The sequence below is a fragment of the Megalops cyprinoides genome, chromosome 20 (genome assembly GCF_013368585.1).
Source record: "Megalops cyprinoides isolate fMegCyp1 chromosome 20, fMegCyp1.pri, whole genome shotgun sequence".
NCBI lineage: Eukaryota > Metazoa > Chordata > Actinopteri > Elopiformes > Megalopidae > Megalops > Megalops cyprinoides.
Window position 1 is genome coordinate 4,462,298 of NC_050602.1, and position 65,293 is coordinate 4,527,590.

At 42.3% G+C, this 65,293-nt stretch overlaps 3 protein-coding genes across 7 annotated transcripts; all 3 read right to left on the reverse strand.

Annotated features, from left to right (window-relative positions):
* Positions 1–28,400: 28,400 nt before the first annotated feature.
* Positions 28,401–34,709, reverse strand: rwdd3 (RWD domain containing 3). Of its 3 annotated transcripts, XM_036554606.1 has the most exons (5): positions 34,571–34,709; positions 33,201–33,682; positions 31,267–31,382; positions 30,920–31,069; positions 28,401–29,797 (listed from the first exon to the last, which is right to left on the reverse strand). In XM_036554606.1, the coding sequence occupies exons 1-4, from the start codon at positions 34,653–34,655 to the stop codon at positions 30,958–30,960; spliced, it is 795 nt and encodes a 264-aa protein (XP_036410499.1). In that variant the 5' UTR covers positions 34,656–34,709; the 3' UTR covers positions 28,401–29,797; positions 30,920–30,957. The 3 variants fall into 3 exon arrangements, with proteins under 3 accessions (XP_036410499.1, XP_036410498.1, XP_036410500.1); XM_036554605.1 differs by lacking the exon at positions 28,401–29,797 and having other exon boundaries at positions 30,902–31,069; XM_036554607.1 differs by lacking the exon at positions 28,401–29,797 and having other exon boundaries at positions 30,983–31,069; positions 31,227–31,382.
* An 883-nt stretch (positions 34,710–35,592) lies between these two features.
* Positions 35,593–41,923, reverse strand: LOC118795738 (cytochrome c-type heme lyase-like). Its single transcript, XM_036554440.1, has 7 exons — positions 41,903–41,923; positions 40,936–41,083; positions 40,250–40,419; positions 39,600–39,748; positions 38,138–38,257; positions 37,725–37,811; positions 35,593–37,211 (listed from the first exon to the last, which is right to left on the reverse strand). Exons 2-7 carry the CDS (start codon positions 41,048–41,050, stop codon positions 37,010–37,012), a joined length of 843 nt encoding a protein of 280 aa, XP_036410333.1. The 5' UTR covers positions 41,051–41,083; positions 41,903–41,923; the 3' UTR covers positions 35,593–37,009.
* A 3,233-nt stretch (positions 41,924–45,156) lies between these two features.
* LOC118795364 (TLC domain-containing protein 4-B-like) lies at positions 45,157–59,207 on the reverse strand. 3 transcript variants are annotated; one of them, XM_036553803.1, is made up of 8 exons: positions 58,698–59,206; positions 55,055–55,143; positions 53,947–54,116; positions 51,977–52,066; positions 51,760–51,818; positions 51,024–51,118; positions 46,951–47,024; positions 45,157–46,422 (listed from the first exon to the last, which is right to left on the reverse strand). In XM_036553803.1, the coding sequence occupies exons 3-8, from the start codon at positions 54,099–54,101 to the stop codon at positions 46,107–46,109; spliced, it is 789 nt and encodes a 262-aa protein (XP_036409696.1). In that variant the 5' UTR covers positions 54,102–54,116; positions 55,055–55,143; positions 58,698–59,206; the 3' UTR covers positions 45,157–46,106. The 3 variants fall into 3 exon arrangements, with proteins under 3 accessions (XP_036409696.1, XP_036409695.1, XP_036409698.1); XM_036553802.1 differs by lacking the exon at positions 58,698–59,206 and adding an exon at positions 55,263–55,741; XM_036553805.1 differs by lacking the exon at positions 55,055–55,143 and having other exon boundaries at positions 58,698–59,207.
* Between the last annotated feature and the right edge of the window lie 6,086 nt (positions 59,208–65,293).

A 65,293-nucleotide genomic window follows, 5' to 3' on the forward strand; every position in this document is an offset into this window, starting at 1 on the left:
TGATCCTTTTTCATGACATCATCCCTTTTGGAGCTAGGTCAATGGAGTTTTCTGGAAGCACGGAATGTTTCTGTTTTTTCAGAATTCTTTTATTAGAAAGGCAGGCCTTTCCGGGCTCAGATGAAAGAGCCAGATTATGATGAGGATGAATGTCTGAGGCTTCAGGCTGAGGGCTCTAGATCCCATCTCGCATCTCCACGGTGCTTTCAGCCGGTGGCGCAGGCAAATCGAAGGGTTCTGAGGTGGCTGTCGGGCGGCGGCACCGTCCTCTGTCCCCACAGACCACCCTCAGCTGGTAATCCTCTGAGACAATCAGTCACTTGATTTATCTGATGATGTGGATTCATTGACATTTCTGAGGCTTGGGGAGATCACGGGAAGTTTGGAGAAAAGCCAAGAGCACCGGTCCTCAGGATAGACGAATGTGTTAAGATGGTGAGGTCACTGGCACTGGCAACTGGCACATGGCAGTTTAACTGTGCTTTGTCTTGATGTCTGAATAACTTGAAAAACTTGCCTCATATCAATATTTGAAACTAGTGCCTGTAAACTATACTGGAACCAAATATGCTTTAAAATTAAATGACTGCACAGCAGTTATAACAAAGACAGTATCATTCAATTTTCAGCATACATTATCCACAGATCCCCATTATATATCATCTGAGGATCAAAGCCAAATGGGTTGAAAAAACTAACATCATCCATAGATGCTAGCTATCATGCTGTAGGTATCCACAGTTCATGCACAATTACAGTACACTAGTTAAACCCTTTATGCAGAGCTATGAGTGATAAGCAATAAAGATTTGCTCCTGGTAGATGTTGAGAAGAATCATATTTAAGGACCTAAGGCTCTGGTGCACCATACTGCTGCACAATTACAATTAAATCTCTCCTTACCAGAAATGGGAAACTGAGGCACCCATTCAAACCAAACTTAATGGACCCTGTCCTTCACTTTAAGCAAAACATTTAAGTGTCTCATTATTATGTCTTACACGTCATTTTCAGAAACTTCAGCCACCACTGGCACAAAAAGCTGAAATGTTACCAAAACTGGAAAGAGGTTTGTTGTTCATTGTGTAGTTCTGATTTAAATCCAAACAGGGTTTCCTTACCTTTAAACAATTACTGTGGGCCTTCAATGTCACCACCTGATCAATTAATATGAAGGCACAATGAGCTTGACTTGCACAAGAGTGGATTTCGCCATTTCTTTCATTGCACAGCCGATAAAGTGACTGTTTTGCCTTCGGTAATTGCAGCAAAAAAGGGTTTTTGTGTGAGGCGCATCACCCGCGTTGCTTCCATCGTTGCTGTCGGTGACACGAGGGTCAGGTTAGCTGATTAGTGCCCTGGTCGCATATGTTATTTTTCATGAGTTCCAGTTTAACAGTTCCCAGAAAGGCGATTCTAAGCTCAAGAGTGACTGTGGCAGGTAGCACTTAATGAACAGTGTTCCAGTCGGGGATATATGGAGGTGGTCACAGAAAAAGGAAGGTACTGTAATTACAGCTTGAAGTTTGTCTCATTGGACTGCGAATAAAGATGGCAGCTACAGGCAAGAGACATTTTACAGCATTCCACATCTGAGACTGCAATATAAATTATTGAGGAATTCTTGCAGCCGTACAGTATGTATCTACTCCCATAACACTTCAGTGAAGTAGTCAGTAGATTTATGGTACTGCAGGTCTCTCCTAACATCAAGTTGTATAATTTAGGGTTGCTGTACAACAGTAGCACTTCCATTACCACCGAGAATGATCATGTCAATGAAAATGAGTAATTCACAAAAAAAATATAATTATAAATGACCTCTGTTTGGGTGGAAGGATATGACAGCGAATAGGAGATATAGGAGCTGAGGGACTGTTGAATTCAAAATCTCACAAATGCTTCATATTAAATACTAGCTAGCTTTTAGACGGTATAGAAAGTTTCCTGTTTGTTTTTTTATTTTTATTTTTTGGTAGTCATAACATACTGTATACCAGTGCCATTCACTGAAAATGTAAACTTCTCTGAATACAACTTTCTATGGTTTAAATACTGAAATCTGATGTTGTTTCTCTCCTCTAACCTCCACACAAAATAATTCCTCTTATTACATACCTCACATTCATAGCAACAGTCATAGCAAAAATTCTTCGCTCTTTGTATGAGAGCAAGGCAAAACAGTGTTTGATACAAAGATCTGATGATTGCTTTAGATGTATTACCATGGGTGGCCAATAGTAGTAATGGACAGCTAAGAAGAAAAACCTATGCACACTTTAGAGGAAACTCACAATAAGCAGCATGCCTTGCTCAATCCGCTACGATTCCCCCCTGATTCCATCAGTTTCTTTGAAACTTCTTCTTTCCACTATTTTATTGTAGCAGAGTATAGAATCTGTCTGTTCTACCCAGATGAAGCCTCTCTGACCCTCTCTGAAAAGATAAGTCAGTCCAGCGTTGTCTGTAAGAACTGATATCCTCAAAGCCCAGTCAGTGGTACTACATTTCTATTGTGACTCGATATTCAGCTCCTTCGTTCTTTCCCTCCTCCGTCTAGGAGGTTACAGTTACCGGCAGAACGTTCCAGCACTGTCCATGTTCCTGTGCTAACTGTGGAGGTTCTTTTTTACACCACGCCTCTTGAACAATGTTCATATTGAGCCAGCAAACTGCAATGCATGTAGCTTCGACAACAATAGAGACAGAATTTTCAAGGCAACGCACACAGAGCTGACTGTCTGATCTATGCGTAGAAAGTCTGTGGTGGTGACGTATGCTGCCTGTTTTCTTCCGTACTTTGCTCTGTCAACGTACATTGCATCTTATTTATACGGCATATGGACTTATCCACAGCCCCATTACACAGCTATAACAATACCCTTATATAGCTGAATATACAGTATCTTCTAATGCAGAACCTTGCTCCAGGGTACAACTGCTGTCGGCCACTCATGACTTGAACCTGCAACCCTTAGGTTACAAGCCCAGTTATCCACTGCACCACATTGTTCTTTCTTCCACCACTCAGTATTACCCACAATTAATGTGAATTAGGTCTGTCTCTCTTATCTTTCAAACACACTGATCTGTCCCTTAGGAAACACATATAATGTAAGCTGAGGCTTTCTTTACTTATTGGGAGTGAGTCGTCTTAATTGGCAGAACTGCTGAATGTATAATTGATGTACAGTTACATAAAAGTTATTATATTTTCTGATCATTTTCCAAGAGGGCTAGATTGAGTCTTATTTGAATTTTAATTATACACAACTGAGAAGATGGAATTTCACTGAATTTGTGAAATGTAGATGGCATGCCTTCCAGCCCAATTTAAATTAATTTGATTATTTCAGCTGTAATACCACAACTCAATCAGCAAGTATGAAAATATCCCTGATTGAGTCCCCATTGTTTGTAAGATATACCAAGAAATCTATCCAGCAGCTTAACTACGACTATGTTCATTCTTATTGATCAGAGAAAAAAGGATAATCATTTTTTAACTTCTGACCAATAATCCAGTTGAAGAAAATAATGAACTCCTCCATTATTGCATTTAGATGTTTTTGCATGGCAGATACACTAATAAAGAGGTGTTTTAAAAATACTATTATATATATATATATATATATATATATATATATATATATATATATATATATATATATATATATATATATATATATGGATAAGTATGTTCTGACTCTGGTCAGGTTTGGATAACCATGCCTGCTGTTCATGTGTTCTGTGTTTTTGTGTAATGAAACAGACTGGGATCCAGATGCGGTAAAGGGTTTTAATCACAGAATCCAAGAACGTGGTCAGGGACAAAACAGGTCGGCAACAAGAAGCAGTAGTGCACCAATCCAGAATCCAAAAAACACAGGGAAGGTCCAATGGTCCAAAGGTCCATAGGCAAGAGGTCAAAACACAGGAATAACACAATCAAATGGCAGAGAGCAGGCTTGGTAATGTCACAGGGAAACAATACCTCACAATGAGGCAACTGAAACAGAGTCCTTATATAGCCAGGGTTTGATTGAGGAATGGGTCACAGGTGTGCTGGATGAGTGGGTGTGGTTGAGCCAGGCTGTGCTGGGCGTGGCTGAGCTGGCTGAGCTGGTTGAACTGGGCATGGCTAAGCTGGCTGACTGTGACATTTTGTCACATATGTAAACATTTGTTCCTCCTGAATCATTAAAGCAAGCAGGGTGCACATTGAAAGATAGTCCGTGTCCAACATTTTAAAAAGTATTGACTTTTTTGATTTTCAAATGGATGCATGCAGAGAGCTCCATTCAGGTCCCCACCACTAATGCTTCTTGGTGGTTGACTAACATCTCCAGGCCAGGTGGGCTGAAGAGGCCTCAATGAGTTCTGCCAGAGCTAGAGCCCTGGTTAACTTTGTGGACCCGCCACATTGCCCGCCATGGATAACAACAACTTAGCCATATAAGTGCAGTCTGCTACCACCCAGGGGTTAACAGGGGTTAGAAATGTTTAACCAGACCTTGAAGAATGGTATTGGTGCATGTCTGGCTCAGCGTTTCCCTTCACAACAACTCTCTCACAGACATTCTTTCACTACAGAGCAACATGCCACACCACTAAAGGAGTTTCCCAGCCTCCCTGGTGCTGGGAAGTGGATTGGTCCTACCGCCAGGCTCTGACCACCCACATCCTTCTTACCAGCTGCTTCATTGAAGCCCAAGGTTGAGGGACACCAGTGATGTATGAAGGAGAGATCTGATGGGGAACATCATGCTCATGACGTTTGCTGTGTCTGATTCTGGTCATCACTGATCCGAGTCAGTTGTCAGGTGGATCCCACAGTGGTTCAGCTGGTTAACGGATCACGTTGGTATGCTAGCTGTCTCCACCAAGTTCTTGCACAAGCAGCCCACGATACAAGATTGGACCCTTCTGCAGCAGCGGATGACATTTCAGTCATATGGGATTGTTCCATGTGTGCTCCTCTTGCCCAGGAGGAGCCTATAGCCTAACCCTAACCCTAACCCTCCTTTTTCATACTTAGTTTTCACACGAATACACCCAGATGCGTTGCCTGCCACTCACACACATCCACTGCCCATGCCTGATGAATGTCCCAAATGTGAGCTGCGGGAGTGAATAATGTGGAAATAATTTATGTGTTAAAAAACACATCTGGTGGCCGTGGTGAGTGTGGCCTCGGTCCCTGGTGTAACAGTATTTTATGCATGTCTTTAAAATATGAACAATATATGTATCAAGCTCTATCCCAACAAAAGAGGCAAGAGGCAAAAAAGAAGATGGCGAAAAGAAAACAAGTCCAAGGTTTGGGGCTCTCAGCAGCTGCAGCTCACAGGACTTAAAACTCTACCAGCCTCACATCGCTGCTTCCCAATTGGCTTTTTCTGCAGAATAGAGCCGCCCCATGGTGGAGCGTTCACTGAGGCGGGGCTGCCCGCTACCTGACGTCATCCGGGTTAATGATCTCCGACTTTGCATCCGGATCCATCATTTCCGACGATCCATTTGGCTACGTTATCTTAGCTCGCCTCACACAACGACCCAGACAACAGCCAAGCACGAGGCATTGGGGGGGCATTAATTACACAAGAGCACCGTGCAGCCCATAAGCCCCCAACACTCGCTGTTACTTTTGATGATGCACAGCAGGGAAAAATGCAGTGTGTCTGTTTAATAGATATCAGACGCGAATTTCAGGAGGGCTTTGTATTATCAAGCGGAGCATTCAAAACACCTGAATCCCTGGGAGGGGTGGCCTGCACAGGGCCATGGTTTTTGGGGAGTATTCTCCTTATTGGTTATTTTGTTTGATACTGTAATGACAATATGCAAATAACTGAGACCTTTGCCTTGCCTACCAATAGCTGCATGCCAATTTCAGTATTAGCTTTTTTTGCATGTGTCTGGGGGAAAAGTGGACTAGCCATCGCCAGGTTCAGATTGGTTGCTTTTACTTCCACATTTGACTGCATGTCAGTAGAAACACTTTATTTCATGCTTATTTTGTGACACTGCTTAACCAAAATCTGGAGGGGAAGACGTATCCTGGAGGCCCTGATAGGTCGTCATGGTGACTGTTGGTCACCTTTTGTGTTGCCTGCATTGAAATGAGCATTGGGTCTTCCGTGTGAGGAACATGCAGTTTGTCAGGTCACCTGTCTCATCAGGTGATTTCGACAGTATGCCATCATGGCCTGATGAAGAGAGTGAAGGTTCACATGTGGTTGGTCACATAGGGGGAATCGATCACAGAGGAGGCCAGTGATGAATAGATAGTTCACACAAGACTTCAGGGGCAGGGAAGCCTTACTGTGTGCCTGGAATATATGCACCAGACACATACTAAGACTGATAAATGTCTGGTATATCCAACCTAGACTTGACACTAAGGCCTTTGTCTATTCTGCACAGTGCCAAGTCCAGGGGAAGGTGAAAGGGTGTGGTGTCTTTCTACATCTTAATTACTTGAAGAGAAGAAATTATTCTTTGTAGCAAAAGCCAATTCACCTGGTATTCCTGGAGTAAATCACCTGCCTATTGAAACGTGACTCTGAACTGACCCAGTCCTGATCAATGCCAGCACTTTCCCTGCATGTAATGCTTTTTCAGAGAACAACCCAGAACAACAAGGGAGCAATGCACTCTGGGAGAAACCGCAAGAGACGAAGATCAGATTTCTAATGTGCGGCACGCCAGTGCCTCCTCTGGAAATATGCACGCCCACTCTCGACCGATCCTCAACTGGCTACTTAGCCTGTACTTCCCAACGAAATGAGATCAACCAGGCAGCAAGCACACTTCAGGAAAAAGTTCAGGGATGCAAAGCAATCACCATGACAATTAGACAGAGCCGGCAGAGCTCCTGAATGAATACCAGAGTGATTACCAATTCAATACAATCAGTCCTGCTTCCCCCAGCTTTGACACACATGATGCGAGTAATCAGTCTTCAATTATGAGTGTCCGCATGGCGCAAAATTTATTATGACACTTTTCCCGCTTGTTCCAATGGAAAGGACACGGCGTACCCGCACTGAGAATTTCTTTTTGCCGGTAGCAGGTACAGTAACAAGTAAAAAAAGAAGGAGCTGGAGAACAAATATCGGCGCATAATTCGAGATGTTTGTCTTCAATAAAGCCTGCAGAAAATGTGTAGCGACGTGGATTTGCAGATTCAATTTGCGCCGCGACAGCAATTCCGCCGTGTTTGCTGGATAACCGAAAATGCATCCCCCCCCTCCCCTCCTAGGAGGACGATTCGTAACGGGATCGGGTGTTTGCGGGAAGTGTTCGTTTGAAATAATTAAAATTCTGGTCCGCTTCAGTGCCCCTGTCAGCCTGCGCGCGACGGCGTCTCCTTTTCACAGGGGGGGGGGTCGCCTCGGAGCCGTGCACGCCACGTGCTCTCCCCACTCGAGCGAGCACGAGGCCGGCGCCTTTTCAAACAGCCAGAGCTCACCTGCTCGTGAAAATGGCATGAAATTGCATGCCGCACGTGTAAGCGGGCAATAACATGAAATTATTCTCAGCTGTGGAAGAGAGAAACACAATGTGTCAAGAATGCACCTCCAGAAATAGCTCTCAGGGCAACGGATGCTTGCACATATCGCACAGCATCTTATTTGCTTCCTAATGCCACGTTGAACAGCTTACATTTTTGTGAAACGTATAGCCTGGGCTACACGAATGATGTTTAATACACTAGAAGAAGAAACCCTTTTTAAAAGCATTTGATTTAAGTCATTTCAGTAATTGTAATGTTTACATGTGTGTGTTCTCATGAATGTAGCAATGCAAATGTGATGGCAAAGGTGGGCTTCTGTAGCCTTAAGCAGGGTACTTTAATTGACCCACTTCAGTAAATATGCACACAAAAACAGCCATTATTTAAAGCGTAAGCTGTTCCACTTAATGGCATTTACTACTAAGAAAGTAAATTCTAATAGTCAAACAGCATCTTGCATGATAACCACATCAATGGCGCTCTGATGAAAGCTGTGTGTGTGAAAGATTTTTCTGGAAGGTTAAGATGACCCAGCCCTGACACTCCCCTGTTTATGACTCTCTGTGCTGGAGGGCATTTACTAAAAGGCCACTATTTATTATTCTACTGAACAAAATATCGCTTTACAACAATATAAGTAATAAGTACATAAGAAAAAAGAGACTGAAAAACCAGTGAAGTGAAAAAGGAAACGTTTTTCTTCGATTGGAGTGTCTCTGATTTTTGTATGTGTGTTGTGTTGTCTTTCAGCTTGCTGTTGCCTTTCTCTGAACCTGTGTGGAGGAGCTGCAGAGGATCCATCAGGATTATCCTGTTAGCATGCGCACTGTCTAACTCTGACCCTGTAAAAACCCGCCTGTATGTGGACAATTCTTTGTGTCTTGCTCTTCTCTCTGTGCTGTCATTTTCATACTGTCATGCAGTGCTGTTCACAACACTGAATATTTACTTCTGCAAATATTTATACAGTACTGATACAGTGTTGAGCCTTTTTGGTGGAGGATGAGGGATTCCATTTCTAGCCCTTATTGTGTCTATGGGAAGACAGGATTCAGCTCCCAGTGATTTAGTTCATGATAAGAACACACTTGTGTCTCGAGTAGCAGCTGCGTGTCTGTGGTGCATTACACTGGGTATACCTTTCCCTCTGTTGTTAAGCCTGGAAATTGGCCTCTTGTCAGTGATTTACCTTACCCTGTAGCATTTCATAAATGCTGATCCCCATGGCCCGGGCTCCAAAACAACAGAACAGACTGGGGATAAGCGTGGGGGGTCAGACAGGATCCCCCCCATAGGTCTGCCCTTGACACCCTGGGACTCACGTCAGCACCCATATGTTACCCAGATGGCATCAGGAGGATGTGCCAATCCTCCAATGATGGATCCTCCTGATGCATTATGGGGCTTGTAGTGTGGAAAATAGTCATGCGTCATGGTGGGCATGCGTGTGTAACACCACGCTCTCTCTGATACAGTGGGTTTAGTGGTTGTCGTTGCAGTGGTGACAAGCTTAAATGTAAAACTGACAACTACTAAAGTTGGCTAAAAGGGGGAAAATGCAAAGTATACCCATCTCAACGTTGGAATTAATTTTTCAGTAACCCCAGAGTTACTGGAACCTTTTTACTTTTTTTGTAGAACCTCCCTACATGCCTTTTAAACCATGCATTTTAGTGCTGCAAAAGTCCACTCTACTCCACATGATTTTCATGAAACTGGGGTATAACAGCGTATTTCACATGCAGACACAAATGAAAAAAAATGATGTCTACGGAGGGCCTACTGAAGTCACTGCAGCGATCCAAGCGCTTCTCCTTGTTAATGGTTCAAAGCTGGTATGAGGAGCAGACCTGGGGAGGGGGGTCACATCTGCTGACAGGAAGTGTGCTGAACAGAGGTAAACTCCCTGCCATCTCCTCTGAGCTCATAACAGATACCTGCCTGCAAGTCAGGTTGCCATATGGGTTCCCCTGTGGCAAGGGACAGCCAGCATGGGTTAACCTGTGACAGGTCTAACTGGGGATTGGCCAATACTGGGAGCAGGCCACACAACTGCCACAAATGCCCTGCTGCGTGCGAGCCTTCTCCCTCTTCAAATGAAGGAGAAAGTTCCATTTGGGATAAAGATGGAGGCCGGGGTGCTGTGGTGTCCGAAATGCACTCCTCGCCACTAAAACAGACCTTTCAGATGTATGCATCAATAGGCTGTAATCGATGGGTCACATTACTAACCTCAGGGTCTGCTTGCTAACCACATTCTTCTCAGTCTAAACACAGACTAGAGCATTGCCCTGGCATAGCGCTCCACAGTGCTGTGCAACATGCGTCACGTTTCCCCCTCTCCGTCGAAAGCCGAGGGATTGCCACTCGCCTGCCCGTTTGAGGGTATCTCATCTTTTCATGTGGAAAGGTCACCCGTCAGGTTTGGTAGCGCCACGGACTTCATCCCCACACTCACAAACGCCACCACGAAACAAATTCAGAGTATCGTGTCATTCTCTAGAATGTCTCCTGATTCCAGAAGCATTCACTGCAAGCTCTGACACTGACACAACTCCACTATAGTGACCAATATAAAGGAAACAGACGTTGGCAGTGAACAGAAATAAATTTGCACGATTGTTACTTGTTTATATATGATATAGTGTGTGTGTGTGTGTGTGTGTGTGTGTGTCTGTAAATTGCTTTGTATTAAAATGCAGGCAAAACCAGGTAAATATGACCAGTGGAACATGTTTCTGGCTCTATGTACAGACTGAGGGCTCGCCTGAACCCTGGCCATGGTGCTGGACATTACATGTTACAGATGAGGTGAAATGGAGAGTGGGAGGCTGTGCCGCATGGTTTCTTCTGATAAACATTTTCTCTACCGCTCAGCTGGTGGTTTCAGCTGGGGTCTCAGGGAGGGAAAAAAAGAAACTGTCTGTCTTGATTTCTGTCCGTTTGAAGGGCTGCCTCTGGCTCTGTGTGCGTGTGTTTGTGAGTGAGTAAGTGAGTGTGAGTGTGAGTGTGAGTGTGAGTGTGAGTGTGAGTGTGTGTGTGTGTGTGTGTGTGTGTGTGTGTGTGTGTGCGTGTGTGTGCGTGTGCGCGTGTGTGTGTGAGTGACTGTGTGTGCATGTATGTGAGGGAGGGGAGAGTGAGGGAGAGAGAGCACCAGCATCATTAATGTATCACTATGATGAACTGCAGTGTCTGATCATACAGACAGCACTACCCTTTCCCAGCATGCACTTGGTCCATACAGCCAAGGAGTGAGCTCTGTTCCTTTTAGCTGTTGACCATTTTCTATAAAAGCCCTCAAAGTGGTTACAGTGAAAGGCTCAACCAGGAGTCACACTTACTCTACGTTTGGATCCGTTCAAAGTCACATGGTGCTTTTAACAGACCCGCATCATTCACATTTAGATTTACATTTACTCATTTAGCAGATGCTATTATCCAAAGCCACTTAAAAGGTCATTATGGCAAGCAACATCAGGTGCAAAAGTATGGAGACAGAACTAATGGACCACAAGGAGCTGTCTGAAGGAGGGTGGGTTTGAAGATCTGAGATCTAAGGTTCTACAGCCCTGACCAGTGTTGGCAACATAGTCATATTTCAAAAGCAGATAACATCAATATTAATCATTACGCTCTACAGTACTTGCTTAGCACATTATTTTATCCTTGGTAACCTACACTACCTTTATGTATATTGTCCTAATTGGATGAAAGTCTCTGCTTAAATATAGAGTACAGAGGATAAGGACCTGATTTGGTGTGCACAGGAGGAAACTACCTCCTGCTCCCCAAATGCATGGAGGTGTTATTTGTAATTGTGGATACAGATCAAAGGGTTGTTTTGGTCAGGTGTGTAAGCAAACAGCAGAGGATCATTACTTTTTGCAGTGAAAAATAGTTATATATGGCCTCATGGGTGTACAGTTAGAGACAACTCAATCCACAAACAGCAATCCATGCAAAAATACCTTTTGTTTGTTAATAATACTGACTGTGAATCAGACATCTATGCAGATTGTGAATCGTTCCAAATAAAAGCACAAAGCAATGTCTCACCCAAATGGATTTTGCAGATTATAAGATTTTTATTATCTTTAAGTATTGTGTAGTTGTTGGATCCAAACAATTGCAGAGCTGAGCAATTTAAATGATGAACAAAAGGGCTAAATGGATTAAGAGAGCCATCGGACAATGTGCAAAATCATTTCTTTCATTTTTAAAGGCGCTTATTTATATCACTGAATATCCCACTGATAGTCCAAGTCATGATTATGTTTAATAATTGTGTTAGATATCCACAGTTTTCTGTGATTCAGTTGTGCTGAACGCATCTGCCTCTGCTTCTAAGAGACCTTTCAGTGTCAACCAACCAGACGTAGAGTGGAGTTCAATTCCTTCATCACTGAATTTCTAACACCAGCTAACATTCCTTTTTTATCGAACTAAAACTGGAGCACTGAGGGAGGCCTTTTTGGCGTAGGGAAAAATCAGCATGTTTGTCTTGTCTTTTTTGTTTTCGTCTTTCTGTTATCCTTCCAGGTCAAAGGTCACTTCCCGCTGACAGGTGTAGTCAGGCTCCTGCTGACAGGGGCAGCGGTGACATGTGGGTTCCTGCACCCCTGCATGTAGGCAGGAATATAAAACCATAAACTGCTGATGTCAACAATATGTCCAAAGCAGTGTGAGCTATGAGCTTTCTCTCTCTCTCTCTCTCTCTCTCTCTCTCTCTCCCTCTCTCCCTCTCTCCCTCTCTCTCTCTCTCTCTCTCTCTTTCTCTCTGTATTGAAAGTACTCAAATCCTTTGTCAAAGAAACATGAACAAAGACTGTTCTTTGCCTATAATTGAAAAGTCAAGTTTAAAGAACATGAAAGGAGAAAAGTTTCACCTTGAAACTTTTTGTTGTATGTCTCACAGATGCCTCATTGTATGTTCAGCAAACACTGAAATTCAGTTGGAACTATATTTGTTTCCAAGACAGCACAGATTCGAGGGGTTTATGAATTCCCACCTACACCACAAAGCTCAAGTTCAATTAAATGAACTGGAAATTAATCAAAACGAACAACTTGTGGAGGATTTAATGTTTTTTTTTTCAATATATGCATGCACTGTTGGCTTTTTGAATTTCATGTTGATGCTGTACATTTTAAAGGCATCTAGGATAAGTACCTAACAAACAATTACCTTAGGAAGTTACCATACACATACCAAATTGTAAGACCTTGCAATGGTGTTTCTTGAATATCTATTACACCTCCCCAACACCTTCTTAGGTGTTAATGTTGAAATTCATAACATTCCATTAGAAACTGTAACATAAATGTTAAGCGCCAATTACAGTACATATACATGCATTGAATGATAAAAGGAAGATCAATGATGGATGTTTTCACAGAAAGACCCCACGTGCCTTTTTGTTGTTAAGTATAAAAGCCTCGCAGCCAGTAGGGAGGAGCAAAGGCATGCAGTGTGAACACTAGGATTGGCCAGTCCTCTTTGATCAGCCACCAATGGGAGCTGCGGGCCAGGGCACCCTGGACACGGGCCACCTGGAACGCAGACCAACTGCCTGATTGGTGTTGGCCCAGCTCGCAAGGCTGGTGTCCAAAGCCGGCCTTTCAGAGGGGCCAGTGCGCTCTCAGTAATCGCTTATGGCGTTTCGAGTAGAAAATTGAAAAAGTGCCGTAATCCTGTCCCCCCATCGTCCCCCAGGGGAGCAGAAAACGACTTTACCACAAGCTAATTCTCTCCCGCCCCCTCCAAACGTCGGGTCTGGAAGGCCCCAACTGTTCAGGGATCTCACTTCCAGATGACCAGCTAGGGCGAGAGACCAAAAAATCAACCCACATTGGCCAGGCCCACAAGTAGAAAGGGGTGGGGAGGGTGGGCTGCAGCTTCTTGGAAAAATCCGGTGCCACCCGGGAGCAGCCAGCTGGAAGCCGAGCGACCGTGACTCCCTTGACTGGAGGGGGGGACGGCATGACTTTTTTTTTAACGCTAATCCGTGTGGATGTTCCCATTTAGCTCGCCTCCGCGACGAGCCCGAGCGGACACCGCCGCTATCACTTTCCTCACACCTGCCACATTAAATACTGACAAATTGTATTTGTTAAGAATTCAAACAGCTCATTTTTCCGACCCATCACCCCTAATTCAAGCGTCGCATCCTTCACCCTAATGATGTCAGCCTGCGTTAGGTGGCTTCCTCCTCTTTTTTTATTATTATTATTTCCATCCCGTAATAAGTCAGCCACAGGTGACTCCGGGCTGTGTTCCAGGGACGCACAGAGACAACAATTTAATCAGAATCTAATCATGGTAATTGAGCAATGTCGGATGTTGTGACCGTGAAAGTCATTAGTGCTGGAAAAGAAGTAGTGATTTCCTTTAAGTGTCTGCAAGACGGTCGGGGGCTTTATTGCAACAATGAGATTGAATGCAATGATTGGGTGCTGCACATATCAGACCTGGAAAGATGCATGAATGCAACATACAAACTGTGACTCCTTAGTCCAGTTAATTGAAGGAATTTGTAGTTGTGACAGATGTGCAACAGTAGAAAATATACATATATACATATATATGTATATATTTCTCACATCAGTGCCTGTCTGTATCAAGCAACACTTTTTGACCTGAACTGCATTATTGATTTGTTGCATTTCATAGAATGAGGAAGTACAATAACACAATAATGCCAGTATTGACTGCTGTAAAGTCAAAGATTGTGGAAACTGGAGAGATTGTGAGTTGGCTATAATTGCCACTTAAATGTCACTGAAAACAGTTGCAGCCAAACTGCAACCAACACACGAGTTGAACTTTAAATGTGATTTTCTTCATTTTTATTACTATTTTTCACCCTTTTTGGTTCATCCAACTGTCAAACGCTCTGCACTCACCCAGTTGCACTGAAGCATGATGTAGGCGATCCTCTGTTATACCTAATTGTCAAAAGGTAATGTGGCGTTGCGGTCATTGGGGGGCAGAAAAGCAGCCACAAAAGATACAAAAAAAGTGCCAAAATTTATTAACACACTTGTAGGACAAAAAAAATAAAAATAAGACAAACTCAAGTCTATGGCCGTACTGGCCCAAGTACTGGCATCACAAGGTGACCAGACCAACACTTTTCTTTCTCTCACAGTCACCTGTGAGGACTGGATATGTGGACTGACGGTAAAATTTAAACTAACAATTGTACAGCGCACACACTTAACATATTTTAACTCACATCTGCACGCAAACACTCACACACACAACCATAATACATTTTCAAATACAATACACACAACTGAATAAACAAATTTCACATTTACCTACCACCGTCACATTTACATACCACCATTTCTTCTATCAAAACTCCGCTCCGCTTTTTACTGCAAGCCATTTCCTTGCGACAAAACACGGTAAATGGAATTAACAGTAAAACAGATGACGGTGAATGGACAAATGTGCATGATATTATTGCAAACTGTATGGAATGTTTGAGGTAGAAAATAAGCTTGCGTGAGCGAGTTTATTACTTCTTAAAATGTCCGACATCAGGAGAGGCAGACAAAATGCCAGTGATTTAATGTGTTTTTGGTGTTTGATAGTGTTTTCATAATACACATACAATAACTGGTATCAAACATTCTGGATTCTGGATCAATTTCTTACTTCCCTCTTGCATTCCCACAAGTCCCTAGAGGCATTCTAAGTTCCTGGATACTTACCTGTCTCTAACTGTTGTAGTTAGTTGTTTTTTTTCTTTTCCAGCCAAAGTGTGTGTCAGCTCAAAAGTTCAAAAGCACCATAGACCTTTCCTGTGTGAGTGCTCTGGTCTGTATATTTGCTAGCCATGTTCCAAGGGAATACTGCAGTTGACTCAGGAACATGGTTGCATTTAACTTCCATCTGATAACCTTTCAAACTCACAATGCTTGTCCAGGCTTTACAGACAACACTGATTCAGAATGCGAACAGTCGGATGTTCACGGATCAATATCATTCTTGCCTAGATATAACTTAAGTCTATTCTGCAAGATTGAATTTGCCTGTTTTCCAAGGATTCCAAATGGCATCTAGTACAATAGTACAGCAGTAGTTTGTGGAAGCAGACATGAGGTGAAAAGATGAAGCATTTAGGTTATGATTTGGATCGTTGCATCTGGGAAAAAGGTTACCTTTGGTTATGCATCACAAATCGCTTTTACTCTGTTAATATTTCAAAGGATACAACTAACAAAATCACAGTTGTCTGCTGAAAGTTTTGGAGGGGTCAGAGGGGTCAAGAGTTTGGTTTTACTTTATCGGTGTAAAGTTTCTGATTATCAGCCATTTTGAATTCAAACGAGGCATCGTGCATACCCTTGCTGGTAGAATCCAAGATTCTTAACTGAATAGCCCACCAAATCACCAAAAGGCTTGCTCAAATTCACTGCTGTGGAAAACAGGAACAGGAAGTGAATATCTAAAGTAGGGTTCTCACCCTCTCTACAGAATTCATGCGGTGCTGCTGGTCTTTATCTCAAAGCTCTTAGGCCAGTGCAGGCATATCTTTGGCCAGCTCAGATTGTGCTGGGGGGAGGGTCTTTATATGGCGCTTCCATTTCTGGATAAGCACTCTTCTTCTCTGTTCACGGTGCAGGGTCCCACTGATTAAAAGGGGCTTTCACAGTAAGAGAACTCTCCCCACCACTGGATGCAGAGAAGAGGACGCAGCAGGGGCACAGGCAGTCTAAGCAAGGATTGTTCGGTGAGGGAAAACATTTCTTTCAGCTCCACTCACTGCCCTGGGCAAGTTGTTTTTTTTTTTTTTTTTCCAGACAAAATGCATTTGAGTGGAAAGTTACTGAATATTTAGCTGACTTATGCCTCCTGAATCACCACACACTTAAACCTGCCATTTTCCACAAAGCTATCTGCAGCTTCCCCTGCTCAGAATTTGCCTCAGGTACAAATCAATTAAAAAGAGCATCGATTGTCTGAGGAGAGCATGTACAGGTGAGCCCTGGGAGAAAACTGTGGAAGACAGTGAAGAGAATACTCAGGTCTCCTCCCTCAGCAGTGGAAACACTGGGGTCCATCTTCACGCCTTTCCACAGTGTACTTGGGGATACTAGGTCATCACTGAAGGACGCCTTGACACATGCTGGCAGACCAAACAGGTGGCAGTCTGGCGGAGGCCGCAAGAAGGGGGCGCAGTTTTAAGAGACACACGGGCCATTCTGCCCCCTGGTACCCGCAGCAGATGGTCAACCTGCAGAGAGCTGCTGTGACCACAACAGTGAGCACAGGCTGACCCTCACAGCAGAAATTTAGACTGACCATGGTAGCCTCTGAAAATAGCAGACCAGCTGTATTCTCCAAGACAATCAATACTGATTTGCTGCTGATGTTCCCTGTAGGATCGTCACTACTTGGAGAACCAGAGGCTATAAACAATAACTGCTTAATGCTGGTTAATGCAAAACAACAACTACAGGCTTCAGCGCAACAACACAACAGTATATGGTTCTGTTCGCTAGCCTAGTTAAGTAAGGGCACAACATTCTATAAAGGACGGCTAAGCCACTAAAACTAAAGGGTTATCAACCAATATCCCACATTACTACATTCCCCATATGAGATAATCAATAGGCTTGTTTCAGCTGCTCTGCCCTCTGCCTAGGGTGAGCTGTGGGTGTTTACACAGCAAACATCTTTTTTTTTTATTTTATTCATAAATTCAGAATTAGATAACAGTCTCACTAACAAAAGAGGCTTTGACTGACAATTCCAAACTTATTCAATTATACATTTGTGGTGATATTTTAAACTTATGTATAAAGAGCTTGCCAGTACAGCACAGCTTCTAATATTGTTGACTCCTTATGGTTTTTACCTGTATTGTACTCTGCCTCACTTGTAAGCCTCTTTGGATAAAAGCGTCTGCCAAATGAGTAAATGTAAATATAAATGCAAGATCATTTCACCTATGAAGGCAGTATGGAAAAAAAAACCTCATTATTATTTCAAAACATACAGACCATTTATAAATGTAGTCGACAGCAAACTGACCCCTGGTCAACAGAATGTCGGCCCGACCCCACATATGCCAGCGAATTGGCCCAGCGCTAGGCAGGCGTGTTAATCCTGTGTTGTGATTATGACATCAGTATCCGCCTGCCAGAATTCACTTCCTGCGTATCCATGGCGAGCAGTAATATAAGTCATCACGAGAATCACAAATGAAAGGCTCTTATTGCTATTTGTGCTGAGCCATCAGTGCGCAATTTGAAGATTTATGTCAAAATATCATACTGCCTGGGAGAGATGGGAATAGATAAAATCATAGCTAAAAAGGGGTCACAAAAAAGGCAAGATACACAACAGATTAAGCAGAATTACACGACCACTCAATTCTACAATTCACAGGACATTAGAATGGGTTGTCTGTTAGACTATGTGGGGGGTGATTACTGGAGAGCAGTGAGGCTTCTGTCAGTCCAATCACAGCAGTAGACATTCGTCCAGATCAGGCACTAGAGCAGGCCAACTGTTCAGAGGTCAGTGGCTCTTGAGCAGTGATCCAGCTATTTGGAAGGTGTTACGTCCCGGTCTGTAGTACTGTTTTTGGGTTTTTGGCCCTGGACTGCTGTGCTTTGTTTGTGTTCCCCTATACAGGTGGAGGTGAGGATACATCATCGTTGCTGGGAAACCTGACCGGAGGATACGGTAGGGAAGGACGCACCAACAACCGTAGCGGAGGAACCGACTTGGAGGATGCAGAGAGACATGGGCGCCGCCATCGTCGCATAGCAACTGGACGAGAGGGTGCCGTAGCCAGGGACGCCGAGGAACATTGTGGAGCAGCGGTTTTTAAAATAACGCGGGACTATATAAGAGCTGGACTTTGTCATCGACAGGGAGACATTACATTGTTAGATCAGGAAAACCCTCAAGTTCTGTAATTAATAAACGCAAATTTACCTTTTATAGACCGCTGTGTACTCAACTGTGTCTTTGTGCTGTGGTTGTGGTGAATTAGGGTTATGGCAATTTTTGTCCACTTTGTTATTGCAACACTGCTGGACCGTAACAGAAGGCAAATCACCAGAGTGACTCCGACCCTGCCCGTGGAGCCCTGCTGGGTCCTTGTTAGCTGGGCTCGAGATGAATGATGAAAAAGTCGCAACCCTCACAGAACCACTGCATCCCACCTCCCCCGAACCCACCGCCGGTGATGATCACATCACTGCGAGCCTGAGGGGGAGGCGAGAAGGCAAGCGCGACAGTGTGACGTTAACAGGTGGCTCGTCTTTCGCCTCCCGGCAATTAAGCCCATCCCATATTCAAGGGCACACCTTCTGTGGAGTGAGTTTGGCGGTGAGAAGTTTCTCGCCCTCATCTGCAGTCCTGAGCGCGGCTCTGCCTCGGCCTCTGTTTAGAATGTAAAATGCCGGCGAGAAAAATAACCGCGGGTTTTTCTGTGACTTCAAATGAGCAGGAGGTCAGGATCAAAGCCGCTGGGCCTCCGCGAGGTGCGGAAGCAAGCGGGGAGAGGTGAGCGCCTCCCCCAGACTTAGAGGAGATGAACTAGCACACCTGGACTCCTTTCAGCCACAGAAAACTTCTCGCTCAGGCATCCCGTGAATGCAAACTCTGAAAGGTCAAAGGTTGCCTCCTCCAGTGGGTTCACGAGGGTGTGAAAGCCAGGGAAGCTGGCTGAATTGGCCGAAAGCTTGTGGATGAACGTTGTAAGCCTTGTAAGAGCTCATTTTGAAGAACTTCAGACTTACTGGCATCGGCAGTAGGCAGACATATATAGAGAACGGCCCACAGTGCCCTGTAAGTGGGTGCTTCATTTTGGCGCTGTGGCAGATTCAGACCCTATGACAGAGCCCTTGTCCTGGGATTCCAGAATATATTGTCACTTTGTGATGTCATGGAGGTACATCTGGTGTTTTGGCAGTAGGGGGAGGAGCCAGACTCATGAGACAATGACAGATAGACTCATTTGACTCTTTCACCTCACTAGAGACATTTCCACTCCTTGTGTTTCCTGATCCTTCTCAGCAAGTGCATGGAAAAATAAAAAACTGTGCACCCGATACCAATGAGTTAAAGGGTAAATGCCCCCCCCCCAAAAAAAAAAAGTTGACTCAATTTGCACTCAACACAATTAAAATCTCATACAACCTCTTCTGCTGTGTGCGGTAATGGCGAACAGCAGCTAGACAAGGCGGTTGACAGCAAGGATGTGTTATTCAGCCTTGGAATTAATGATGTGTTATTCGGAATAAGGTTGTTAGCCAGATAATGTAGAGGCCAGGAAATGGGATAGCGAGGTTTCCATCTTTCAGCGGGGATGCGCAGATAATGGGGGACCTCGCAATGTGCTTGCTGATTAATCAGGACCTACCCCGCTAACCCCCAGAACGAGTCCGACTTCGCTGTCGCTGAGAGCTACACCGTGGTGGAGTGCGTGCCGAAGCAGCCTGCTTCGCAGAGAGGCTTTGCGCCATTTTGCCGGAGATTTGCTAAGCTGAAGACCTCGATTTGGAGTAACCAAGAGCAAGTGCTGCATTTCAAAGAAAGAAATGATATCATGTCTATAAGCAAGAAGAGACCAAAAATATATTGTTTACTTCATTCATTTTTACAATTATAGATGCTTTAATAAGCATTCACTGAAATTAAAATTACAGTCAACATGGGCAAAGTGCCATGTTGATTTGGGAAGGGAAAGAATAAAGAATGGAGGGGGTGGGGGTTGGAGGTTGGAGCTACACAATGGGATCCAATTTATAACCAAAGGGATACCAGGCTGTCGGGTGTGTGTGTTAGTGAGTTGTGTGACAGAAATCCATCACTTCCAAAGATGCGAGAATGCATGTTTAACTTTACACTATACTCTCAAGTCAGACTTAAAATTGACTTCACTCCTTACGCGAAATGTAAAAAAAAATACAAAAATGGTGAGTCTTACCAGTGAGTGTTGCCTTTTTCTTCTCTATTGATACTGACGCTTGACACTAATCCTTAAACTTGGCAATCTGAATGCAGTACGTGGCCAGTGACTTTTACCAATGACAAAATAAGACTTTTGTCAATCATCAGGACCTGTGCTGTGTCTGGCCTTGGCCTCTAGGACGAGTCTCCATCACCTGTAATGAAGGTTAGCATTTGATCTCATTCTATGTGAAATTGAGTCTGCTGTATTTTGTTTAAAGCCCCTTGGATTTCGCCGACTAGGCCAGGTCCTGTAGAACCGTGGTGCAGCTGAACACATCCTACCCAGGTTACAAAAGGCAGGTACAGATGAGATGTATTAATTCCACATCCAGGGTCAGCAGGGCATGTTCAGAGCACTGAGGTGGGGGCTGATCCAGGGCGGCTGCCTTCGCCAGAGCCTCAGGCTACATGTTTATAAGTGCTGAACCTTCTGTTCAGGTCACCTGATCTGGGACCAGTAGTGTGTGCTGTACAGGGATGGCTCCTGAAGCAAGCGTATGGTCCTCCACAGTGACAGACAGAAAAGGGGGTGGTGGGGGAAGGAGGGAAAGAAACAAAGAGAGAGAACAACAGGGATTGAAGAAGAGGGGGGGAAGAAATGAAAAACGTTAGAGGGAAAGAGAGAGAAGAGACAAAGAGAGGAGACAATAAAAGACAGAGAGACAGAGAGTGGTCCCTTGATTCCCTGCTGAAGCTGGGTGGCCTTTGGGGAGAGGAGGCAGAGGGTTGCCAGTTTGATGCAGGCGAAACCATGATCTCAAAACATGACCACGGGTACTGGTCCTGAGAGGCTTGGGACTCACCCACCAAAATCAAGATCGATGCCCAGTGCTGCTGGAGCGCAGCCAGGGAGGAGATGGGTTACTGATCCGTGTGGAGACTCTCAACTCTTTTCTTGACAGATCGTGCAAATTTAACCACCAGTCCGATGGGATATTTTGTATTTTGTTTGTTCTGTCTGGTCAACCCATCATTTTCCGATGACCAAAATTTATTATTTTTTTATTGAATACTGTTTAAAATATTTCTTAAATACATGGCATGTGTGCTTTGTGTCACATACTGACAATGTGTCATGTGACATAACAGAGTACAGTGTAGAGACATGAAACCAGGTGAAAGGTCAGAGGTCATGTGCCTGTCTTGTCCTAGGGTCTGGATCTGTGGTGAGAATTTCACTGTTATGAGGCAGCTGCTGTCATTTTTATCTTCACTAACACACTCATAGAATGAGTTATTTTAGACATGGCAAATTAAAAATCAATGTATGAGTCATCTGTTTTTTTTAAGTTTAATTTGTATTTATACGTGGAGGAAATTAGAATCAGAATTGAGATGAAACATCATGGGGTAAATGTTGCTGGAGTTTTTTCGATCGTTCATCTTGTGTTACAGTGCAACAGCGCCCTCTGGTGCTGACTGCGTAAACAAGTCTGATGTGATTTTCTGTAATAGGTTCTACGTGCCACGGACAGTACAAAGAAACCGAAGAAACACACTATATGCCACCTAAAGCTTTGATAAGAATGTGACCTCTCTTTCTCTCTCTCTCTCCTTTGAACCCATAAATGCAGCCGTTGCAACACCCATAATAAAATAATCATCAGTGTCTACACCAAAATGGGCCTTTAGACAAATATGAATCAACAGAACTCTACAGTTTAAAACTTGCTTTAATTTTGAAGAGAAGAGGTAGGGGGTCGACTGGCTGTATTCAAATATTTATCAACCGAGTGTGTCTGTGCAGTGTATACTTCTGTTTTTTTTTTTTTTTTACAGCTCTTTCATGTGTGTATCAAAGACTTCATGAAAAATGGATCACAAAAAAGCCATTGATGGCGGCATTCAGATTGTACATCTGCATATTTATGTATCGTTGTCAATGAGACGGGAGCGGCAGAGGTCCTTGAACAAACATCGGCGGATTCTTCTCACGTGTTTTGTTGCTGAATGCTTTCATAATTGACTTTGCAATCTGTCCTTGCTTTCCCAACATGCATTTCTGCACATTCCAGACAATGCATTGTTCGCTTTGAATGCTTTATTCAAGTAGCTACGAAAAAAATATACTCCACATAATAAAACCTGATTACTGCTTTTTTATTTAAAAGAGGGAGCGTCTTTGATAACTCGTAATGAAACCCCCCTAGTCTACTTTGAAACGGAAAGTTCAATCACTTCATACAAGACCACAGCGTACATACCGGTAACTGAATCAATCTCGGCACGCCTTCTCGCCCACTCCAGTGGTACTTGGTAGCCACAAACAAGCCGACATTATACAGCTAAAGGCTTCACTAAGCCCTGAATAAATAGGCAAATTATTTTTTTTTTGTGTAAAATATACAGTTCGCCTTTTTTACATTTAAATACATTGCATACATAGATGCATATGCAACTGCTTTATTAGTATTTATGACTATTTTCTGATTATTTATGACTATTTTTTATACTAATCATAGATTAGTGTTCTATTGCACCAAAAATACTCTTGTCTGAAACGAGGAAAATATTTTCGTTCTTTCATAAGGACGTCAATGCCGTGCTTATCTCACCAAAAACGAACTACTCCAGTTTAATTAAAAAAGGCTGTGTACTATCAATGTATTATTCAGGGGTATGCACATGAATGCTAATGAGCTAATGTGTTCTTGCTGTTATGGTGATTAAAAACCCGAGCTTAATAATGGAAAAATCAAGTCCTAATGCCAAGGTAATTGAAGCAGGTGGCGGTTCGTCTCACTCTCAAAAATAGAGTCATTAGAACTACTGGAATGAAAAAAAAAAAATACAGCGAATGCAAGTTTAGCCGTCACATCGAATGAAGATGAGTCAGAAAAGTGTTTTGACAGTTTTGTTTCTTTGTTAGCAGTATGGGAGTTAAGGGGTGGGAAACCAAAAAAAAAAAGAAAATTTTGTTTTTTGCTCTGCAGTGTGTTGAAGGCCTTAGTGGGTCTCTGCTGGTTTTGAAACACCCCTTTAGCAACCTCTAAGACAGGGAAAGAAAAATTCTGAATAAATGACCAGTTAGACTAATTGTTTGTGACATCCGACGGTTCTCTCAAGATAAGTAGGCAGTGCCGTTCGTTTTGAAAAGTAGGAGCAGATCTAATTCATTTGTAATTCTCACTGTTTAACTGATTTTTAATGACTCTTAATTAAACTGAAAGTGCAACCCAGAAACTGCACTGTCTTCAAGTCATACAGGCCAATTAAGATTGTTCAATAGCTGATTAACAGTTTAAGACTCAGCTGTATGCTAGATTGGAGTCAGATATATTTTTGGTTTCCTAGGGGAAAAGCCATGAGTATTTGAGAAAGACGCATGGGGAAGGTGGCTAGTTGGAAATGGCACTCTAAATAAAAACTAAATGCATGATCTGTACAACCAAGCATTTGAAAATTAAACCCTGCATTGGTGTCAGGTGGTATAATCTATAAATTTTTACCCATTTTCAAACAAACTTTACACTTGTATCCTGTGGTTCATGTCTGTGTGTATATGCATTTGTCTCCATAAAAATCTTGTGGCAGAACATAAGGATGAAACAACACTATGACTCATTCTTCCAGTCCAGTTTCATTGGTTAATGGTGACATTTACTGCCACGGACTGTAAATGAATACTGATAATGACAGTGAATATTACAAGCACCATGGGTATCTTCAAAATGACCTCTGACACCACTCTGGCCTGTGTTCGACATTCCTGCTGGAGGCCTTCAGGTCCATGGACAGTGGTGGACTTCCCCACAAATGCTGGTTTTTGTTCCCCACAAACCCTCCATGAGAAGGCTGTTGCTTAGAAGCCTGCGTTCTCAGTCCCTGGCGACCTCCTCCCTACTCAACTTTGCTTGTTCTGCTGTTTTTTCTCATCTAAGGTAGAGTTCTAAAATGGCTATGGGCCAAACCTCACATCCCATAGCCATTTTAGAACTCTACCTGGAGTCTGCATCTCACCCAGTCACCACCTAACACAGCAGCCACACCCAGCACAAGGTGCCACAAGGTAACTGTAAAAAGAAACGCAAAATGGCATCACTTCCAGACCTTGTCACATTGCAAAGATATGGCTGGGAATGGCCCTGGGTTGAAACCTGAGACTACACAATTATTTTAAGCAAGCCAAGTTAGAGGAATGCTCAGTGGACCAATTATTTTAATAATTCATTTTTACATTATTATACATTTTCACTTTCAGAGAAAGGGGCCTGCAGAGACATTCCTGGAAACTGAATTCATTGAATTAGTTATATTGAGCACTAATTCAAGACACAAGACATAGATTTTTTTAAGGTTCTACTGTTTCACTCTAGCATGGACAGGCTGCAAGACTTTTTGTTTTCTTCCCCTTATCTGGGGGCTAACTAACAAGCTAACATGTAATAGATATGCTATGATCATACACTTTCCATTACCATGTGCGCGCGTGCGCGCACACACACACACACACACACACACACACACACACACGAATAGAATGGACCAAGACCAAGAGAAACACCATTTAATTGAAAGGGTTTCTAGATGTAACCAATGTCAGACAAATGAAAACAAGTGACAAGCCATGTGTATCTAATTTACAAACTCCATTGATCATAATGCCATATTATTTTAATGATTAATGTCGTATACTGTTGTCACTTTCACTTGGCTCTGCTGCACCACAGAACCTTTCTATAGGACCACTAATGAGGGTCTGCAATATTGTAGATCCTGGAAGCCCTCGGCTTTTAAATACTGTAGAAAGCACCAGGAGGATGGCATAGGAAAACAAACAGATTTGACCTTATTGGTAATGAAGTGGTGAAGAGTCTGAACACCCAGTCAGGACAGTTAATAGGAGCTCTCTCATCTCCTTGCAAGATGCAGATCGAAACGCCACTGAGCCGTCTAATAACTCCATGACAGAGCTAGAGCGGAGCAATCTTTTGTTGTGTGGCACACAATTTTTTCATAAACAAGGCACTGCATGCTTCTCAGAAATGTGTTATGGTTATCCTAAGGGGTGGTAAAATGCCACACCATTTGCTCTGTCTCTGTGACTGTTCACCCTCCTGTCTCCCACTTGTGTGATTGGCTGCACGTGACCTGGAAGAGAAATGACTCTGTAGAATGCCTGCACTCTAACTTACCCTCCACTTCCTGGCCAGCAGATTTTCTCTGGGAATTTTTTCTGTCCTCAGCACCCTTACCACCATTTTGGCTTTGACGCCTAAAGACCCAACACTGGCCCCCAGGCATCAATCAAGACTGGTGAGTCATGTTATAGGAAAGTGTGATTCCAAAAAGGAAAGAAAAAAATCTAATCTGATGTCCTATTTTAACACAGTGACTTATTTCCCTGAGGATGGCTTTTTAACTGAAGCCAGCTCTCTCTCTATTGTAATAAAGTACAGGATTCATCTGGGAAGTTTTATTTGTTTGTTTTTATCTTTTATTGAACTGCAGTTTTCCTTACTGGATTCAAACCATGAGCAAGTCTGTGTTCAAAAATAGTTGGAAGTGTTTTGTTTGTACAGCTTTTTCATGACACTATTAGGTGCACTTTGTAAGTCACTGGATACGAGTATCTGACAAATGATGAACATGTAGATGTAAGTCTGTGATCCATGAGGTCTTGTGTTCCACGTTTCACCTCAGCAAAACAGGCTTGAACCCATGCAAACTTTCTTACACTGCAAAGACCTTCTAGCTGCTCAGAATTCAAAGAGGTCTGTACTGACACACTAAAGTTCGCACTGGATTTTTGTACAAGTTTACCGGTCAGTGATATTATCTTACATTATTGTGCCAATCATTTGATGAGTGTTCCAAGGTGACGTTTGATTTTTAAATTTTTATATTTCTCAGACGACCCATCGTGAGCCAACAGAGGGCAGAGAAAGAGTTTTCAGGGCTTCTGCATTCGGAGATTTACCTGATAATTTCCGTATAGCCTATTTGGAGCCGACAGGTGGTTGAGAGGTCAGCATGGATGTCTGGTCTGCTGTTCCACTGTGGTTTAAGCAAACACACATGAGGAGAAAAGAGGCTGGGGAACAGTAACAAAGAAGCTTAACACATGCTTTTAAGTTTTCCCCTCCATAACAAATTGGGAGTTGCCGAATCGGAGAGGGTCAAAGTGATTAGGCTTCCAGGAGCCCCAGCAACATGGGCCAGGGCAGCCTGGAGGGGCCAGAGGGGGCCTAGTTCCATGTGTCTAGTTACATGGGAAGAGTCTGGCTGCCCTACCCGCTGCCGGGATGTTGGAATCTCCAGTGGAGGACAATAAGCGCCTTGTGCAGACCTCTGAAGGGTTCTGCCATCTCTCTGACAGTGTGTCTGGAACGGGGGAGAAAGCGCTGAGAAAGCGCTGCTGTGACGACCCAGCTCAATGCCTCACACACTCACCTCCACTGACCTGTCAGGCTTCTGTCTCTGTGACATACCGACTCCACTGCGGTGACACTCCCTGGTCATTCTCCTGCACACTTCTATAAGAACGCCATCAAAGAGCCTTAAATAAGCTGTTCCCAGTTAAGGGGATTTGAAGTGCCAAGTGAAAAGTAGCCGTTACCCGAATTTTGAAAAATTTCATTGGGTTTCAAAATACCAAGGGAAATCTACCATATCTGAACCAGTTAAACAGCACATGCAAGTTTACAACTTTATTCTACACCCACATGACCTTTCACCTTTGAAGTCCTCCAAGAAAAGATAAAAGACTGGTGGCACCAAGAATTGAAAAAGCTGATTTCCTATTCAGAGAGAAGGATGAAATTAGTGTGGTGTTACACATGTACTCTCCCCCTCCTGCATACACACATACACATCTGTGTGTGTGTGTGCTAAAGATGGATATAAATGAAAAATAGCAACCATATCAAATAACATTCAAAACACACCTGTCATAGCAGCATCTTAACTGATAAATGTAGTCATATCAATAAAGAACTAAATTTCCTCCAACATGACAACAATCATATAAATAAAGAACTAAATTTCCTCCAACACGACAACAAACCTGAGTGTCCCAGGGGCAGAATTCTGCAATGAGGTAATACTCTCACCACAAACACAATTAAAATTGAAAGACAAAAACTCCTGAGCCATTTGTAGTTGTCAAAGTACAGATGAATAAAACATCAATTCAAACATCAAAACAACCCACACAGAGCCACATAAAAAGTATAGTGGCACAAAAATACTGGAGTGGGCAATTGCTCTTTTTTATACAGGTTCAACATGTTCAAAGCCTGTGGAGGGAAGGAGTTTTTGAGGCCTCTTAGACTTGAGAGGCTAACAGTGGCTGAAAGGTCAGATTCAGAAGCCACTGTGGAATTTTATGCAGAAAGGGCGCGTGTTACCTTTGCAGTTTGACTTTACATACAGTAAGATCGTGTGAGTTGGCCTGGATTATGCTTGTTTTATCCCTTGTTATATCAGTTTCTTGTCTTGAGTATTCAGCCTGCCATACTTCTAGGTGACTGAAAAGCAAGCGTACCCCTGAGTTGCTAACCCTCCTCACATGGTGGCAGCCATTTTCTTCAAAGCTCAGCTTAGGGTGCATTACGGTCCCCCAGATATTTCTGTCTATTTCTGTACTTCCTTCCATTTCTTTCTGTCTGTGTGAGTATGGTATGTTTTCTTCTTAAATAATTTTCCGTTTGTTTGGTTTTATCCATTTAACTGAGGAAGCCTGGGCCAAGTGAGGTCATCAGTGACAGGACCATGGCCAATATCCTCATTTCACAGCAGACAAATAACACAATCCTCAGTGATCCTCACTGTACCTCTAGCCATGTACTGGCTCTGACACACATCTGTGTATTATATATGGGGGGGATAGAGCCCTGAGGGGAACCAGGGAACAGGTGTATAACAGAAATTTGCTGAACAGAAAGTTAACAGCAACAGCGCTAGCTTAAATCAAACATGAAGACTAGCCTCTCCCGTAAAATGCAAGACCCTAGGGTGGACAGGTTTGCTGTGTCTTTCCTGTTATCCTGATCTTTAGCTGCTTGTCAACTGCATTCATCACCAAGGGAGTGAGGGAAGTTGGTCTTAGATCAGTGGCTTCTACTGTAAAGAATATGCAAATAGAGCTGAATTACTAAAAAAAACTGTTTGGAAACACCAAACAGAGTTTATTTTCACACTGACATACAGCATACATAACCAAGACAATCTTGAGACCCGTTTCCTTTCAAACAAGGAGGCTTGGTAATGCTGGGGCATATTTAGGTTGCATACATTTATATCAGCAGCAACATGTACCACCAAATTCACATTTCATGCAGCGTTTTCAGTCAAAAGTGGTGGTTTGATTCTGAGCCATGACTGATCTGCATTTATCAGTTCTGAACCCTAATTTTTTAGAATACAGAAATGCTGTATTGAAATGCACTCATTCAGCAGTATGAACAGTTTGCATCACCATTAAACCCGCAATATCGGTGCTGTAAAAAATGTCCAGAATAGTATCACGATGTCAAGCAAAAGTATCCCTGAGTAAGACTGGGTTTCTAGATTCTCATTCTGCTTGTTTTCAGCACAAAAACGTCCATAAGCAGAATGTTTGTCCCAATTCTATTGTTTTGGGATTTTTTTCTGGCCCCATCGCCCCCTTCGTGTGGCACCCACAGATTAAAGAGGGCACAGCGGCGCCCGGTGACCCTTGGTCCGGCCGCTTCCGACACTCTCTGCTAAGGTTCACGGCCCCATTTTAAACAATTAAATGTCACCCCGCTGACTGACATTTAAGCTGCACTCCAGGGGCAGGCACGTGGCGCGGGAAAAGGCCAGGAAGGTGGGCCTGCCCGCGCGGGTGCGGTGACAGCCGCGACACCGGGAGGTGGCTGGGGGCTCGCTCTTCATTACGCCGGGTTAATATTTTTAAATAGCAAAGGTTGGGCTTCTGGGTGGGGGTCCGCGCGCCGACTTTCTTGGGGGGAGGGAGGTAGGAGTGGAGGGGGAAGGCTCAGCCCGCCACCATCACCTCCACTGGAGTCACCTCTGAGACTGCTTTCTCATGTCATCTCACCGTTTTTCTCACAGACCTCTTCCTTCCCTTGCTTCCATTGTACACCCTTAAGAAGCTCTATGAAACAATTTCTGATTTTATTCATCAGCCTTCTCATCGCCAAACAACATCAATGAGCTCTGTCATGGCTGCAGCCCAGAGAAAGGCAGCCAAAGGATGCCAGTCACACACTTGGCATGTGATGGTGTTGTCCCTTGATGGATTTTGCCGTTGGGCGCATTAGCACGTCAGAGACGTTGGGAATAACCAAGCCAACCCAACTGGGGTGGACCTGCGGAGATGACAACACATCATTCCATCACACGAGGGATGCTTTGAAAACGAGATGGATAAAATTATGAAACACCCCCTAACAATTGAACACTCTCGTTTACCGAGCCTTGGCTCAAGATGAAAACTGACAGTTTGTGACTTCTGAACAGTTGGTCTGGCCGCTTACTGGGATTAACAGGCAAGAGGAGACAACGCAAAAAGTATTGCGTGGTGATAAAGACAATGGCCAAACACACAGACTACGACATACTCTTGAATGGCACGCAGACCTACGCTGTTCTTTGGTATGCAAATGCAATGTTTGGAGTAAAATGCTACAGGCCATTTGTCTGCACATGACTGAAATTGCTTGATATACCGCCAAGCAGTGGTCCACATGGAAACGAGGCATGCATATTTATTGGCTGTTTTATGCTTCATGCTACTGTGACTCGATATCAACATGCTGAAGTAGACAAGCACCTGAACAAAAATGTATAGCTTTGTCTCTGGTTTTGTTGACCCCTTTCCTTTTTCCAGAATTTGAAGTCATTAAAAAAGAAGGAAGAGTTATTCAGAGAAGGCACTGAGAGTTAAAGTAAGCTGTGCTGTTCCACTGTAATATGCAGAGCCAAATCTGCAAGCAACAAATGAGTTATTATGACATTATTGTTATGGCTGCTGCTGTTATGGAGATGGTTGTTCATGTTTATGTTGTCATGCTTACTATTATAAATACCCTCAGCCTCCACTGTTTAAAACAACTGCATAATACATTGTAAAATAATGTATAAACAAACTTTCATTTCCCTGTATCAGTGCTACAGCTGAAAGGGAAAGGTAATGTATTATGCATTAACAAAAAATGCATTTACTGTACATTCTTAACCCTGCACTTATAGGATGTACTGAAGCAGAGATAATGACCATTATTGCCACAAGCAATAAGACACTATATGAAAAAAGGCTCATGAACAGTATTATCACAGGCAATAAGAGATTGTATGAGAAGAGGCTCATGACCAGTATTACCACAGGCAATGAAAGAGTGTGTGAAAAAAAGGACCATGATCATCATTACCAAAGATAATGACAGAGTGAGTGAGAAAAGGTTTTTTGGGTGCCCTAGTGTAGTACTTACTCTTGATCAGGGCCAGTCAGATGAGGAAAGCACAAAGTCTACAGCAACGTGTGCACAAACTCCTTGTATAGCTCTGACTGTCCAGCCCTTTCAAATTCCCCTTTCAGCTCCTCCACGGATGCAAACTCTTTAACTTCAAAAGCTATCAGCCTGAAACAGAGAGAGGGAGAGAGACATGAAAGATTACTGAACATTCAATTTCAGGCATTTCCGTGTGGCGGTTTACTGAGCAGCGGTCAGCACGACCACGTTTGACGAAGGGTCATCAGTCGTATGTTAAACAACCATTTGAGGTCATAGGCACTACCTTCAAATCCACCCTGCTGAGAAGAGAGGCGGGCCTTAACTGTTTGTGCTCATCAGAAAGTGGGGCTTCACTAAGGACGCTCATCATTTTCTCTTTGCACTTCTTCCCGGCCGAATCAACATCCACCTTCACGGTCTTCTGGAGGTGAAGATACTCCTTAAGAGAGATCACAAAGCCACTGTGAGGTGAAGACTCGCCTTCCAGCTGAGTCCATGGAGACCTGGGTGTGTCAGTCAAGTTTACAGCCATTGCACTGACAGTTTCGAGGTAGGATCTTGAATGGGGGACACAGGTGAGCATTCTAATGCCCCGTTCCCCCCTATTTGTTTTTTTTTTTTCTTTTCTTTCATATTTTACTGCCTGGAAAAAATTACTCCTGGGTAACTCAGTGTTCAAGGCATTTACTCTGAATGTAAACTAGCTGCACAGGTTTGACGATCTCATCACAAATCAGCAAACCCTGCTGGTCAATCAGGTGCCTGCATTATGCCTGTATAAAACTGTATAAAACATGAAGTGTCTTCCTCCAACTAATGTCTGCACTAACTTGGGGACCGCAGTGTAAGAAACAGCAGGAGCTGGCATCACGTCCTAAGAAGAAGAACACTTTTGTCTGTGCACTCTTGGATTGTTAGCAGTGGCTGTAGCGATCAGCGACATCTCTATGATACAGCTGGGCATTCCATGAGAAATCATTGGCTACTCCAAATTTTTACAAAAAGAAAATGTTCACTGGAAAAGGCAGAGCTACCTGTACAGCAGAGACACAGGGAAACAGACTGAAAACTGGTGGAATGGTAGCAGTTCTCAGCAACTATTCTCTGAGGTGGAACAAGCCAGTACCCACAGATAATGTGGAAATACTCTTCGGCGGGGTCTGCACTTGGAGGCTTTTATAGCTGGCAAATGGTACCATGAACACAGAAGGGGCTAAATGGCATAGGCAAACTGAAAATGCCACAAAACATCTCAAACTCCACCCAACTTCTAACACCCACTCTTCAGAGGTGGACACTGACAAGCAGCTGGCAATGTGCTCTCTTGTTTTTCCCTCAGCAGAACTCAGAGAGCTGTTCTTTATCTTTATTTCCCCCTCCAGGGGAGGAAAAACTTTGACAGATTACTTAAAACAATGGCTGTCAGCGTGTGTCCTTCACATACCGCGGACCCGGGCAGACTTCTTGAAAAGATAAGCTTCTGTGAGGCTCAGTTGGAATGCTGAATCGGCCTAAAGGGAAGCGGCTCGATCTTGCCCCCCTTCCCCTACATGCAGAGGTGCGTTTAACAATCGATATGCGCCTTCAGCCTTATCTCAGCCTTGGACTGAAGGAGTTATCAGGTGATGTGTTTATCTTGGGGATTAAACTACTCCCCACAGAGGTCTGAGAGCTCAGCACCCACCCACTGGTTCAAAAGGGAAATCACACAAGGATCAGCCAGTTGTAATAAAAATATACACTACAGTGGAAATATCTTTATATTATACATTGCTTTATGCTTATGCAATACTGAACATCTTCAAATGACAGACTTGACCATATCTATTTTAAAGTGTTCTCTTGTTTGGTATGTAATCATTTTCTCTATATGTGTAATTTGGCAGAAAACAGTTCAAAGCTTATGTGCAACCATAATCACTACAGTGTAAAAGATCCTGCAACTTGCAACAGAGAGATGATGTCAGGTAGAGTATGCTACAATAAACAGTTAAAAAAACAGAGACCAGACACTTCTGCATTCACACATCTATGTTACATTGTTAATTGTTAACTCATTGACAAAAGCATGCAGTACTTTTTATAGTTGTTAATGTTCTTAATTTACCACAGTTGTATACTGCACAGACATGCAAAGAAAACGTTTGCACAGTCTGAACATATGATCATACAAATATACAAAGAAGAATATAAACCGCGCCAGGCCATCATCGCCAAATATCAAATCACACTGACAGCACAGAAATCACTACAATACCTTTATGCTTCTTCTGGGTCCCTGTAGAAGGATAAGGATCAACTTCCCCATGAAGAGTCTACCGGTGAGCCCCAATTCGGACGTCCATTTTTCAATGATCTTCACGTACTTAGTTTTAGCCCTCATGTGATCGAGAAGCAGCAGGGCTGTCCAAATCTCTGCTCCCTCCTCCGCTCGCGCGCAGTCCCCTGCCGGGCGCCCGGGCCCCGCCGAGGGCTCCGCGCGCGCGACGGCCGCGGGGTTCTGCCGCAGCCACAGGATGAGCTCATGGACCACGGGCTCCGGCAGCAGCTCGGCCGCCTTCTCCAGCAGACTCCGCCGCAGGCGCTGGCACTGCCGCCGGCTCAGCCGCTCCGAGCTGACGGACACGTCGGGCAGGCAGCGCGGGTACTCCGGAGGCAGGTGAAACACCAGACTCAGCCTGGTCTCTTCCGAGCCCGTTCCCACCGCCACCTGGATTCGGAACACCAGCCCCTTTTCATCTGTGCCAGGAAATGGATTCGATCATCGCAAATGTAGGCTACTGCGTTTTGTATCCATAATAAGCATAGTCTTTACAATAATTGGTTGCATTTGTGCAATTGTAAAATGCAAGTTAGGTACATGAGATAATGACACAATAAATTTAACACTAATTTGATTTCCCCTGTATCAGATGTAAATTACTTTAAATAAAATGTGTAGCTGGTAATACATCCAGCTGTTGCCACGAATTATCTATCATGTTGGGAAGCAGGATGAATTAGTCTGAAACCATTGTAACTACTTGGAACAAGAGAGCCACCTACTGCCCCACGAACAATATTAACAATACGTAGTGTTGATTTATGTGTCTAATATAAGATAGTCTGCTATTACAGTATTATATGAAACGAATACATCACATGAGCCCTGTTGCTTAGGTTACTAGTTAGTATGACTCCATTATTCTTAAAAATAAGTAAGCAAGCTTTCTGAAATGTGTCTAATATAGCATCTGTTTTTCTTGCAAATATCCGTCCCAATTAGCTGACCTACTAGCCCACAAGCTGACAGCTTTTTTTATATACGAGTCATGCAATTGCAACATTGTTTCTTTGAGTTGTTTGTTTTACCTGCCTATTTAAGTTCATAACTTGTTAAATTATCGTCTTCAAGAATACACTGTAGAGACTAATTTGGCTCTGCTTGCTGGATTGCATCTTGAGCCAATAATGAAATTATGTAAATGCAGCAAATACTGAACAATACCCCTGTGACATTAAGCGCGAAGTTTTTCCAACACATGGTAACTTTCCTAGCGTTATCCTAACGTTACCTGCCTAACATTACGCTACTTGGTGTAGCTAGCAAGCTGTCAATTGATCTTTCAGACAGGATCCGTGTCTCACCTGACTCTTCAAGTAAAGCAAATTCGTCCTTCTCACAGTATATTGCTGATAAAACGGACGCTTCGTCCAGCGCCGTTTCGGACATTCTTGCAATGCCAGCGAAGCGATTCAAACGTCAACAGAAACTACGTGTTATGATGTAAAGCTCAGTTCCTTTGCTTTCTCTCTACCCGGACATAAGTGAAGTGCACTGTCCGTAACGTACGATAATCCGGGCGGTCACAGTTCGCCGTCGTTCGTTCCGTGGAGACACGTTTTCCTTGCTGGCAGCACCGATTTAAAGCAGACTCCGGGTACATACCCTGATGCGTTTGCAACAGACGAGGTCTGTTGAAAAATTACAGCAAAAAACAAAAAGAAAATTCATTGATCAACAGCTTCATTGGAAACTTTCTTCTATGACCTTCCTTGTATAGACTAATACTACTACTAATTTAGTATTTAAACAGTTGCTTCATGCATTGCCTTTTTCCCAAACATTATTAGTCAACCTTAAAGCTTCAGCGTCTTCTTAAACTCTTCTTTGCATGGGTAGCTATTTAGTCTATAACGCAGAATGGTGTATTTCTTTCCCATCAATACTGTCCTGATTTTAAAAGCTTGAATGATGAAACTAATTAAGCTTTATTTACCCAATTTTTGTTTTCTGATCTACACCAAACGGAATCAACATTTTTAATTTATGCAGCTATATGAAGGGCTTGTGTTGGATGCTGAACAGTGGAGCGTCTTGAGTGTCAGACACATAAAGCCGGCGCTGAAGAACTGCGATCCCTTTCAGCACCGAGCCTCCTCCTTTTCCTGTTTCAGGTGGAGGTGGAAATATTACCATGAAAGCTTCATATAAATTAACGGAAATTAAAGTGAAAACTCCCATTAAAATGAAGGTATGTTTTCCTGTGTTTTCCCCCAAACTACCAAAGAGAAAATCTTTACAGATCCAGGTACACAAACACAAAAACAATTGGACAATGCATAATGAATATATAACTGAAAACATTCTATAAAACAAGTATCGCCTTTATTTATTTCAGCAGAGTACCAGCATCATACAGAGATCACAGCACACTAGTCTTCATTCACGAATAATAAATAAAATTAATCAGAAGCTAAAATGAATAAATATTGAAGCACAGCTATCATTGGCTGCAACTGTAAAAAAATGAGCCATATTTCATGCTCTGAAATGTAGACGAAAACAACCATCTTTGAAACGCTGCTGATGAGCCAGCAATTCTGTTCAACATCACAGCACACTGGAATATCAGAACGATTTGTTTCTTACTGTAAGTGTGTACGGATGATAAATGCTTTTGTTAGCTGGCCATGCACTGCGAGATTCTGATAAGCTATTCACCAGCAGATGAGAAAAGTGTTTCACTTGAAGCTGAACTTTAAACTTCTACACCGAGTGACAGGGCTCCCTTTTCACACAATTTCCAGTGAGAGGGAAAAAAAAAAAACAGACGTGTGTGACACTGCAATTTGCATTTGAATTTTACATTTGAAACAACTCCTATTTATGTACCATTAGCAGCCTGAATGTATATTACCACTGAAAAAGTTAAATTAGTTTTCTATATAATATTACCATGTGGTGGTTTAGTTAGCATTAAACTAAAAAAAGAAAATAAACAAAATGCTACTTTCCTATTATTTATTTACTTTGAATGAACAGAAGCAAACAATTTATTTAAAAGTGGTAACAGCAATGTTGTAAGACGTGAAATTACAGCCACATGTATACACAGGTTTTGATTTTAATCGATACACTAAAGCTACCTGGAGGTAATTTCAGCACTCCCTTCTGACCACCTATGAGTGTACACTTTCCAAAAAAAAAAAAAAAAAGAAAGGAAAGAAACACTAATATCATCTCAACCATCCCCTCTTTAAAAATAACTCTTCCAAAATGGAAAACGTCCACTGCGCACAGTCACACTGCATAGCACACAGTGCCATCATAACACCATTACCACTACAGCTGTAGAGTAGATTCAAAGAAAAGATCCCATCGTCAAGGTGCCCTCCCACAAGCCATTACAAGGCTGGCAGAAATGTGGGTTCATCCAGTGTTGCCAACTCACCAAGTCACCAGATTTCTCCCAAAAGTTGCTTTTTGCAGACTGTATAGACCACCATTTCTTTCTGTGATTATTGCTCATAAGGTACAAAAGTCGCTAAATCTGGTAACATAACCGCCAGTTTGTCAACACTGTACCCATTAGGTCCATGGCCTTATTCACTCGGATAAAAGGTAACGCAAATCACCACAAACAATGAAGTGAATGCAGCTTTGATTAGAACCAAGCAAATTATTACAGCATAGAGTTCAATAAAATTACTGGTATGCCTGTAGATCTGTTATGCCTATTTTTCGCGCCTCAGCGAGAAAAGTGAAAACCGTTTCTTTCAGGCTGTCAAATTCCAGTTGAGGGTTTAGGAGGTCCACCGCCACCATGCCACCCTCATGCGATCCCAGACGGCTTGGAGAGAGTCGAAGGCCGGCCGGACGTCCAGGATGCTGAACTGGTAGGTCTCTTTGTCAACCTCGCCTCCGTCATAGTAATCAATCACGTACCGCACCTCCCGCCCGCAGCGGTTCACGATCCAGTCATGTCTGTCGAACGGCAGCTCGTACCTGCAAACGCAAGAATGCAAGCTTCACACCTTGCATATTACTCCAACACAGAGATCCTGCGATCCACACTTTCACTGTAAGCATAGCACTACTCGATTGTGATGTCATATATGAACTTACATATGTAAAGACAGACAAATAACTATTTACACATTCGAGAGACATCTATTCAGCCATTACAGGTGAACTATCATGAAGTAAGATCATAACTTCCCACGAGTAGAGGAATCATTCCACACATTAAAGGGTAAAATTAAAAAAGGGTGTGTTGTATTAACCACAGGAGTGCTACTTTCTGGGGCACTGGGCCAGTCCACTGGTTTATTTAGATTTAAATATTATCTTATTTAATTTTTAGGTGTCAATATCTTATCTAGGGTGACTTAAAATGCTTTTATACACCTCTTGTATTTATAAACTGTGTATTTTAACTGAGCCTATGCAAGTAAAGGGCTTGGTAGGGCAATAGTACCCTCTGGTTCTATGCCCGCTTCCTTACCCCCCCAAGCTTACCCCATCCAATGGCGAAACCTCGCCCGCGGAGACAACTCCTTAGCTTTTCCTCCGAATCTGGCCAGAGAAGGTCCACACGGGCATTCCCTGAAATAGCAACCATCAGAACCGAATGATGGAGTTACGCCCAAAGGATCCGCTGTAATTAAGGCCTGTTCTCAATCAGATTATTTTCAACTTTGTGTTTGACTTTCAAAAATTTTATTAAATTATATTAAAAAACATAACTTTAAATACAAAGCACACTGCAGTTCAATTACATGAAGCCCTGAGGCTCGCATATATGTTGTAGGTGCTGTCTGGCAGTAACCACATTTTCCAAAGCCCACTTCATGCTTTTCACCCAAGGGCTTCAACTCTCACACATGGTACAGTCTCAGATGCAATGCGTCTTGGATTGGCCGTGCACTCACTTTGCATGGAGAGATTCCCACTTGAGGATTTCTTGCCAGGCCTGCTCGTTGTTCTGGTTGTGAATCTTGATGATGTTGCTCATGTCCTCCTGAGCGAGGTCATCCTCCTTCCAGCGCCATCTGAGAGGGAGGGTGTTCAGTGTTCATTGTGACATCACGGTCAGGTGAGCTTTGCATGCCAATATAAATGGGCTGTCCTTATAATGATATAATAGTGTTACGCAGTCCCTCTTCCTGCCACAGTGCTGTGCATGTTAATTTCTAGCTGGGCTTATCTCGTTAGGACTGACTCAGTTTCACCGAATACAGATCTGGATTTACTTTTAAACATAGCCATGCTCTCTTGACTTAATAAACAATGGCAAAAGAGTGCATGTGATATGGCACCATGAACAACGGTTGATGCAGAAAATGCTGATACTAGCTTTCACTTCAGTTTAAAAATGTATTTTTACATTATATTTGTAATAGAGATGGGTGGCAGTGTAGCATAGTGGTTAAGGAGCAGGACTCGTAACCGAAAGGTTGCCAGTTCGATCCCCGCTGGGACATTGGGCAAGGCAGTTAACCCACAATTGCCTCAGTAAATATCTAGCTGTATAAATGGATAACATTGTAAAGAACTGTAACCTATGTAAGTCGCTTTGGATAAAAGTGTCTGCTAAATGAATAAATGTAAATGTATATTTAAGACAAATCATATTCAAGGTAACTTCATTAAGATCAATTAGTTGAATGATTTGTTAAAATGTGTGGAACATGTAACACCTGATTAAGGTTTAATGAAATGAATTTCTTTAAAATGCATTAATTAAGGAAATCTTCATGTTTAATTTTATAAGGGAAATTTGTGATCTGATACTTTCACCAAGCCCCATGGGCCCAAATGCTAGAGGTTGGATTTGGTTTGGGTCAATATTTTACGTCCAACACTCAAACTCAGGTTGAGTGAGGTAATATTTTAGTGTTATATATGTGCTTATATGACATCATGAGTATCTTTTCCACGGCTCAGGTCGGTCTTGTCCTTATAATTAATACCCTAACCACACTTGAACAAACATACTTCCAACAACATGTTACTTTCACAGGCAAAAATCAAATCAAATTTAACTAAGCCAGGCTGGCACAGGTTGTCACAGGAGACACAGCAGCCTGCCAGGCCCAGGCCTGAAGAGCACGGGTCTAGAGGAGAGCTGCTGCTGTAGTCCTGCCAAGGCATTACGTTACATTACTTCATTTAGCAGACGCTCTTATCCAGAAAGACTTAAAATAAGTGCATCACTATGCTAAGAGTAGGTATCGCAAAGTATTAAAAGAGGTCAGTAAGATACAGGTTAAGTGGTAAGCTAGTGTAGAGTGCCTTTTGTAAATGAAAATAACAATCAATAGGATAGATAGGCATAGATAGGGAGGAAGGTAGGTTAGAGATGCAGCTTGAAAAGATGAGTTCCCCACACACCCTTTCCGCAGCATGGCGTTCCAGAACATCTGCTCGGAGGGGTACACCCAGTTCTTGTCTGTCCCGGACCGTGGGATCTTGGACTCCTCCCTGCGCAGCGATAAAGAGAAGGGCTGGTCCGGAGCGGGGGTCTGGTTTGGTGGAGGCATCTGCAGGAGACCCAAAAAAACAACAACTGAATGACTTCCTTTAAAAATACGGTCTTCTACTTAGTCCACAATCCACACCACAGACAAATAATGTGATCATATATTTATTACTTATTATTTTGGCTGATGGCAAACTAACTTGAGGTACATATAGCCATCTAATGTACTTCAGTGTGGAGCTCATGTAGTAGTGGTAAGAATAATAACTGTTATTATTATTATTTCAGATGATCTTATACCAAGTGATAGATATTAGTGCAGAATATAAACTATTCAGATAATATAACATGAATAACATTTGAAACTCAATCAATTTATCAGACATCCGTACAATTCATAAAGAAATTTTTCCACTACGACATCCTCAGGTGACAGTAATGATTGACCGTAGTGAATTCAGCACCATGAATTCACAAGGGTAGGACTAACTGCTGTGTTGTCAAAATTGGTATTATGTTTGCAGAAACAGATGAAGTGCAGTTACTGCAGCTGCACTCATACCATGTTCGTTGGGTCGATGTCGTGTTGGTATCCCCCGGAGGCTGCCTTCATTGGACACTCCACAAACTCGTAGGCTCGCTCCTGATGGGCTGGTCCAGCAGAGGGTGTCTTTACCTGCTCCGGGACAGGGGCCGCTGCCTGGTGCATGGGGCACTCTGGTGGGGGTGCCCCTGAGCACAAGGGTAAGACCATTTTAGAGACGTGCTTTTTTTAATACTACACAGATTCATTAAATTCACAGAATGCACTAAACGTCAGTTGACCTGTTGAGTAAGGTCTGTATCAAGAAGATTTAAAGATCAGTGCATCTGTGCATTATTAATAAATAAAAAAGAAACATGAAACTAGTCTGTAATACATAAAATGAATGCCAAACAAAATTTAGCAACAGATTTAAGCTTACAAACTTCAAGGAGGAAATGCCATTTTTGATGGAATCACCATTATCGAATTTCCTTCGGGATTAATTAAGTATTTCTTATTCTTATTCTTATTATTCAAAAGCAAGACATGTAGAGCAAATGGGTTCAGGTTCAATAGTCAAGAAACACTGTGCGCTACAGCACGGTTGATACATTATTAATCAGTGAAGAGGGAGTTGCAGTGTATTGTCAATTCACTGAAAGCTAATGGGCTTTTACAACAAGGTCTGCTCAGTGACTTTGACAGCAAAAGCGCAGACTTACTCTGCTTCTGTTCCTGATGCATTGGGCAGCCCGGGGGAGGGGCTAGTCCTTGCTGAGGGACCAAAAGGGCCTCCGCCTTCACAGTCGGCGCGGGGCTGGAAAGTGTTGCTCCCATCCTGACAGAACAGCAATTCTCTGGGCACTGATCCTGAACCAGTGAGAGGAAAGGTGTGAGCCACAGTGTTCCCAACCTGACGGCACAGCAAGCCTCTGGGCACTGATCCTGACTCAGTGAGAGCCAAAGTGTGATCCACAGCATTGCAAGCTTCACAGAACAGCAAACCATAGATATAAAAGCACAAATGTCTTTTAACATATATACATATATTAAATGGAACTGAACAAAAAATGTAGCATTTTACTTTTCAGGAATGAGGCTATTCGAAAGAATTAATGCGATTTCAGTAAAAACGGGTTTTACACTTCATTTTGAGCATTCTTGGAACAGTTCAGTGATAATGGAGAAACTAACTTGCCCTCTCTCATGTATGTATACATACAAACGTGTGGGCCGTCAAAGTGAGTCAAAGCTGTGCTTTGGGTGAAAGGTACTGGCTAGCTCTAGCTTGCCTGCTTCTAAATTCTGCTCTTAACAGGCAACCGCTTCTACGATTCGGTATTGATGCTCCACTACTGCAGTATTTTAAACGTGTTCCCGATTACAAGTGGTTAGCTGAACAGTTAGACACACCACACGCAAGCTAGCCGGTTAGCAGGTTTTGAATTGCGAGCCACCGAGTTGCCTTTCATTACATATACATGACTAGCTAGCCAGGTTGTCTAACTGGACATGTCAGTTGCTACATACCACGTTGCACAGAAATTTCGAGTTATGTGCGAATGAGACAGTATCAACAAGGCAGATAATGCCAGCTAGCTAACGACATTGATGGACATATAGCGAGATATCTAACAGCTGTTAGTACAGGTAGCTCACTAGCTAGTGTTACAGAACACCGTACATTACCGGGACACACGTGTAAAATTACTAGGGCATCTGCCGACGTCGGTCTCATACACAATTAGCGAGACAAAATATTTTCACAGCTGTATTTACGTTCACTGCAGATTAATACTTTAAAAATCACCATGTCAGTTAGCTAATTTTCTTGTTTGCAGAAGAAACTCACCTCGCCCACTCGCGCTACTCCAATGTCATTAATGAGGAGAACTGAAGGTACCCACAATTCATTGCGGCACATCTCCTGGTTTGCAATTTGCTGTACAGTTACCAAACGTAACTTCCTGTTATGTTTCATATCCGGTAATGAGCATGTTATAAAATTGTGTTATGAAACATAAAATTATTTAAATACTATTGTTAAAAACAAACGAGAGACATTTTAAATACGCCATATTTACATGACAGGGTACATACACGACACGACATTCAAAGACCAAATCGTGAGGTTCCAGGTTACATTGGCGAAACACCAGTAGCATCAGGATGCGTCTTATATTAGTACCTTTGAATTCACAGCTTGTATTATAATTCAAATATCATCTGTCAGGACATCAAAATCTTTGAAATCAAAATATCTATAACATCTGAGACATGTCAGAGTTATTTAGGTTGACAATGTTATGTATTGATTCATTTAAAAAGAAACCATGTACAGGACAAAACATTTCAATTTTAAAGATTTATTGGTGTTTATGTTGGGTCAAATACACAACTTTACATCGGCGAAAGGGGTGAAAACTACAGGGTAAAATGAGACCAATCAGGAAACAATAAGGAAATATGTTATTGAGCGGTTTCTGTCCTTTCATTTGTAAACACGTGTTTACGCAAAAGTAAGTAGAAGCAACATATCTCTTGATTTTTCTACAAATATTGCTCTTTGTACCTTTACAGCATACAGTAAGACCATCAAATTTAATGTCAACGCATTCTCATACATTGTCAGCAGTATCCCATTACAATTTACTTTTATTATTCTGAATGATGATATACCCTTGTGAAAAAGTAATGTGACGTATAGTAAAATATATCAAGATTAAGTGACAAGGAAAATGTAAATGAACATGTAAATGTAATCTGAATTCTACTTAAGAAACAAAATGTTATATTTATATTGTCAACATAGTTACTATACACATTAACATATTCTTTTCAGTAAATATAAACCACAAATAAGATTAAAACTATGTAATCAATAAAAGGATAAATACATACATACCAGCTGGCACATGTAGATGTTGTGCTTTAATTCAGCTTTTCCTTTATTTTTTGTACACTACACATTTTACAATACTTTCAGCTCATATATTCAAGAAGTACAATAGATCATTTTTTTATTAATATAAAATAGTTTAATTGTTTTCAGCTAATAAGTTAAATGCAAAACAACAGTCAAAAATGTAAACAAGGTTTCAAATTTAATGAAAAGACAAGAAGACAGGAAGGAAGAAAGAAGGTAACATAGCCACCATTTACATTACACAGTACATTAATTACTGTTACCTAGACCTCCACCATGTAAGCTCTATTTAAAATTGATTGCATATATAAGTCAAATGCCAAGGCCCTATTTTCCATATCCTAAATCGATAAAACCATAAGATTACTGGGATAATTTTCTCTGAACACAATCTACACGCCCATAAAAAATGACAATATTTAGATCCAGGGCTTGTTTGATTAAATGTGAGTCACTGGTCTGAATGGCAGCTCTGAATGCAAAGGTCGGTAAATACCACCAGTCAGTCAATGTAAAGCAGACTTCCCATTTCTCCACTGCACAGCACCAGTGGCAGTGAGGAACTCTCACAGCAGTCCGTCTTCTGATGGAACCTGTCTCATGTAGACCTCTTTTTGGGAAAAAAAGGAAATTGCATAGTACCTGACAGGTGAAACTGGAAGTAGCAAAGCTTGCTTCAGTTTATTTCCTGTTTTTTATTTAGACACAGTAAATCAAATTTAAAACCAAAATTCACACATGACTACACATACTCCCTGCTACAGCAGTCACAAAAGTAACATGGAAATAAATAGGTTAAACATTACATGTTTTTAAGAAGGCCAGCTGACACAAATGAGAGCTGCAGAGCACATTAAGTCCATTGGTAAAACATATCCATCTCTACTCCCTATACCCTATTTCCATTTTTTAAAAAACATAGAAGGCCCTCTAATGTAATGTACACAATCTGTGGTTGGTTTGAACAGCCCTGTATATAAACAGCATTCACTGCAGTTGTCCTCCATGCACATGTGCATTTCATTACTAATTACAGAAGACAGTACATTACCCAGTGGCTATGACAGATGTTTGTCAATATTGTCACTTGCACAGTGCCCGATTCACTGTGCAACAGCTGCAACTTGCTAATAGTAAAACCACCTTGAAAAACAGCATATACCAACGAATTGCATATATACTGTATACTTTTTCTATATCACCATTAACATCCCCAATATCACAATGAAGGATGGTGAATCAACATATGTCTTTGTGCATAATTTTTGTGCCACTTCATGAGATTCCCACCACAAACACCACTAGCAGTATGCACGTCATACACTACCATTAACAAAATCATAGCAACATCATAGAGAGAGAGGCACACTGGCCCAGCACTGAGCAGGTTATTTTCAGAAATGAGGTATCTTGCTGGAGCTTTCTCCATATGCAAGGCTCAGTGTGTGCATGGTCCTGACAGAAAGACAGCGTATCCCATTCATCTGTTCTACATCATTCAGTGCTTTACAGATTTTCTGCTAAAACCATTTTCAAGTACCTGTTTAAAACTGCATTCAGTGGTTTAAAAAGTTTTGGAGGAATATTTGCCTTTAATGTCCAGTCGAAGATCTATGTTTCATATGTCTGGGAATAGCTCTGTAGCACCCATCTACTGACTGTGCATGAGATAAAACAACAATAACATCACTGGCAATGCACAGTCGCAAACCATACCCTTTTTAGACTTTGTCCCTGATGTCTTCTTCCACTCCAAGAAGTACACTGTTCAATCCTGTTCATACAGAATTATGGCAGCCAAATCCTATTTAAAGTAGGTCTCATAACAACTCTTATTTATAATATAATAGTATATAATATATAATTATACATATATAACATATAGTAACAGGTGTATATAAAACATATAATTATACTGCATTCTGTATGTCAGAATCCAGTGTAGGCTGTTGAATCTTCATGACCGTGACCAGCCATCTTAGACAACAAATGGCAAATAATGGCCTGTCACACCACATCAGGCGTAAGTGCACTTCTTTAATACTTTCACAGTAAAAGAAACAAATGATATGCAAATTAAAATGTCTGAACATCAGATCTGGGAACAAAATGCACTGTTGTCTGATGGAAGTTTCTTATATATTGAAACATACACACGTATAGATACAAATGATTTTGAGAAGCCCATCAGAGATTTTCCTCATATCCAAAGAGTGAGGAACTGGACTGATCCCTCCTGTTAAAAACACATAAGTGGGAGCTTCCAGGTTTCTTTGGTTAGGTTTCTTGAGTCTTGAGTAATGGACTGCAGTACACACTCGGTTCTCTCGATTTTTTTTTTATTGTGCTCAATACCAACTTTGCCCACTAGGGTACACAAATCAGTGGGCATTAAAAAGTAGACTGCCATGTCCTGGCTCTCTCCAAAATGTCCTGTGTACCCAAAGGTAAGCCGTTTGTTTTTTGATATTAGTGAGAGTGTCTCTTCAGTTCAGAAATCACATACCATCTGCTGTGTAAGGGTCTAGCAGGTAGCTCTATGGATAGGGTTAAAATAACCATTCCATTTACCAAAGATTCCTCACCATTTCACGATGCCAGTCACAACCATGAGGTAACCGTAAGTTCCACCATCCACTATGTCCAGAGTGTTCACATTGCAGTTTGAATTTGTGCATCACTACTACTAAATCGTGTGAGAGACCACATGATGGCGGTGGAGTTCCCCTAGCAAACAGCTGGCAGGATGAACCAGCACAGGAGGATATTAGTCTTAGGATATTTCTCTGCCAGTGCAGCAGAGAAAGCTCTTAGGAAGGCAGGTGAGTTTTGATCAATGCAATGCACTGCTCTGTGACACTGCCCTTTCTCGCATCTATTACAGACCATGGGGGACGGGTGTGGCTTTGCACCCATCACACAGCTGCAGGTCAGTGAGTAAGAGCTCTGCCTTGGCACCGTGCCTCCTCAGTCTGCCTTCCTGCTGTTCTGCACGGGGGCCCTGGGCCCCCTGCTGGAGCGCAGCACCTTGTAGCACCCACGTGCAATCTTGTGCATCCACATGAGGTTCATGACATCCAGGCAGAAGCTGGAGAAGATCCAGGCCAGCCGGCCACCCCAGGATACCCTATAGAAGGCCTGTGTGCCGTAGATGAGGTACATACGGCCGTAGTAGACGGGCATCACTACAATCCTCACTAGGAAGAATGTGAGAGCCATCAGCACGCCGTTGGCCAGATTGGGCTTGGAGGACTTGGGGTAACCCAGCGCCTCAAAGAACCAGCTGGAAAGAAAACAGTTAGGACACTGGTTGACCCATCGGCAGACTTGCTTTTGGGCAAGCAGATAACAAACACTGTACAAACATCCAGTGTTTCCTGCAAGAAGAAAGTGCCCTCTGTCTGAACCACAGCCACTGTGACCAGGTGTGCAGAAATTCTAACCCACATTGAATGAAATTTGCTGACAACAGCTTAGGTAGAGAGAAGCAAGCGCTGGCATATTATTTCATTTAACACATTTATAAGTTAAGTTTTATGTGTCTTTTTATGTCTTTCATGTTTTTGTACCTTACAAAAAAAGCCTTGTAATATACAAAAAGTATCTTTCATCTACTGCCTGACTATTTTGTAAAAAAAAAAAATGTTAAAGACTAATTGCACTACATTTATATTGCAATCTAGAGGCCTGCATTTGCATGCCAATGCCTTTCTGCTATTCTTCCACTTATTTGACAAATTGAGAACGTCGTAAATCAATACTCTGGAGTTGTACCCTGCAGTACATCATAACGGGAGACAGGAGGACCTACCGCTGGTTCACACAGGGAGTGGAGAACTCTGCAAGCAGACGGAAGTTAGCAAAATAAGGTAGCATCCCTTTGACCTGGAACAACAAATGGTACAAAGAACAAAGGAACAGTGAAGCACGAAGTGGGAAGCGAATCCAGCTCCACTACTGAATATCAACCTTCCCAAGAGGCACACTTTGATCCTCCACACATTCTACCTACATAAAAATGAGCATATAGTGAAACAAGGCTTTCAAATGAACAGTAGAAAATACGATGGTCAACATTCAACTCCTATAGAGGCACATGTAAAGGATGTTATGTTTATATAAACTAAATTTGTTTAAAACGGAAATGTTCTTATTTACCTAGACACTCATTTCCCTGAAGTTCTATTAAAATGATGAGTACAATGGTGTGAATTCACATTTGATGCATCTAATGCATATCTAATCAAATTTGAATCTGAATTTGAATTTAGCACAGAGTTAGGTCGCCTGAGGGCTCACTCCTTGACCTAAAAAAGGATTAAAGCAGATAATGGGACTGCCAGATAAGGACACATAGTTTTCATCCATAACTGGCCAAATATTTTCACTTCCTTGGTGTATATGAAAGAGATGCAGAGGCAGCAGGCACTCCCACCCTGCCCTGCCCTTCCCCACTCACCACACCCCATCCCCTCCCACCCCAATCTACCCCCACCCCCTTACAACCCCACCCCAATGGAAATGAGTGTGTACTTACAAGAGCGGTGACACAGACAGAACACTTAACATTCACAGCAGAGGAGAGGAACTTTCCCGCACTGCACGCTAGTACCTCTAGATACTGCTAAGTCCCTAAAGCCACTGAGCAACATGTCTGCTCAGTGTACTGCAACAGCTCTGACTGCAGACAAGACTGAAAGGGAGTACATCCAGGTCGGCCAGGGTCTGTTCTGGCCTCTTGTGGCGCCAACTTTGTTTTGGTAGTTTTTGCATGTACTGAAGGGTTTATTGGTGGAAGCCGCCAGGCCAAGTTAATCAATCAGGCATGTTAGTCAAGAACAGAGGCAAAGAGGGATTGTTGAAAAGAAGGTTTAGCTGCAGCTCAGCTGGCAGCTAAGGAAGTGCCAGCACCAACAGAGAGGTAGTTAGGTTAGCAGACAGGTAGGTTACTGTGCAGGTCACTATTGTAGGACAGCCAGTCACAACCAATGAGGGAAGTGGTGGCTGTTGAAGGCAGATGCGTGCGTTTGCGTCTTTGGAAGTAATGATGTTCATATGTTGTCAGGCGTCTCCCATTCCCACCTTACACTATCTGCCTTCATACCTACAGGGCCATTAGCCCTAATACTCTGTTAAATTCTTGGCAGCTTCCTTTTTTGATAAACACAATGAGATCTGCTTCAGAGCTCACAGGAAAGAACCACACTGTAATGTGAGCTCCTATGGTTATTCTACAAGGACAGAAGCCACCCAGGGAAAGAGTCTGGATTCATCAAGCATCTACAAATTAGCCTAACAGCATTTTCCTTAGTGAGTACTCAGACTGTGCAACTAACCACTTCTACTGAGGTCCATTTTCAAACACTCACTGAATTCCATGAAAGCATGAAATTAATTTCTATGTCCAATCAGACACACACCAGATTATTCCTTTTTAAAGTTAACAGCCAACAACCCATTGTTGTCTTTCATCATTGTGCTGAAAAGCAAGAATGTTCCCTGCAGATCCTGTACACTCCACAAAGCCCAGGGCAGTCTTTATACAATTAGATGTGCAAGGACATTCACGGAATCTTGTTCTTGGAGAAGACTTGATACAGTCTCCTGCATGGTGTGGTTCTCATTGCTGAATACAAACACAGGCCACCTAAAGGCCAAAGAAAGACACCAGTCAATATGGTTTATAGTCTATTGTGACAACATGACCTGTGTCCCTTTGTATAAATATAAAACCAGACTCTAAAGTGGTTTCAACATTGCTACAGAATGACAGACTACTGTGACGAGATGAGACAACAGAATGAGACAGAAGATATATGCAGCTTTCACCCAAGGTTAATAAGCAGTTTGCAGTTACACTGAGCTTTTACACCAGAGAAGAGAAACGGTCCCCACATTCTGCCATTTCTGTGAACAGAGTAGGTGCTTTAAATGCGAGCACATTGTATTGCAGAGCCAAGCATGCCTCAAGTCAATGGGCTGCACCTGCTTTCCATTTCAATTAAGTTTATATAATGTATCTGTTATAAGCAATCTGTTTTTACTTAGTCTTTTTTTTTTATTTCTTGTATCCAGTATACTCATATTGGTTACTGGGTTATTGGTTCACTTCTTAGATATTTGATTGGTCATGTATTCAATTTCAGTGAAATGATGTGGAGAATGTAATCTCTACAACTATGCTCTGTACAGGCTCTAATCAATCGAAGCGCAATGCTCATTTGTCCATAATATTTAAAAAAACATAACTAAAAGGCTAACTTTTTGTTCATTTGTTTGTTTGAGTTTGGCAGTTTCCAATCAGTAATTAAAACCCTTGTGTAAACAATGGGGAAAAAAATTACTCTTTCTCTAATAGCGCAGCTCAAACATATGGATGAAGCACATTGCAGTTACACCGAATATGGGCCTTTATTTACTTCAGCCTTAAGAATGAGCAAGACATGAGCCAAATAACAGCCAGTTAAAGTGAGCAAAAAGGCAGGGAGACTCAGCTCTGGCATAGATCAGAAGCAGAACCCCCATCACTCTGGTTACCAGCCATATATCGGGCCTGGCTCATACAGCAAGGGTCACACACTAACAAATGTGCTGGCAGACCTGGCACACAGCTGGCAAGCAAAGCTAGAGGTTGCACATACACCCTGCACCCTCCTCTCGCTATACCAAAGGGGTGTAGCAGGGGCTGGGAAAGCCCTGCATGCAGAGGTGGTTAGTGCAGGACTGAGAGAGAGCACAGAAAGAGGGGCTTATACAGCCATTGAGCGTTTCCATGCAAAAAATACCACCATCGTCATCACTGTCATCGTTACTGTCATCGGCTGCATTACCTGGCAACCAAGAGGATTCCAGACAGACAGGGCCAAGAGTGAACAGCTGTGCGGTTCTTGCAGCGGTCACCTGTTACTTACTACCAATGGGCAACTCTAGCATACTTTAAACACCCCCCACTGAGAAATTTTTCAAGAGGCCGAATCATTAAACATCTCTGATATGAAAAAATCTAAATTTATGTCTTTACACAAATTTTAAATTGTGTCTTTACATTTTTAATAACCACTGAAAGGAGTGTTAGGTTTTGGAGTGTTTGATGTTCTCTTTTTCTTGAGAAATCCACAAATGGCTCATGTCTAGGGACACAGTCTGGCCTTATTTCTTGTTTCTCACTAATACATGAGCCTCAGCCAAAATCCAGGCACGCTAATGACACATCTCTAATTAAGCTGACAGCTCAGAGAAAGCCACCTATTATTTACTTTTAGACTCACATATTTCCCACTGTTTTGCCTCAGAAAGTTAACAGGCACCTCCACACTTACAGCACGCTCAATACACAATGAAGAGATGCAAATGAGCAGGCCATACACACTGGCTGCCATAACGTCGCATGTCAATCACATCTTAGGGCCGCCCCCTGAGAAGGAAAGATGTATGACTACTGGCCAGTTTTAGTGACAATATAGGCACTTACTGGTTCATCCAGTAGCTCTTACCAAGTTACAGTGCACTGGCTCTCCAACCAGCCCCTCACTCAAACCCAGAGGTGGACACCCCGGCTTCAGAAAGTAAAAGTCCTGCCACGTATTTGCTCTAGCCATTCACTAAACAAGGTGATTTCACTAATTAGCTCCTCTACCTGGCTGAAGAGTTGTGCTAATTAAATTCAGCTGGTGTAATGAATGGCTAGAACAAATATGTGGCAGGACTTTTACTTTCTGAAGCTGGGGCGTCCACCTCTGCTCAAACCTGACTCTGACAGGACCGCTGCGCTGCCCCTGCCCACCCCGCCTCACACGTCCTGAGGGCCTCCCGCAGCTGTTCACCCTCGGCCATCTCCCTTACGTCTTGCCTGCACCTTCCGCCATTGGACAATAGGGAACTCACCAGTACGTAGTAGTAAGCATACAACGCGGCCAGGTGGTGCACTACAAAGTACCTATCCCCTATGGCCGACCAGTAGTAAAATATGAGCAGCAGATCTGCAATAGAAAGCGGAGGGAAAGAAGGAGGATTGTGAGAACCGAAACGCTGCCTGCAGGAAAACCATGCCCTTTAAAAAGCTTTTGTCTCTTGGTGTCATTTCAAACAGACTTTAAAACACATTCCAAAATGTCAGGAGATTATACAGCGATCACACTCTACCACTGATGGGTTTTAAATATTTGATAAATGCCCTTATTTCTGATGCCTGTACTATAGGTTATGGATTTTAAATGCTGTATATAAATATATTTAAATAATTTACCTGGTAGAGGAATTTGTGCAAAAGATGATATTTACATTCAAATTTCTAATTCTTAGTGGTTTTTTCACTTATTTTGCACTATGGCACTCAGTTGAGTATAGTATTATAGTATGACATTCTTTTTAGTGGATTTCTTGATTCTTAGAAGTGGCTTATTAAACAGGGCTAGTATAGGAATGATTCTGCCCTAGTGTTTTTTATCACTACCTGTAGTTGACTCTTACATCAGTACTTCTTATAAACACTGCACTGTGCTTTAACACACAAAATTATTTGGGCAAAGCAGCAAAAATGTAGACTTTGTACTTCAAACAGTAATTAGGCTACAACACAACACAAGGCAGTGAGACGTGGGCGTCTAACGTAACCTCTCACCCGAAATGAGGTAGCCTGTGGTTATGCCCACATTGATTTTCACCAGTGTGGCATCTCCCCTGTTTTCCAAAAGCAAAAAAAAAAACATTTTAGTTGAAAATAACAAAAGATACCCTGTAGATGTAGCAGGCACTGAATGTCTCATACAACAAGCTGCTTAAACTATCCCATCTGCCTGTGTCCAATCATGTCCTGTATAACCATGGAGTGCTCTTACCACACAGGATCCTGATTGATGGCATCATCAAAGAGAAGTATGTAGAAACAGAAGACTCCCACTATTAAGGCATGAAATGTGGACACGGTCCTAAAAAAAGAGGATTGTTAAATGGACAAGCATGGAGCAGGGAACCAGAGCTATGACCTGAGGATTGAGTACTGATTGATACTTTGTTACATCAATCATACATCAAATCAGCATGCTTATCCATAATTGCATCTGTAGCTGTTCATATGTTTAAACATACAGCTCTAACAAAAGGAAAATGTGAATACAGGCTCTTCGCTAAGCACCGCCTCCTGAGTATCCGGCAATATGACATAGTGGCAAAGAGCTGGGCTCATAACTGAAAGTTTCCCGGTTCGATTCCCTGCCAGGGTATTGCTGCTGTATCCTTGGGCAAGGTATTTAACCCAGAATTGCCTGAGTAAATATGCAGCTGTATAAATGGATAACATGTAAAAATTATAACCTGTGTAAATCACTCTGGTTAGGACTGTCTGCTAAATGACAATAACATATAAAATAGGGTTAGACAAGTGCTATTCAGGGGCAGGGCTTAGTGAAGGGTCTGTTATGTAGTTCTATTATGTATGTCATCCTAGATAAATAGCATATGCTAAAGAAATAAAATATGCAAAAACTGTATGTTCATCATGTTAATAATGAATAAAGGAATATGTATAATATCAACAGGACAATCAAGATCTGGATTCAGTCTAAATGCAGTGTGCTTTGTGCCTAATTTTGTGTAATAAATGTAAGCAAGTGTTATTTACTCATATTCCTATTGTCTGTCAGTAATGAGTTATTTCAGTGTGAGAAATGAACGTATCACTTCCTTGAATTCATTATTATTCTTTAAAACTTGCAGACAAAGTCGACCAACTGTGGATTCAATCTGGACCTCTACGCTTAGTTTGTGTGGATGGACACTACCTCTAAACCTATGGTTGTCTTTATGGACCAGTCTGTCTGAACAGCTTCACTGAGCTGGCAGTTGTCGATACACCAGGCTAATCAGGTGTGAGCTGGAGTGAGCCTGTTAAACAGGCTGCAGCAATAGGAGACCAGCAGCACCCACTTCATCCATGGGCTGGTCAGTCCTGATCTTCTAACAATCACTGCCCAGGTCCCAGGTATGTTATTAACTACGCAACAGCAAAGGATTATGGGCAGGTGGAGAAGCTGTAAGTTACCCCTCTGTGTTAAAATACCAGAGGAGAACTTTGGCATTTCTAATACAAAGCTTTTAAGAAAAGCTGTCTGAGAGCAAGGCTTCTAGTCTTTATCGCTGACACCTGATACAGTATGTGGCACTGCTAAACAGTATGTGAAAACTACCTGTAATCCAAAACTAGCCCACTCCTCCACTGTAATAGAAGATCCATGCTGACTGCCATGGCTAACAGTACACAAAGGTTTGCTTAGCAGATTTACACCTGGGACCTGATTCAATCTAACTAATGAGCTTTGTGCTCAACTTTGCGCTATAGATGTAAACATTTTATTTGTTTGCTTCCTACGCAACATTGTGAGTTCACTGACATTCAGGATGCTGTGCAGGAAACAACACAAAACTTGCTTAACTCTGTAACTCAATGGTACTGAACAAAGTTCACTGTGGAGTGGCTTTGATCAACAATTGTTCTTGGAGCACTATAAATCACAGTTAAACTTAAGTGTCAATTCCCTTCTTCACAGACACAGCCAGGTTTGGCAATCACCAAAATGAATAAAAAAAATGTACTTTTATTGATAAGCACTTGAAATTAACTGTGAGTAAAATTTAAGGACAAACATTCATTGAATTTCAGCCTTCAGTTACATGTATGAGAGTCAACAGTGTAATGTCCCCCATGCATATTTCCAACATGTGTTTACATAGCAGAAGTGTGTATGTACTATAGCTGTTTTACGAGACGGACTGTTTCATAACTGCCAGGACACAGGTGCCTAACCCATACCTGGAGTTCCACTCGATCTTCTGCTGGGGGCTGAGTCCCAGGAAACCGGAACTGACCCGGCCTGACACCCAGGGGCTGACGCTGTGGAACAGCCATTGGAATGTGAGGAAACTCAGCACGGCGATGGTGAGGATCAGCTGGCTGAAGGGATCCATGGCTGACAGGCCCGGCTGAAAGGGGAGGGGGTGGGAGGGGGGCGTACAAGACAGAAAGAAGAGTTCAGGCAGGGACTCAGGGTGGGGGGGGAAGTGCTGTACATTTCACTCTGACGCATGTGCAGCTGAGAACCCCCTTAAAAGGCATCTAGGGTGGCTCTGTGGGAACAAAAACCCCAGGAAAAGCATCTAGCTGAGCACACTTAGGGGACACTTTGTATGCACTTACAGTATATCCAACCGAACACTTTGTTTGGGTTTGTTATGTATTCAAGTTCAGTGATATCCGAACTTCCTCTGATATCTGGGAAATAAACTTCTGATATCTTTTTTTTATTCTGAGGAAAGTCCCAGGTACTCTTTCAGAGGCTATGTGAAAAACAACACAATTTGAATTTCTTAGCAACCATACATACTATGTCATGGGCAACCTCTGACCTAACAAGTTCAAGAATATAAAAAGATCCAGATCTATTGAGTGCAAGAGCAACATTTTACTATATTTGGTATGTTTGGTATGACTGCAGTCTACAAAAACAAAATAAACAGTGACGCAAGCTGTGATCTCGTATCATGACAGTGCAGCATGCGTTCAGGTACAAAAACAGACAGACAGGCAGAGTGAAAACATCCACAGCTCTGTGTCACCTTCAGGAAAGATCTGGCAGGCCATCAAGATCCATGAACCATGACAACAAACGTCTTCCTATAAATACCAGCCAAGGAACAGAATAGTGTACACATCTGTTGCATCATTTGCACAAGTTGTACTTTCAAATATTAGCGCCTCACATAGCATTAGCTATCCTGGCAATAGCAGCGCATGCAAGGGCCGAATGCTGAGCGTATGTACAGTCACACTCATAAACAAACACAAGGGTTCAATAGTTCAAACAAAAAGACAGTCTGTTGCCCGAAGAGTTAGTCACTTCAGCTCCTGAGTTGGTCTGTACCTGTCTCACTGGTGCAGTCTCAGAGTCTTGATTGATTGTTTCAGAGCGTTTCCACTGATTTAGCTTCTGTTGCCACAGATCAAGCGCCTCTCCCAAAGAAGAAAAAAAGACCAGAGGAAAAAATCCAGTCCTGTTCTACTGCAATTTTATTTAACCACTCCAACAAAAATTCTCCCTCATCCACTGATTAACTAAACCAGTCTCCTACCTCCCTTCCCTCCCCTTTCTGAAACTGCCATGAGAGATTCCTGTGTTGTGAGATGGCTTCAGCATTCAAAGGCAAAAAAAAAGAGGGTTGCTTAGGTTTCTGGAAGGCAAGGTCATCCGCTTATATGACAACATTGACTATAATGACTCCTTGTGTAACCTGAAGCAGGGCCCTGCAGGGCCCTTAGTTTCAAAATAAACACCATTACTTTCCCATTACCCCTCCTCCAACCATTTACTGTGCCTGGGAATGCTGTGGGCCTCAACTCCTGCACCCTAACAAGAAGCTGACATTTGCTGAGGGCTTGGGTAGATAATGGAGGAATTCAATACCAGCACTTTAGTTTTTCAAAGATTTCACTCTTCTCCATAAAAACCTGAAATACATAATGATTATTAAAAATGAATTCCTTGACATGCCGTTACATCATTTTATGCATACAGGTTTACAACAACAAAAAGCAAACACTTGTTTCAATACACATAATTCTAGAAAAAGCTAGAACATTGAAACATTGAAATAAAGGTTAAATTGAATAGTCACCTATCTTTTGCAATTTAGTTCCAGGAGTATATGGTAGAGACTTGAGACTGGACACTGTACTACCAGATATTTGGAGGAAAACCAAAACAAGTACGGGCACAAAGTGTTCCAGATGCAGCCACCTCACCCAGACTTTAGATGTCCCCACTCTGATGTCACTTGGCAACCAGAATTTAAACTGCCCCCCATCATTAAGCTTAACTTGCTGGTCTAGAGTCAGTTTTATTTTATAGCTAATCAGTGGGGGAAGCATTCGGACAGGGCGAAGTCGATCCTCAGCCAGGTCATAGGGCACTCTCTGTCTAGCCAGGGTGACCATGCAGCACATTGAGAACCACAGAACCCAATACAATGGAGATTACAAGTCACCACTGATCTCAGGGGCATGCGATTCTATGTGGGGTAATTATTACATTATTACTTTATGGTGGAACATTATTGTGAAACAAATTATAAACCATTTTTAAACAATAAAATCACATTCCCTCATGGTAATAGGTATCCTCTGCACCACTAGGTCTTCTGAGGTGACCTTTAACCTCATAGCTAATTGCTCAGTTTGGCGCAAGTTCTGTTATGGCTCTGGGTGATTACCACCCCTTTATCTTGCCAAAACAATGTGATTCAGGTGTGGAAATACAAGGTAGCCACGTATTATATGTATGATAGCCACGGTTATCATACATGCAGCCTCACAGGAAACCTTCAGCGTAGGACCTGCAATATCATCCCAACCCTTTTCAACAGTAAAGGAAACCCTGACTTGGATAAAGTTAGTCTTCAGGTAAAACAATAGCCTAGCACAGGCTACACACACACACACACACACACATACGCACACACAGTGTTTGGCTGAACAAACATACTTTTAAACAGCACTTACTGTGACAGTCTGCCCTGTTTACACATATTTTATAACTCACACAAGAGTGCTCCAGTCAGGATAGGAATTTGATGATTTAACTGCCTGAGCACTAACCCACTAGGAATCTACTGCAGTGCAGTGGTGTTTGCATAGCTGTAGTACACACAGTGAGCACCCATGAACAAACTGGACGGAATCAATATCCACACCTGCTCTGAACCGAACTAATGCTGCCCTCGGTGACTGGATTACGTGCACACAGAAACAAGGCCAAAGGGTATGCTGATGGTGTGCTATGTACGCGTGTGTGTGTGTGTGTGTGTGTGTGTGTGTGTGTGCCTGTGTGCCTGTGTGTGTGTGTGTGTGCACGCGAGTATATAAGGCCATAGCCACAATCCCTTCAATGACATCCAGCCTGCTGCAGTATCTCACTGCCATGGCCAGGCTAACCCAAGCTAAGTTTGGGTATTTGCTCCTTTGCTGAAAAGACTGCATCGTCCCTTGGAGGGCTGCCAAACAGCACTCCCCTCAGGTTTCCAGTCCTGCTTTACATATGCAACAGTTATATCTATAGCTCTCTCATCCTCTGGAAGCTGAACAAGCCTCCTTTTCTGGCCTAATGATAGTGCATGAGAGAAGTTCCAGATACATCACAGAGTGCAAACGCATATCCAGCATGTCTTTCAGATGTTGAACTGAAAATCATGAACCAAAGTCTGCATATTATTTGTTCACAGAATGATCTATCTGCACACAACAATCTGTTTAGGATCGTGTTCCATTCCGAGCTCAGTCTTCCCCAGGAGAAAACACCAGAGTCGTATCGCAAGCTCACACTGGCACATGGGACACACTTATGACGCAATAGGGATAGAATCATTTCATTACTCAGCCCAGATTTCAAAATAGCCTTTGGTGATATTAAGCAAGGTGCTGCTTCATGTTGTAACACATTCCAATGCACATTGCCCGCGCCTCGCATTTAATCTTGAAAATAAAGGTCACTTGAATAACTCCGAAATAAACCGACAACAATGTTGTCTAGCCTATTCCCAAATTTTGATCAATACACTATAATAAATTAATTAATTACGCCAAATTTCAAAGATCATAACAATTTTATTATAAGTAAAAATACTGATTGGATAATGAAAGAGAGAAAGATTTAAGACCGGTAACTACAAGTTTCCGGCAGTTCTGACAGGGGGCATTAGTCCTTATCACAGATAGTCTTGTAACAGGTAGTTTCTGAATCACTCGTATGATTTCTTCAAGCAAATAAATCTCATACTGAGACGATTCCAAATCATCTCTACTACGGGGAACCATAAATTATGACAGTAAAGTTTCGGCAAACAAGCACACCGTTGAATTGCGATTAAGACGTCATTCAGCGGTAGTCAATTTCGTTGATCTACCGCAGTCTCGTACACTACTTAATGCGGTATTGATAATTTAATACACTGTAACGGTATTGGAACGTAATTCCAGTAATTCGATGGTTTTACGGTGATAAGCAAAGTAAAACGGATCTTAGCACAGTGCAAACTCACACAGTTCACCGATGTCTGGTTAGCTATGCTACAAATATAGTACTTGCTTCCTCGCTTCGTTTCGAAACAGTTACATAGCAAGCACATGAGGATACTCTTTTACAAGATTAATAGCCTTGGTTTCGAAATCATTCCGGTTTGTTACTTTCATAAACGCTGTTTTCCAATAGAATAAACGTAAATCTTAAGTAACTTTTAATTTGACAAGTTATACGGTTTGGTGACCAGTGTAGCTACAGTCTGGCTAAGATGTACAATGCTCGAATGCCAAAACGAATTAGTAAACTATACCTAGTTGCTTTACTTATCAATGATATGTATTTCAGATTTAACCAATCAAATGCTCATTCACCCTGTGGCACAGCCTTGTTAATTTATTTAACACCACGTTACCTAACACACAATGTGAATAAACACTTCCCTCAGTGCGAGCCATGCTGGAGCACATGGGAGAAACAACGAATTTAAACTTACCTTCCTTCTCTCATGGGTAAAATCGGTGGGGGAAAAGTTTGTCACTCAGTCACCCTGTTCAGCAAAGCGATAGTAGAGATCGCAATAAACTGCTCTATACCATGTCACAAAAAAACGAATAACGTTCATGATCTATGCGTCTTTTTGAACATGGGAAAAATATTTAGTTAACCTCTCCGACACAGTTGTCCACTCTGTTACACTTGAGAGCGTAGTACACTAGCCTATGTCATGAAGTAAACGAGCGGGTTTTCCTAAAGTTACTGATGTGTGTCATAGCTGATGTTCAATTACATCGTAGCAGAGCGTTGGGAGAGGTTACAGCAGGGCATAGTTCTCCGATGGGAATCAAATTACAGCAAAACACTTAAAGAAGCATATACGCTACGTATGCGCGCCCCCGGGAGTGCGTGGGGATATAAAGCGATCCCGTCATCCAGAAAGCCTAGTAAACTCGATTGACCCCCCTCGTCATCATGCATATCAGGAGCTCTAGCAATAAACCACCTTTGAGCTGCTGTGGTACCACTGACATTACATCGTACAAAGCTGCCTTTGATTGGCTCACGAATCCTTGATGTTAATTCAAGAAAACAATCCTGTCAACCACTTTCACCCTGTCACCAGTTCCTCCATTGCTGCCTTCCGCTTTGTCTGAATCTGAGCAATGGCTAGCTAGCTGATATGGTGAAAACAATTAAATGTGCTACCAAGCAAGAAAACAGAATTTGTTGTCAACTATCGTCATATTTAGCTAGGTAGCTTGTTCATAGGCATGAAAATCAGTTCAGCTTGCTAGCCACTTTGCTAACCAAAGACAGCTAGATGGCTAGCCTACCAACTTTTGCTCAGTTTCTCTAGTTCTTCCTGTTCTTCTGACAAGTATCAAACACAACAACGAACACTTGAAATTCTTTCACGAGTTAATATTGTTAAGATGTTGCAAAATGAAAAGCAAGCAAACTTTATTTATTGCAACCTTATAGCACTCTCACACAAATTAATTGTCACTGACAGCTTCAAAGTTTGTGTTTCCTACTATACACCAATGAGCCAAAACATTATGACAACTCACAGGTGAACGGAATAACGTTGGTCATCTCCAAACAAGGGCACATGTCGTGGTCTGGGTAGATTAGATGGTAAGCAAACCATCAGTTCTCGTAGTCAACGTGTTGGATACAGGAGTAAAGACCTGAGCGACTTTGACATGGGCCAAATTGTTATGGTCAGACGACTGAGTCAGAGCATCTCTGAAACTGCAAGGTTTGTGGGGTTCTCCCGGTCAGCAGTGGTGAGTACCTACCGTACTCACCACAACTGGCCACAGGGTGTTGAGCGCCCAAGGCTCATCGATGTGCGAGGGCAACGAAGCCTATCCCGTCTAGTCCAAACCGACAGAAGGTCTACTGTGGCACAGGTCACAGAAAATTTTAATGATGGTTACGGAAGGAATGTGTCACAACACACAGTGCATCACACCCTGCTGCATATGGGGCTGCGTAGCCTCAGACCGATCAGAGTGCTCATGATGACCCCTGTTCACCGTTGAAAGCACCTACAATGGGCACGCGAGCATCGGAACTGGACCTTGGAGCAGTGGAAGAAGGTCACCTGGTCCGATGAGTCCCGTTTTCTTTTAGATCACATGGGTGGCTGTGTACATGTGCGCCGATTACTTGGGGAACTGATGGCACCAGGATGCACTGTGGAAGACGGCAAGCCGGTGAAGGGAGTGTGATGCTCTGGGCAATGTTCTGCTGGGAAACCCTGGGTCCGGTCATTCATGTTGACATCAATTTGACACGTGCCACCTACCTAAACATCTTTGTAGACCAGGTACACCCCTTCACGGCAATGGTATTCCCTGATGGCAGTGGCCTCTTTCAGCAGGATAATGCACCCTGCCACACAGCACACATTGTTCGAGAATGGTTTGAGGAACATGATGAAGTGTTCAAGGTGTTGCCCTGGCCTTCAAATTCTCCAGATCTCAATCTGATTCAGCATCTGTGGGATGTGCTGGACTGACAAGTCCGATCCACGGTGGCTCTACCTCGCAACTTACAGGACTTGAAGGATCTGCTGCAAATGTTTTGGTGCCAGATACCACAGGACACCTTCAGCGGTCTTGGAGAGTCCATGCCTCAGTGGGTCGGTGCTGTTTTGGCGGCACACGGAGAACCAACAGCATATTAGGCAGGTGGTCATAATGTTTTGGCTCATCGGTGTATAGGAGAGTAAAAAAAAAACAGCTATAGCCTACTGCAAACAATTTTGTATGGAATTTGAAAAAATATTAAGTATTTGCTCTTAAAGTTAGTTATAAATAGTTAAATAGTTAGTTATGAAAAAAGTGGAAAATTTCCCCTCCACCCTCTGGCAAACAAACTAAGACCTTAGACCTACTTGTTGAATTGTTACGTCATAAAATACAAAATAAAGAAAATGCTGTTGTCTTTAATATGCTTATAATGTAGCAGTGTTGATGAATTTCACATTTGCTCCAAGTCTGATAAGATAGAACTGGGTAACGTAATGTTATATTGCTTAAAACAGCAAATCAAACGTTCTACGAAAGTACTCACCACAGCGAACACTCCGAGGCGTCTGTTTTACACAGAACACCTGCTGGATTGCACTATTCTACGAATACGGGGAATGTTATCCATGCAGTACAAAAATGTATTTATAGATTTAACAAACGTCAGTCACTATCGTGTTACATTAACCGAAAAGTATATTTGACTGGAGGTGTCTAAACAACAAGTTAACTTTACTCGTGGTGACAGCCCCCTTCGGTAAATTACTCATGACATTGCGCGATTGCAGTTTGGGTGCGACAGTTCCGTCGTAAACAAAATGAGTAAGAAAATCAAGTGAAATTAGGGGTAACGCGCGACATGAAATGAAGGATGAATTTCATTCAGTCCTTACACTGTGTGTTTCTGCTGGTTTACGTTTACTTTCACTTAAATATACGATGGTATTGCTGTCCCGCAAGCAGCTGTCATGATTTGTGTAAGTATCCCTCAGAGATTAGACAACACTAGCAAGTGAATTCATTTTTTTTCTTTGAAACAGGGAAAACATATCTAGCTGGAAAGTTACAATAAAAAAGTTTAGTTTTAATGATTAACATATCAGCGTGCATGTATATGTTATAATTTTGGAGTTCATTAAAATTGGATTCTGCATTAAATTGAATATTATGTGCTGTAGTCGTTGAGAATTTCTGGAGGTAATTCGACAAACAAACAAATATTGTTTGAAACTAGTTATGGTCTGATGAGACCATATGTGTTTATATGTCCAGCAGATATGAATGCCCATACAATCAAAGCATAAAAGTTGCTATTGATGAGGGTTGGCTTGGAGTCCAACAGAGGAACCACACTTGGCCGTGGGCCGAGGTTGTGGATCCCCTATGTGGAAACAGGAAAAAGATGGAGATGGAGAGGAGGAATGCCATAAAACAGATGAAGTAATTGAGATTTTTATACTTCTGGACAGTGCAGGTTTGTTCATTGCATAGGGACTGTCTGAAAATTGTCCTCCCAATTCTTTGTATGGAACTTCAATTGATGTCATGTTGATGGACAGCTGTGTGGGATGTGATCAATCTTTACCTTGCAACTTGGTTGCCACTTTTCATTGCAATCATCCGTGAAGCTTGGCTGGGTGGAACAGATGTGAACAGTTGCCAATTACTGTTACATACTGGAATGGCATTAGCCTGACGGAGGTCCCAACACAGTCTCTCTCAGCACAGCGCTCAGCAGCAAGTCATAGGAGAAAAGATGAATGGACCGTGTCTGCAATCATGACACTGCCAAACAAGAAGTTGAAGGTCCAGTTTGTTTATCCAGAGATACTTTTTGCAATCCATCTGTCTTTTTGGCTTTGGTGAGCAGGCACAAAACCAGGCTGACTTTCAGTGAAGTGAAGTGGTAGTCACCACAGAACTTGTAGCTGCATGTTTGGAAATGGTTTGTTAGCATATAATGTTGTGTACACAGGACGTTTTGCATAAAATTCTCTCGTGCCACCAAACGTGTTTTAACAGGAAGCAGCCATTTCAACTCATCCGTATTCATTACTGAAGGCCTCTCGGCTCTTTCACACAGGAACAGTTTCACCAGCCCCTAGCAGTGTGTCCAAAATCAAAAAGACCAGACCTCTATCTCAAGCTCTGGCAAGCTTATTCAACTGACATGTTACTGAGGAAAGTGGGAGCCAGATCGAGGCTGAAAGCTGTGTTCTGGTTTCACAGAATTAATAGATTGGATGCTCAAAGGCACTTTGGCTTGGTCTATGACAAAACAGAGCCCCTGTTAAGTATTTAGCAAATCTGAACTCATATAAACAACTATTAACAACTATAAATAGCACTGAGCTTGCTATCATCAAAATCTAGTCTGCAACCACAACCAATTCAGCGATTGAATTCAGCGATTGTCTTTATCGATATTGTTGTCCATGTGAATCACTACAGAGCAATAGCTCTAATAATGTGCATGTCAGTTGGATAGGCCAACAGATGACACTCATGTTCAAACTGATTTGAAATCACATAACGTACAGATCACAGGATCTACACAGCCACTGCTCAAGAACTGATGTCTGTAAAGTTTCAAATGTGTTGGCTGCAATAGCACTTGTTACCAGCAGGTGGCACATGGTTCCCTTCTTTTACAGCAAATGGAGCATGCACACTGCTGCTGATTGAGTCTGTATTTTATTCCAACAAGACAGTAATGGATTATGTCTTAACATGCTAAATGGCATACACTGAATATTGTGGGGAGACATTCAAAGAGAACAAAGCATTTCCCAGCAAAGCATTCCAGCTAAGTCATTTCAAACGTGACGCACAATTGCACCATAGTGCTCCGAGGAGCCATCAAGGCTTGGAGTAGGCATCCTGTCAAATAATTTCCAGTGACATTACCTGGTGCATTTCCTTGACAAACTTCAATTGTATGTTAAGCAGCTCATCTGAAAAATTCACTACCATTACATGTTTGTTCTGTCTCCAGTCTACAATCAGACGGGTCCCATGCAGCTGTGAGATTCATCAGTCCAGGGGTTCTGCCATGCCCTACCTGGCATTGATGTCCAGTTCTGGTATTGGCTTTGGAGAATCTTTTCCATTTTACCATTCTTACAACTCTTTCTCTCCCTTCCACCATCTATTTTACAGTTTGATTGAAGTGTTTCAGAAGATTAACAGTTACAATCCCAGCCTGGGTTAAAACGTGAATATCCACGATACACTATATTCATTGGACATGTATATCGCTTGATGTTTTAAAAGGTTGAAATCTGAGGCTCAACTACAGACTAACTGCTCTTCCTATTCTTAGACCCCCACAAGCATTCCATTAAGGAGGTATTCAATTTCAATATTCCACTGAATTCAATTTCAGGCATCTGGACTAGCTTACCATAATGTATTTTCTTCCCTTAAACATATGATATAGGCGATTTATGAAACCATATTAAATTGTTGGAAAAGAATGTTATATAAAAATATTACATAAGAGTACAAAGTTATATAAAGAATGAAAATGCCAATTATAATAATTCAGTTTTGCCACAAAAAAGTTTTTTTGTGTTGAAATAAAGACACGCAATGATTCAAAGAATAAATTGTGTGTGAATTCTATAGCCAGCCTATTCCAAATTTTTTAGAAACAGTTCATCTCTTAGGGACAATGTCCTGGTCTCTTATGAGAGCAGTTACAAATAATTTACAAAACACTGTTGAAACGTCATTGCCAAATAATTAACCTGATGTGGCAAGCCAATAATTACTAATAGGGATGCACCGATTTATTGGCTGTACATCGGTATCAGCCGATATTCGCCTTGTTGACTGCCATCGGCCTATCAGCAAATAAGATGACATTCACCAATGGCAGTGGCCGATGTTTATCTGTTGTGTTGCATCAATTTTGCGCTGGCTAAATGTTGTGTTGGTTATTTGCGGCCTGACTTGGACAACAGTAGCCTACCCAGCTGCAGATTCGGAGAATATCCAATAGTTGGTACTATAATTAGCCTTATTTACATGGCGGCAATTTTGCTCTTACATCATGCTCAGGGTCGGAGCAGGGTAACTCTTCAGTCAGCAGAATAAACATATTCACCGGATACTTCAAGTTAGGGGAAGAATTACACCTAGGGGGAAATTCTATTGGAGATCTTATATCCAAGTCATTGACTGGCAGAAAATCCAGTAAATACCCCACTAAATATGCCCAGTAAATACTGCATTTCAAATAAAGCCATGGAGGTTCATTTTAAGATTCTCCACAAGATATATCCTGTGAATGCTATCTTATCCAAATATACAGACATAGATAACAAATGTTCTTTTAGTTAGCAGCTGAAGCCTCTAAGACATACTTGAATGCAATGATTTTTTTCTTGTTTTCATTACTGCATATCACGTTGGTCACAGGTAAACAAGACTGTCTTAAAACCTATTAGGACACTTCACAAACAAGCCCTTAAAGTCCTGGACAGGAAATCACGACAGTATCACCGTTGTGTTAAGCTTATGTTAAGATGTTATGTTATGTTATAAAATG

Excerpts from the sequence above, each read along its gene's own strand:
- rwdd3 (XM_036554606.1), bottom strand. The coding sequence starts at position 34,655 with ATGTCCGAAACGGCGCTGGACGAAGCGTCCGTTTTATCAGCAATATAC. Across the intron at positions 31,383-33,200 it reads GACCCAGAAGAAGCATAAAG|GAGTATCTTCACCTCCAGAA; the intron begins GTATTGTAGTGA and ends ATCTCTCTTAAG. Across the intron at positions 31,070-31,266 it reads CTTTCTGATGAGCACAAACA|GCTGATAGCTTTTGAAGTTA; the intron begins GTTAAGGCCCGC and ends TCTCTGTTTCAG.
- LOC118795738 (XM_036554440.1), bottom strand. The coding sequence starts at position 41,050 with ATGGGAGCAACACTTTCCAGCCCCGCGCCGACTGTGAAGGCGGAGGCC. Across the intron at positions 37,812-38,137 it reads TGGGAATCTCTCCATGCAAA|GGAATGCCCGTGTGGACCTT; the intron begins GTGAGTGCACGG and ends TTGCTATTTCAG. Across the intron at positions 37,212-37,724 it reads AGGTTTCGCCATTGGATGGG|GTACGAGCTGCCGTTCGACA; the intron begins GTAAGCTTGGGG and ends TTGCGTTTGCAG.
- LOC118795364 (XM_036553802.1), bottom strand. The coding sequence starts at position 55,293 with ATGGCAGTTTCAGAAAGGGGAGGGAAGGGAG. Across the intron at positions 54,117-55,054 it reads AGACTGCACCAGTGAGACAG|CCGGGCCTGTCAGCCATGGA; the intron begins GTACAGACCAAC and ends CTCCCCTTTCAG. Across the intron at positions 51,119-51,759 it reads CACAGGCTACCTCATTTCGG|ATCTGCTGCTCATATTTTAC; the intron begins GTGAGAGGTTAC and ends TTTCTATTGCAG.